Raw genomic sequence first — 72,089 nt, forward strand, 5'->3', positions numbered from 1 at the left:
GGTGGGAGCGCCAGGCCCAATGGGGACTGGGCTGAACTGCTGTGCTGGACAAAGTCTGCTGTGCCCAGGCCCCAGGCTGCTGCTCTCCTAACACCATCAGGGATGCTCAGGCCTTCGGAAGCCTGAGCTGCTACCAGCAGAATCAGTCTTTGGTGCAGGTTGAAGCCTGGCCTGCGTACACTGGCTGAGCTCACCCTTTCCTTCCCACTGGACACTCACATTTTGGCTGTAGGGTTGATCCCCAGATGCTGTTGCCACGTTTCTTTTCTTTTCACCCTCCGCCATGACTTACATGTGCTGAGCCTGCACATTTTACAACAATGCCTTTATTTTCCATTTTTCTGTGGCACTTCCTTCCCCACCTTTTATGGCTCTTCAGTATTCACAGGTCAAGTGAATAACTGAAATTATGAAAGTGTAAGATGGTCTCAGCACATAAACCATGGTATTGACTTTAGTCAAAGTTAAACTTTCATTTTGATTTGCATTAATGTTATTTATTTTTATTTGGTTGTCCCACTAGGCTGAGGCCATTTATCATTCTTCTTCTTTTTTAAATTTTTATTGAAATATAGTTGATTTACAATGTGGTGTTAGTTTCAGGTGTACAGTAAAGTGATTCAGTTATACGTGTCTATATCTGTATCTATTCTTTTTTAAAATTCTTTTCCATTATAGTTTATTACAAGATATGGAGTGTAGTTCCCAGTGCTATAGAGTAGGTCCTTGTTGGTTATCTGTTTTATATATAGTAGTGTATATATTTTAATCCCAAATTCCTAATTTATCCCTCCACCTCACCTTTCCCCTTTGGTAACCGTAAGTTTGTTTTCTATGTCTGTGAGTCTATTTGTGTTTTGTACATAAGTTCTTTTGTATCATTTTTTTTAGATTCCACATGTAAGAGATATCATATGCTATTTGTCTTTGTCTGACTTACTTCACTTAGTATGAGGATCTCTAGACCATCCATGCCGATGCAAATGCCATTATTTCATTCTTTTTTATGGTTGAGTAATATTCCATTGTGTATATACACCGCATCTTCTTTATCTGTTCATCTGTCAGTGGACACTTAGGTTGTTTCCATGTCTTGGCTACTGTAAATGGTGCTGCTATGAACATTGGGGTGCATCTATCTTTTCGAATTTTCGTTTTCTTTGGATATATGCCCAGGAGTGGGATCGTTGGATCATATGGGAACTCTATTTTCAGTTTTTTAAGGAACGTCCATATTGTTCTCCATAGTATCATTCTTCTTTGTATCTTGAGCTCCTATGGGCTAAATCACCAGCTGTAGGTACTATGCCTGGTACAGAGTAGACACTAAATAAATGACTGAAGAAATGAAGGAAGGCTAAAGTAGCTAGTGATTTATTTCAGAGTCTCCCTTTTGGCTTTTCCTTTAATTTCGAAACCAGTGACTCTCAACTTTGGCTTATACGTCGGAATCATCTGTAAGCTTTAAAAGAAACCCCATGTTACATTCCTCCTCATGACCCTTTTCACGGCTTCTTAGTGCATGTAAACTCCAAATTCCATATGTTGTTTTACAATCCCCTGAAAAGCCTTACGGCTCTACCCTCAGCTTTTGTTCTTCTCTTCCCTCTCCATCCTCATCCCCATCCCCACCTTCATGTCATTCAAAACCTCGGCTCTTTTCACCCTTCAGATCTCAGCTTAAACATCACCTCTTCAGTGGCTCTCTATTTAAATAGCTCCCCCCCCAGAATTTTGTGATTCTGTTTGATGTTGGCTTCTATATCAATAGGCTTATGCTGCAAAACAAACAGCCTCAGGGTCAGCAGCTGAAAATAATCAACTGTTTTTCCTCTCTCTGTGTTTTGACTGGATGGTTCTCTGGTTTAGACCACCTTGGCTAATCTTTATGGGGCTCCTGGATCAGCTGGTGTCTGGAGGGTCCAACATGGCTTCACTAGGGCATCTGACCACTGGCAGGCTGACGGCTGCGGCATCCTGGTTCTTCCCACGTAGTCTTTCAGCCTCCAGCAGGTTAGCTCAGGCTCATTTACATGGTGGTCACAACACTTCAACTGCAGCAAGAGAGCAAGCCTCAGTGCACAAGTGCTTTTCAAGCCTCAGCTGGTGTCACATTTGCAAAATTGCATTGTCTGAAACAAACCACATAGTAAGTGAAATAACTGAATGATGAATAAATAAAATTGATAATTATTTTTAAAGAAAAATACAACTTACCAAAATTGATTTCAGCGAAGACAGAGAGCCTAAACAGACTAATTACAACAGAACAAAGAAATCAGTTAGAATGCCTCCAACCAGACTGGCCCATATGGCTTCATAGGTTCTATCTATCCAATTATTAAGGATAAGGTAATCTCAGTTCTACTCAAATCAGAGTATATACAAAATGGGGAATTTCCACTTTGTATACAGTGGGTGTAACATTGATCCTTACACTTGACAAAGATTGTGACAGAAAGGAAATTACAGGCCCGTTTCACATATTAGTATTGATGTAAAAATCTTAAATAAATTATCAGCAAACACAATCTAAAAGTACATTAAAATTAAGAAACTATGACCAAATATGTTTTATTTCAGAAATACAAGGATAGATCAATATTAGGCAATGCATTTGTATAATCCATCATATTAATAGAGTTTGGGAGAAAAATAATATGATCGTCTCTATAGACACAGAAAATACATTTGACAAAATTCAACAACCATTCATGTGAAAAAGACAAAATGAAGTAGGAATCAATGAATACTTCCTTAAAACTTACAATATCTATACTGTGTGTGTGTGTGTGTGTGCGTGCATATGTGTGTGTGTGTGTGTGTGTGCACTATCTCCAAAGCCTTCATCTTACTTAATGGAGAAACACTAGAGGCTTTCTTGTTAAATTCAGGGGGAAAAAGCCTTCTTATGTTAAACATTGTGTTGGAAGAATTACTCAGTGCAATTAGATAAAAATAGAACAATTAGAGGCATAAGGATTGGAAAGGAAAAGGTAAAACTGTCTGTACTTGTAGATGATGTGATTATATATTTAGAAAACCTCAAAAAGTGAAAGGAAAGTTACTTTAAATAATAATTTAGTAAAAAATTTTGTAACGTAGTAGGTTACCAAAAGCTTCTTACATTCCTATACTCAAACACTAACCTGTTATAAAATGTAATGGAATAAAAGACTGTGTTTATGACAGCAAACCAGAAAAAAATATTGTAATATTAACTTAAAAAGTAATTTCAGAATTGTCTATGAGGAAAACTGTATGACATCCTGAGAGACACAATTCAGATTGAATAAACAGCAGGACATACCATGTTTATGAATAGAAAGATTCAACATCATGAAGATATCAGCTATTCTTAAAAATGATTTATATATTTAATATACTCTGTATCAAAATGCCATCAGATTTGAGGGGTAGGGTTTATTTGTGAGAAAATAAGCAAGAATAGCTAGAAAACCCTATAGAAAAAGAAGAGCAATGAATTGGACTACTCCCTACAAAATATTGAAAGATAATATAAAGCCTCTGTAATTAAAATTTGGTTTTGGTTTATATAGACCGAGCAATGGAACAATGGAAAATTAGATTCACATGCATAGTGACATTTAGCAATACAACAAAAGCAGCAACTCAAATACATGGGTAATAGATGGACTTTTAATAAACCGCACTGGGATTACTGAAAAAGTACACTATAAAAAGACAACTATTCCTCACATTGAACTTCAGATAAATTGCAAATATATCAGAGATTTACATGTAAAATATGACATCAAGCAAAGACTTTAGACAAAAATGTAGGTGACTTTCTCTGTAACTTGGTAGTAAGGAAAACTTTCTTAAGTATGACTCAAAACTCAGAAGCAATAAGAAAAAGGCTGGGGCTTCCCTGGTGGCGCAGTGGTTGAGAATCTGCCTGCCAGTGCAGGGGACATGGGTTCGAGCCCTAGTCTGGGAAGATCCCACATGCCGTGGAGCACCTAGGCCCGTGAGCCACAACTACTGAGCCTGCGCGTCTGGAGCCTGTGCTCTGCAACAAGAGAGGCCGTGACAGTGAGAGGCCCGTGCACCGCGATGAGGAGTGGCCCCCGCTTGCCACAACTAGAAAAAGCCCTCGCACAGAAACGTAGACCCAACACAGCAAAAATAAATAAATAAATTAAAAAAAAAAGAAAAAGTCTGATAAATTTGTATGTTAAATAATCCCTATTATGTGGCAGTTCCCCCATTGCCAAGACAAAAAGAAAACAAAAAACATAAGCAAAAAAAAAAGAGAGAGGGAGGAAAAGAACACACTTGGAAAAATATTTGTACCATATTCACAAAACATGAGTATTCCTTATATATAAAAACTTCTAAAAATAGAGAGAAAAAGGCCAACGGTTCCCTCCCTAAATCTTGGATTTTCGGTGATTGTGTTGGTTTGTTATTCTGAGGCTGTGTATGTAGTATGTGCTGGGGCAAATGAGCTAATTAGCTTTTTGACCTTAAAAACTGGTTTTTCATACTGTTTGAGATGTAAAATGAATGAGATTATGTAAAAATCTTGTAGAGCTAATTTTGAATATAAAATTGGAAATTCATGATGTATTCTATCTTAAAACATACATTTCCTAGCTTTTTTTAATCAAAAAAATTTAGAAAAAAATGACTAACTCTGCTGCAGTGAGTACCTGAGGGTGCAGATTTGTGCTAAAGAAACTGATGCTTCTTGGAGAATGGCAGGGCCCAGGTCTGGGGCAGGAGATGAGCAACAACCCTTGAACATCTTATACCTAAACCAAGGAAGGCATCCAAGGTTACTAGGGTCATGGCACAAAGATTCAGGACCCATCTTGAAAACGTTGCCATGGACCAAAGATGGAACGATTTGAGAATCAATAAGCACAAGAGTATTATTATTATTATTTGGTTTTAGAAAGACTTTAATTAATGCAGTTTTAACAGGACTGTTCAAAAGCTGACTCCGAAGGTAAACATCTTGCTTTGATGTACGCTCTTCATGCCTTTTTTAAACCTCATCAATCCCATCACAATGATGTTTTTTAAAGGTAAGTTAACACCATCCGTTAGCACAAGAGTATTATTTTCTTTCAAATCTACTTTAGATTCACTTCCTTTAATTTGTGTAGTGCACTGAACGTCTTAACTCCTATGACAGCTTAGATCTGCAAAAAAAATGTAATTTATTTCATTTATAGTGATCTCGTTTCCTTTATGAATCTCCACTGATGGTCATTGGGCAAACATAACTAACATTTCAGTCCATAAAGATGAACAGTGAGATGCCAATCTGAACAGTGGTCCATCTCTCTCCTGGCTCCCTCTTTTCAAGATGGCGTCTAAGGCTTGGTTGACCATAAAGCACAGAGGAGACATTGGGAGCCCCTGGGCCCAGGGTCCTCTGGCTTCTCCAGTGTGAGTCTGGGTGCTGGGTCCCCGCTGGCTGAGGTTGGGGAACACGTGGTTGTGTCTCAGCAGTGCTCCCAGCTTTCCTCGGCTCTACTCTCCCTGGCACCACAGATTCCTCTCTGGCCTGGTTGGGATTCCCACTTGGCTGTGGGTCAGGCACCTTTAACTGAATCCTTGCATTCCTCGCCACAGGACACTGTCTGTCCCACTCTGCCATGCCCTCTGGCAAGGTCTGCCGCCAGACCCTCAGTGGCCACAGTTTTCTTTCCATCCCGTGATAAAGCCAAGGACAGTTTGGAAGAGTAAGATCTCAAGTCCTGCCTCTGCCGGCTTAGCTACACATGGGCGGTAGGTGGTCATGAGGAAGGGGTTCTCCCAGAAACCCCAGGGAGAATGGAAGTCAGAGGGTTCAGCCATCGCTGGTGTTCTGTCCCTTGACTTCTACCTCACCCCCTTTCTGGGCCCCGGGCGAATGTGGGGCAGGCTTCTGTTTCTGCCTCTTTTTGTTCTTCTTACCGTCTCTGGAGACCAGAAGGAGAAAGCTTTTCTTTCATTTCCCTTAAATCTATCTTCTTTTTACCACAGAGCATCAAGTTAACAGCCTCTACCTCTTGGGCAGAAAGGCAATCTCTGAATTATAGGAGAACATACAGAGCTTGGGCCTCCAGTGTTGCGGTAGATAAGCCTAGGGAGGAGAGAAGGGGATGGGAAGGCCTTTCCCCGAACAACGCCTGGCCCTCAAGACCCTCGACCTGTTGTAAAATCTTATGAATGTCAGATGCTGAATGTTGCCTCCGTCTTTCTCCTCTACTCCTGTAATAGGTACAAATCTCCTCCCAGACACATATGCTTCGGGCTGGCCAAGGTACAAGGTCATGAAAGGCAAAAAGGAAAACTCATAAATGATTTTCAAAATATTATTCCATTTATATTTATTTTCCTTGTTTTACACATATTTTTATAAAATACAAAGTAGTGTTGGAAAGCAAAAAAATAGAATATAATTATATATATATATACCTTAGAATATAATATAATTGCATTTTTTTATCCACTCTATAAAAGTAAAAGAGAATACATGAACAAACATGACTTGATTATGTTGGGACCCGATCATGGGATGAGCACAGGTTTGTTCAGAAGGGGGAATCTGAACATGATTCAAGTAAAATGTTGTGCGACAAGCAGGAAATGGATGGGGCAAAGCGGGAGATGTTAACTGATGCCATTACAGCTTAGCTCTGCAGCCAAGGCAAACGTTACAGGGAAGACCTGAGCCGAAGCCAGAAGTTCAGCTCCAAACCAGAGATGAAAACTTAGTTCATATGAAAATAAAGAGGCTTGGCTTTCTCATACCCTTTCCAGAAATGTTTGTGCTCTTGCTGTAATCCAATTTTTCTAAAGTTCTGTGAAAGCTCCATGACATAAGAATCAAAAGGCAGAACTGGATCTTCTGGATTGAAGGCTTGCTTCCAGGTCGTATGGGAAGCTCCCTGACAGTCTCGGTTCCATTTGCTGTGACAATAGCTTAATTTCATTATTGTTCATTTATGCTTCTTTCTAGAGTATCTTCTCCTTTATTACTCTGAATATGAGTATTATTATTATCACTTTGTTAATTCACTCACTGATAATTTGGAACACACACTTCGTGTGTTCATATTGCATAAATTGTAGGCGTGTTCGTTGCATGGTTAAAAAACACACACACACACACACATACACACACACAAACAATACTTGCTTCATAAGGTAGAACTACTTCATACAAATACAGGATTTATAAGTAACCTGACAGTAAATGAGGTTTTGACTTTAATGTAATCCCATGCCCGTGAATATGCTGTGTTCCAAACAATTGTCAGTATTTTTTTTTTTTTTTTTTTACTTTTTAAATAAGCATATTGCCCCAATGGGTAGGTTCCTAAACAAGCAACCAGAAGTTGATTTATCAAATGCTGGACTTGAAAGCCGTTAAAGCCAACCTAGTCCTCTTTCCTCATTTATTAAAGAAAGAGAATGAGGCCTGTATCGTATAATGAGATGTTACAGCCACACAACAGTGTAGGGCTGGAGTCTGGGCTCCTGACCCCTAGCGTACAAGAATTTTTCTGTGATCACTGTTTTGCAGCATGTTCTCAACTCATGCAATAGTTACAAACTGTTATCAAATCCCAACAAAAGTGGGTTTTTATCACGAACCTGAATCTCTCCAGTAGCCTAGTTTACACTGAGATCACAGACTAGCCCTGAAATTCCCGTGGCTGAATGCAAGAGAAGTTGTCTCCTTGCTCTCGCTGTGTGGCCAGTGAGGGTCGGCAGGGGCTCTGCTCTCTGTAGTCATTGGAGAACCCATGTGAGCAGAGGGTCCATGGCCTTGTGGTTGTTTTATCAGCCACGTGTGGCCCTTTCAGTGGCTCTGGCATGAGCCATTTTATAGTGAAAAATAGTAGAAGATACTTGGGATAAAATGAATAATAAACACATTAAAGATTCTTTTTGAATGCTCATGCTTGAACAAAAGCGGATTCTTTAGAGGAGGAGGTGCTCATATATTGTGATGGTGCAGGAGCCTCTGGAGGAGACGTCTGAGTACTTTCCAGAAAGGATTTGAAAAGCTGGGTGCTGGTCCTTTTCCTGGGTGAGGAGGTCCAGTTGTGCAATCCTATGCCCATCAAACTTCACGGTGGTTGTGTTTCGACTCATAAGAAGGGAGCTAGTTGGTGGACATGTTCACGTATAATGTATCTAATCTTACAGCCCCATTTGGCAGATAAGATAGGTGTTATCATCTCAACTTTATGGATACGGATGCGGGGAGCTCAGAGGACGTTGGGCTACAAGTATTAATCAAGCAGTTGCCAGGCTGTGAAGACAGAGGTCCAGACGAGACAAAGTGCTTTCCCTCCTGTGTGTCCGCTTACACCAGGCAAGAAGGAGGCAGAACCAGAACTGGAATCAAAATTTCTTTACTTCTGGTCAACAGCTCTGAACTCTACAGTACATTATTTCAGCTGGAAGGCAAGTGCCATGTGTGATGAATGCTCCTGACGATGGAATCCTTCATCTTCGCGTGCAGGTAAAAACCAATATTCCTGAATCTGACGTCTGGGGCTTTTAGTCTGTATGAGCAGAGACAGGATGTTATCCCTAGAAACTTGTCCTCTTCCCCAACCCCCACTCCTGCTCCCCTAGCCCAGCATCTGCTGGAATCTACCGATGTCCACGTGGGAACCTGTGTAATTGGTGAGGATGAAGGGGCTTTTGGTTAAGCGGTAGAATGCGCAGGGAATGTTATGGCAACTCTTCCTCTTCAAATTCCACAGGTTTTGTTTGCGACACCAGGACTATGGATGTTTGAAACGAATTTTCCTGAGAAACATGGTATTTTTCTGTGCAAGAAGCAAAGGCCAGGAGTCAACAGAACTATCTGGGTGTCACTTTTTAAGACTCAAAAGGACTGTCATTGGATGGAAAGGAGAACTTCCCATACTTTTGCCCTGGACCCTGTGCTTGTGACATGTTGAGGCTTGTACATTTTAGAGACACTCAGAGATGCCTTTTGGGGATGGACAGTGGCATTTTCATCATGTGATGTGATGGTGACAAAGCTTTTCCAAGTGGCAAGTGTGGTCAGAAGGAAGAGAACAATAGGGGAGACAATGCTGTCTGGTTGGTTTGTGGCCCCGGCAGGAACCCGTCTGAGGTCTGCAAGAAATCAAGTGGAGACTATTTCAGGTGGGAGACGGTAGTGATGAGGTCTTGTTATTGTGAGTATCGGAGCCTTGGAGCCAGTAGGTATTAGGATTACCTGCTCTTAATAGCATGTAGACCCTCTTCTGAAAAAAAATCAACCAGACCAAGCCCACTTTAATCCTTAGATCACTTTCCACATAAGGAAGCAACGCTCTCTTTAAGATAAAAATATGTCCTGTGCCATAGAATAAAGTGCTCGGGATAGTTTTAGACAATGCTGCTGTTTCAAAACACAATATAGGAAATGATCTAAGAGCGTTTTCTGACATCATTCTTCAGGAGGCTGTGCTTGTAAAGTGGATAGGGCTCCCGGGGACCAACCCTCGCTTGTTTTGAGAGCTCAGAAGTGTATTAGAGGCACACTTCCAACACTCTGGTCCCAGCTTCATTCTCCAGTGCTTCATAGCTTTAAGAGGATGGCAGGTTTCCTCTTGTACTTTGTCTGGGCCATTCAACGTGACCGTGGCATTGCACAGCGTTTCAGAGCGTGGAAATGAGCCATGCGGGCAGACTGACATGTCCTCTTTTCCTCGGTATGGATGAGTGGCTGGCACATCCCCTCGCCACCACAGACATGCAGAGACGCTGCTGGAAAAACCAACTGTGAGGAGGCTGTGCTTTTCTTTGACACAAACTGTTTCTTCCTTAGCTTACATGTAGAGGTCAAATATTTTACAGTAAACACCTACAACGTAAGCCTCGTAAACTATTGCACAAGGCCATTATCGCATCACCCAATAAGAATCGTTTATTTTCTTGTTCAGGAAGTATGACTTAAAATGGTTTTGCCTCCAGAAATGAGAGAATTTTTCCAAATGGATCTGCCATTTTCCCCCCAAATAACTTCAAAATATTTTAGCCCCCTGCCTAGCTTTTCCCTGGCTCTCATGGGGACCATAATATCCTTAAAATAGCCCTCTGCTTTCTACTGATGGAGATCTTCAAACTTGCATACCCCCAGCCAAGAGATTGCAGAGTCAGGATTGCCAGATGATGAAACCAAGTGACATTGTGGAAAAAATGATGAGAAACTATATTATTTCATTCGTGCTATAGTATATCTTTTCAATTCAATTTTAGAAAATATCTGTATTTGCATATTTTTTTCAGATGATAAAAGAAATACATTAAGAAATACAAACTTTCAGTTACAAAATACATGAGTCCGAGGTACGAAATGGAGAGTGTGGGGAATAGAGTCAATAATTGTATAACAGCTTCGTATAGGGGCAGATGGTAACTAGACTTATCATGGGGATCATTTTGAAATGTACTGAAATATGGAATCACACGGTTGTGTACCAGGAAGTAACGTAGTGTTGTATGTAGGTCAATTATACTTCAGAAACGTTTGTTGTGCAGAGCAAGGATTCAAGCACGTGTCTGCAGGATCGCAGTCTTTTAACTTTTCACAAGGACACTCAGCTCTCTCCCTCACGGACTGCATACACGAGCCACGCCTGCATGAGGCACGTTGCACATGGTGTGTGCTTTCACCTTCAGAATACACTAGGAGGTAAACATCACTGTTTTCCAGTTCCAGACGAGAGCACTGAGACTTGAAGGGATTAAACCATGAACTCAGGATCCTTTGATTAGTAACAGGCCCCAGTGGGTTGGTGTCTTGTACCATACGCTTTCCGCATTAAACTCACCTCAGCCAGTCAGTGTTCCGGAGTGTAGTTTGCCTACAAAAGGAAGACAACCCTGCCCACTCCTTGTACCTAATATGATGGTTCTATCTTATTAATGCCGAGTTGAGTGCTTAGCATAATATGGGCCCAGTGAGAGTCTATTGAATGAATGAAGGGTAGTGTATGTGAATTTGCTTTGTGCACCACGAAGGAGGCTCATGTGTGCTGTCACTGTACAAGTGAAGACAAAAGGAAAAAGGAAACGAAGTTCAGGGCTGTATTGGCAGGATGGGGTAGGAGGTGGAGAGCAGAAAAAGGGTAAGTCATGCTTGCTGAGGGAGTTTTCTGGTATAATAGGAGTTAACATTGTTATTGAAGAGTTGTAAAAGGAAATTTTAAAAAGAGTGCAGTAAACATGATCACGTCAGCAGAAAAAAAAACCCAAATCCATTAAGGGGAAATGGTCTGATTTTGAAAATCAATAAAGAGAAAACGGACCAATCTTTTAACCATAGAGGCACATATTTATTTACTTTTAATTTACTCCCTTTAAAATTTTCCCATTACCTATTCTTTTTTTTTTTTTTTTTTTTGCGGTACGCAGGCCTCTCACTGTAGTGAGAGGCCTCTCCCATTGCAGAGCACAGGCTCCGGACGCACAGGCTCAGCGGCCATGGCTCACGGGCCCAGCTGCTCCGCGGCATGTGGGATCCTCCCAGACTGGGGCACAAACCCGTGTCCTCTGCATTGGCAGGCAGACTCTCAACCACTGCGCCACCAGGAAAGCCCCCATTACCTATTCCTGAATACTGAAACACTAGTCTAGATTTCGTAACTTGCTGCACATTGATCCCAACAAGACACTTCCCCAATCCTGTGCTTGCTTACCCTCAGCTCAGCTTGTGTTCCCACAGATGTCACTCAGTTATATTCAAGCCTTTGTACCTTTCTTTCCCAAATGCCTTCTTTCGCCATCTCCAAGGACTTCCAGAAAGTTCTCCTATTCAATCCAATCTTTCTTTTGCAAATTGAAAGATTTCAAGTTTGTTTGCAAATTGCATTCAAATACTAGGTAACTTCTAAAATGCAATTTCACTTAATTTAATTGTTACCTTGTTTCAAAAGTAGCTGTTTAAGTTTCTGTGACTGATCTCTGAGGCATACCGACTTCCATCAGCTCTCCTGTCCCTCTGGCAGTGTAGATGCTCAATCACAGCGTTGCATCCTGGCAGACTTGAGACAAGGACAAGAAAGTACGAGAACTGGCATATTGCAGGCTCCTTCTTCTGTGCTGTCCCTGAATTGAAGATGAGGGGAGATAGAGGAAGCTCCAGATGTGATGGTGGCTGCAGAGCAGAGAATGGCTGCAAAAAATCAAAGACTTGAGGCTATCATATCCTGATCCCTACGTCTAGAAGGCTCATGGAAGACTGATCAGGGTGAAGTCTAGCCACTCGTTTACTTTATTTCAAATCTGTGTATTTTAGGACTAGCCTTCTTCCCCATAAACTCTCTCCTTCCTTTTGCTGTAGGAAGAAAGAATATAATATCTAGATAAGCAAGGGCAGATTTCTTTTGCCATCCCCGTAGAATGAAGATATGAATTGTATTCTAACCCTGTAAAGTGACTGAGTTTTATTTTTAGCTCGACCTTTAACCTACAAGTGGCAAGATCAGGCTCATCATATATTGTAATAAAAAATCTTTTTTTGTTGATTAATAATATATGTTTTATTTTACAAGGTCATAAAATGACTGCTAGCTTAACATTATATAGTTCTGCATCCTAAATATATTAAATCTTTAATATAAATCATAAAAATTTTCACATGTAGCACTCTTTCCCTGCTAAAGGGGAGAAAATACCAGACCCATATTATCTGTAGACACACAAACATATTTTTGGCTCTTCTTAGACATACACTTCTGATTTCTCATATGTGTGGATGTACATACATCTAGAAAATGAATTTGCTTTCCCATTTTTTTAAATCCTATAAAATCAAAGGATAATTCATTGCCATTGTTGCTAATTTTCCTGGTAGGTTTAATAATCCTGGAAAAAAAATGTTTATATATTAGTGACTTCTCTTCAGTGTGTTTTTAATGCATTTGTCGACACATTGATTAAGTTTCCAGAATTTTCTCGTATTTTTAAATATCTGTTCAGATGGTCACTACTACAGAGAGACTGTTCATCTGGAATGTTAACTGGTCTGGTATCTGACTTAGGATCGCTCTGAGGCAGCCCAGACAGAAATGGGTTGAACAATCAGACGTAACTGCTGGTTTTCATTGATGTGGTTGAAATCATGAACGAACGGTCATTCCTAGTACGGAAAATACTGTCACAGTTCAATAATTTTTATTGTTTCAAGAGAGTGATCCCATGCATTTTCTTGTCCTTTACAACCATTTTCAATTCTATATTTAAGAAAAAAAATGTCTAACTGTTAGAGATATAAGAACTACTAGTGTTGCAATGTATTTGATGGCAGTGGTAGTAGCAGCTTGTTAATTTCTCTTTTTTCTGAATCTTCAGGTACAAACAAGTCTGACGACGCCCCTTCCTGAGAGTTCTTAAATGTCCTGAGAAATGTGGCTTCGGGAAAGGGCCGCTTATGTATGAGTTTGAATTTTGATGCTACCCCTAAATCTATGAATCTGACCAAATCATTTAATCTCTATAAGTCTTTGTTTTATATCTGTGAAATGTGGATAAAAATATGTTTCATGTGGTTGTAAAATACCTAACAGTACCTTCATGTAACTATTCAACCTATATTCATTCCCCTTTATCTTCTAAAACATGCCCCTGTGAATTGTGAGAGATGCTGCACCCCTCACTCAAGTGGTCTAACATTCCTTCTGTATATTTATCATAGGTTGGGAGGCTTCTCTATGAGTCAAGCCCAAGGCCATGAAAATCACATAATTCCTTAAGCATGTAAACTCTGCAGCCAGCTGCTTGGGTTCCCATTCTGTTGCCCTCACTAGCTGTGTGACCTCCGAAGATGCTGAACCTTTTTGTGCCTCTGTTGCCTTATCCAGGAATGAGTTTATTAACAGAACCTACCTTATGGGTTGTTAGGGAATTAAAGAGTTAAGACATGTAAAATATTTAAATCAGTGCCTCACACATTTTTAATTCAAGAAATAGTTAGTTGCTATTATCAATCTAATTCATTTAAGTGTTTAAAATTCCTAATCATTGCAGTAATTACATGGACAGTTTTTATGGTGTATGTGTGTTTTAGATGATACAAATATTTTCAGACAGGTCATCTCATGTAAACCTCCCCGAGACTGTGTGAAATAGTCATTACCACCCCCCTCTTACAGGGGATGGAAACTGGAGTTCAGGTGGAGAAAGTTTAAGTAGGTTCAGAAAGTTGAAGTACTGTAGTCCCCCCACGGGCCAGTAAAAAGCCAGTGATGGAATTGTAGCTTAGTAGAAATTTTTTTGATTTCAGATCCCACGTACCCTACTCTGTGAAAAAAATGCAGCAAAAATTGACTTCTAGTATGACAGGTTGTGTATAAAAATCTCAGAACACATTACTGGACAAGAACATTTAAAAAAAAGCAGATTAAGGACTTTGCTGTTGGCAGGTTTCTGTCAGTGTAGGGACAACTGCTTCTTTCCCAGAAAAGAGCAGCCACAGGCGGCTACACCAGACCAGTGGGTACAGGAGTTCTCTTTGTCTAGTGGCAATAAGACACTTATTGTCTTATTGTCTAGTGGCTTGAGATGTCATTATGCGTAAAAGGCTCAAGAGAGAATTTTCTGAATTGTGCTGGGACAAAGCAAGGTAGTCAGACTCAAGGAATTGGATACCACTTTCACAGTGTTTATATATTTTGGGGGAGGGGAGAGAGGACAAATTGAGTTCAGAGGGCTCATCATAGGGAGAACAGCTTCCAAATGAGATACTGGGCCATCGTGCCTAAGTTCGGAGGGTTGAATTGTCAGAGAAGGCAAAGATTTAATACACAGGCTACAGAAAAGGCTAACTATAAAGAAAAAAGAGCCAAACTGGTTTACACTGAAATTAAAAACTTCAGTTTATTAAAACATGTAACTAAGAGTGTACAAAGACAAGCCACGGACTGTGAAAAGATATTTGCAATGTTATCTATCTGACCAAGGAGTCATTCATATCCTTGGTTTCTTACTATAAAAACAAATAAGAAAAAGGCAGAGAATCCAATGGAAAAATAGGCAAATGACTTGAACGGTATTTAACAAAAGAAGATTTCCAAAGTTCCAATATGCATATGAAAAGGCCATCATCTTTATTAGCCGTCAGGGAAATGCAAACTATAATTCAATGCCACTAGGCACCAACCACATGACTACACAACCGATGGGTGTGTAAATTGACATAACTACTCTGGAAAACTGTTTGGCAGTATTTTTAAAAGATGAACATGCCACATCTTATGATCTAGCAGTTTCACTCCTAGGTAGATGCCTACTGTTCAGGTATATATGTATATTTGTGAACCAAAGCACATGTATAAGAATTTCCATAGCAGCATTATTTGTAATAGTCCTAGACTGAAACATCACAAATGCCCATAACAGTGGAACGGATAAATTAATTGTGCTATATTCTTACAATGGAATAGAGCAAGGAGAATAAATGAGCAAATACAACAAAATGATTTTCACGTACATAGTGTTAGGTTTAAAGAACCAGACACATAGGAATATACACACCAAATACCATAAATTTTTCATTGCAGCGAAATTTACCTTTGATGATAGAAGTGAAGAAAGCAGTTACCCTTGCTGGGGAGCAGTGAGTAGAAGGGGACTTGGGGGATTTACTAGGACGCTAGTAATGTTTTCTTTCTTGATGTGGTGTTGGTTACAGGGTGGGTTCCCTTTGTGAAAATGTATCAGGCTCTTCATTTGGAATTTGTGCACTTTTCTGTTGCATGTTACACTTCAGTATAAAATTAAGAAATGGATCGGGTTCTGGAGAATCAGCAAGTTTCCAGTCTTTTCTGAAATACCGCATGGATTTTTATATACCCCACCTTAGAGGAGTTCTGCGAGACGTCAAATGCAGAAAACACATTTTATTTTGAAAGGAAAGGGAGACTGAGACCGTAGGCAGTAAGATTTCTGTGGAGCAGAAAGGTAGCAACCAGTTTGGACAGCGGTCTATGGCAGCTCTGGATTTAAGGAAACACTGATTTTTCACTCCCCAGAGCCAACTGGAAGGATGAGGAGAGTTGACTCTGGAAGCCTGAGCTCAACCTTGAACAACTGCCCAAAGGCCTCCACCAGGAGCTTTCTGACCTGATTCGTGCTGCTTCCCAAACTGTTGGGCGGCTCTCCTGGCATCACCCTCTTCCTATCTGGATGTTCTGAGACATACTGTTCATGCTCGTTTCTGCTGATCTTTCCAGACTAAGTATATCAGAACTGAACACACTTTGGGCCGCTTTCTCATGGTTCACGTGAGAAACCCTCGCTCATGGAGGAAATTCAACGGGAGCCTTTAGTGAAGCCGTTGTGATATAGATGACATTTATGGTTCAGTTCCTCCCTGATCCTCTTTCTTCTGCCTCGTCCTTTTGTTATATTTAAATTAACTTAAAACATTATTCTGCTAAAATAATTATTTTAATCGTGCCAAAGTTATTTAATGGATTACTTTCGAGCAATTGGGACCCCACTATACCCTTCTTTTCTGTGACAAGGACAGCTGTGCATGGGCCACATCACCATCGCCCACTGCCACTCTGATACAGTAAAGGACAAAGTGATGGAAGTGGAAGGTAGTGGCACACCTAGGGTGTGGACCCCTTTTAACACCTCTCCTCTCCATAGGGAAATTATTTTCAGTAATAATATTGAAGTGACACAAATAATAATAGTGGCCAAAAAGAAATGTAGACAATGAACATGTTATTTTGTTGACTCTCCTAATCATGCCAATAAAAACAACAGTATTAAGTAAAATATAGCAAAGCCAAAAAGTCTGTAAAAGGTCTAGTTTAGGTAACCATCAAAAAGATTCCACTTTATTTTCTTGATTCATTGTTTAATGACTAAAAACAAATTTCTAATTTAAAGATATTATTCAAATTCAGCAAAATTTTTCATGCATAAACTAAAATTTGCACTTACCAAGTAAAAACATGCCTTTCACTGTTTGAAATTTAGGTTTAAATAAAATCTACAACTGGCAGTTTTGATGGGATGGCAGGATTGAAGTAACTCAAGTTCTGTTTCTTTTTTTTTTCACAATCCCTGTGCTATCATTGTTTATTTAGAATACGTTTGATGCCATATGTTACATCTTCATGTTGGTCCCTCTGTCGATCATTGTAGTTACGCCCGACTTTACAATTCTTTACCTTTTTATCTTTCGAGCAGCATGCGCTACCCCAAACCCACGCCACTTTGACATAAGGATTATTTTGAGCTGAAAGCAATTGAGAAGCAGGTACGAGAAGTTTTCTGCCCTCACCGCCCCCCCCACCATATGCCTAAAAAGTAGGACATATATTTGAAAAAGTGTCCTCCTTTCTCTCTGTACCGTGAGGAATAGAAATTGATCACTGGAGAAAATTCTAGACCCTTATTAGCCCAGAGATGGCACCAGAGAAATCTGCATAACAATTTTTGCTTAAACCAGCCTTTATCCACAATTAATTCCCCCATATTTGCCTGCACAGTATTTGCCACCCCTAGAAGCTCAAAATCCTTTTCTTTTGTCTTGTCACTGCTCTGAAAATTTATCGTTCTTTTGTTGATGTGCTGTATAAGCTCAAGTTCTAACCGCCCCTTTGGATTACTCATGGCCGAGGGTTCCCTTGTGTGTGCACTAAGCGTGGAAACAAACTTCTGTCTCTGTTCTCTCATTAACCTGCCTTTTGTTAGTCTAACGCACAGGGTCCCAGATGGAGAGCCCAAGAGAGGCAGGGGAACAGGATTTTTCTCCTCTTCTATAGACAGGACCACAAGGAAGTAGAGCCAGTGGACGAATACAGTCTGGGCTTTTGCTGTGAAACTACAGATAAAGGAGGAAACTTCCCTCAAACTATGCTGTTCAAACATCGTAGCTCCACAAACTGCCCTGCCTGACCCCACAACCCGCTCCAAGTATCAGGAAACTGGGGGGCTCTGCATGCCCATCCCTTAGACCAGGGATCCCCAACCCCCGGGCCCAGGACCGGTACCAGATCCACGGCCTGTTAGGAACCTGGCCACACAGCAGGAGGTGAGTGGCCGGCGAGTGAGTGAAGCTTCATCTGCCGCTCCCCACTGCTCCCCACTGCTCCCCACTGCTCCCCACCGCTCCCCATCACTCCCCATCGCTCCCCACCGCTCCCCACCGCTCCCCACCACTCCCCATCACTCCCCACCGCTCCCCATCGCTCACTCGTGTTACCGCCTGAGCCATCCACCCACCCCACCCCCGTCCAAGGAAACATTGTCTTCCACGAAACCGGTCTCTGGTGCCAAAAATGTTGGGGACTGCTGCCTCAGACAGTCTCCGTACTGAGCTATTCCTGTGGGCCTCTTGGCAAACCTGATTTCATCCGGATTCCGCTGTGTCTTGCTAGTGACCTAAGGATATTCTCTCTCATGGTCATCCTTACCTTGGCCTTTGGGCCTGAAGTTCCACCACGATCTCGGCTTTCCGAGGCAATCATTCTAATGCCATCAGCACCTGGGTAGCACAAGGTAAACACTCCACCCACTTCGACCGAGATGGGATCTAATTACTCCCACTCTCTTGAGAGGCAAGAGTAGAAACCAGGCACTTTCCTCCTCCCCTCTCTCCAGGGTTAAATCCACATCATTGGAGAAGTCTACACACTCTCATGAAGAGTATTCAACGTGGCCTTCTCTGAATTGCTGGTTCTTCTTTCCTGAGGGTGTCTAGACCTTCTGAGCTGGTCTTACAGTGTGCTGTGGGTCACCTCCTCTTTCCTCTTCTGCTCACTTCATCTACACCCCTCCTCTTCCTTCATCTTCTCGTTTCTAGGTTCTATGTCTCATATTTTTTATCATATGTTTTATCTAGTGCAATGGCCTTTTCTGGCTTCAGAGTCCTAGTTGTTGTAGAGAACATGTGGTTTTTGATTATATATTTGATTGAATTACAATTTTTAAGTACTGAGGTTTTACAATTAAATTTCTATAGAAGGCGTGTTTCCCTCCAACAGACTCTGCAAAATGCTGGCTGTCCTACTAGTTTATGAACATGTCTTCAAAGTTCTTGAACTTTCTGTCTCCTGCTTCACTCTGAATTCCCTGTTATTTGACACACTGAATTCTCTTTGCATAACCAGCTTTCTTGGTGAGCTATAGGGACTTTTTAAAGCAGTTTTGGTGGGAAGAACCACTTACTACTTGGAGTGTGAGCTAAAATTCAGTGCTCTCAGGGGCAGGTTCACGGCTCCTTCTGTATAAGGGTGTTGGTCTCCTCCTGAGAGCAGCAGCTCAGGAGCACAGATGCATCATTACTTCAAGGTCAGTGTCGTACAAACTGTTCTTTCATATCCGTTATCTCATTGTGGCCCAAATTATCTTATCTCCTAAGAGATGCTCTGAAAGTAAAAATGGTACTAAGACAAAAGAAAAATCTAGGAGACCCACAGACTAAATTCTGGTCTTCAAGATTTGCAGTAACACTAAATGCTCTGAGAAACCTTAAGGTAACACATTTTCTGATTTTATTCAGTTCAATGTCTTCCAAACTTAGCTGATCACGGATCATCTTCTCTCTATGTAACACTTACTAGGTCAGCAGTAATTAGGTTACACAGAACACCCTTTGAGAAATGTTATGCTATCTTATTATTATATTCATTTTACAGGCAAATCGACACATAGCTGCTAAGTGGTGTGTAAGAGGTCAGCCCAGGGCTATGTGACCCTGTGACCCCTGCTCACTCCTCTGGGACTAGGACACAAGGGTTGGGGTTTTTAAAAAGGCCAATGAGAAAGAGAAAAAAAATTAAGGAGCATATATATCATTTAGCTTTGCTCTGATAACCTAAGCCAAAATAATCCCGTGATTGCAATAATATTTATCTCTCATTCACACGACCTGTCTGCAGATGCAGGTTGGCTGTCAGGGTTTTGTCCTAATTTCTTCTCATTCTGGGATCTAGACAAGCTGTTCTTATGGCAAAGGGAAAATAGCAGGTGGAAATCCTCTAAAGATTTGCCTTCTTACTTATATTACTATAGGTCATATTTCCTTGGCCAAAGCATGTCACATAACCACACACATTTCTGGTATTGGTTTTGTATTTGTCTGCTTTGCAACCAGCCGCAGTAACAAGTAACCTCCAAATCTCACGCATGTTGCACATGAGTTGTTATGAGTTGGGGCAGTGCCTCTTCTCCACATATCTCCTCATTTTGTGATACAAGCTGAGGGAAAGGTCATTCTCATGGCAGAGGGAAAAGAACAGGTAGCTGGGAGAAACTCCTGATGCCTCTTTACCAAAGTGTATATTACGGACAAGCCCAGCAGCAGTGGGAAAGGGTGTCTTTGCTTTCCACATGGAGCAGGTATTGCCAGCTACACGCGGACAGGTGGAGATATGCAATCCTCTTACAGGCAATAGAGAGACTGAGTGATTGGGACCAAAAATTAGTTGGGAATGATTTCAGTTGAAAATAGCAGAATATCCAACTAACAGCCCCTTATACTGATAAGGGGTTATTTTTCTCATATAAAAGGAAGTCTAGAGGCAAATGGTTGCTAGTGTTAGATTTTAGTGTTAGATTTCTCACCAATACCATAAAGACTCAAATTCTTTTTTTTCCTATCTTTCTGTTAGACTATCCTTAAATGTGTTAATCATTCATATATATGCACATTGTCTTTTAATCAGAAGAAGACTGCACAGTTCTAAGAATTACATGCATATTGAAGAGAGGAAGAAAGAAAAATGGATGGTATAATCCCATCAATTTCTTCTATCAAGAATCCAAACACTTTTCAAGAAGCCCCTCCATCCCTCACAGCAAAGACATGTGGTTTCATCTCATTGTGTAGCACTTGGCCGCCCTGAGTTGCAAGGGAGGCTAGAAAGTAAGTACGTAATTTCCACAGACTCTAATGAAGACAGACAAACGAGAGAGGGGCTTGAGTATCAATTGAGTTAGCTAATCAACATTGCCTCTCTTGGAAAATTATTGGAAAGGATGGATATTTGAATCTGAACTTTTGTCCTTGTTCACAACTGGGAAGAAAAGGAAAATTTACATACTTTGTTGGTCTAGTTGATTAGGTTTTCATTTGTTATGCGTGTAATTTCATCAATAATAGTATTAAATCTCTCAAACAATCTAGTCTCAGAATTTAACTATATATATATAGTTTAACTAAATATATTTAACTTATATATTTAACTAAAATATATATATATATTTTAACTAGATATATTTTGTTATTAAGGATATTGTTGTTTACCTAGTATACTACGTATGTAACTCACATCTTCCCTAAGAGAGAAAAATGAAGCACAGTGATGAAATCACATAAAAGGATAGACTTTAGGAGGGAACAAACCTTTACTTTTCATTTGACTTGCTTATATTTGTAAATGCTTCATAATTCTTTCAAGAGGGCTCTTTTATGTTACTAAAACAGAAAATAATTGTGTGGCCTAATGTGTTACATAGAAGTTGGGACTCACTTCCAAGGGTAGAAACACATTCTTGTTTCCTGAGAGGGATGTGTTATTAATGTCTCTCTCCTGTTAAAATTGTGAGCTGCGAAAAGGAGTGTGACTGACTTGTGATAGTGGACTCTTTTAGAAAAGCCTCATGAAAAAAAGATATTTCTATAGCAAAAACTTAGTGTCTGTTTCCCATGGATTCAGAATAACTATGGGTTCTGGAAGACATAGAAAGAAGGGACATTTCCTCTACCTGCTCCTGGTACAGCCTCCTGCTTGAGAAGTCACCCAGGCCTGTGACTGGTCGTTAAGACTGGAAGGTCCTTTACTGTGATCAGAGGCAGAAGCTACTGTCATCTGGAAGGAAGTCAGTCAAGAAGAGAGTATTAGTTTGCCAGGTTGCTTTAACAATGTGCCACAGCCTGGGTGCCTTAAATAACAAGACTTTATTTTCTCAGAGTTCTGAAGACTGAAATTCTGAGCTATAAGTGGTTGGTTTCTCCCAAGGCCTCAGCCCGTGGCTTTTAGATGTCCACCTTTTTTTTTTTTTTTTTTTCAGTACGCGGGCCTCTCACTGCTGTGGTCTCTCCCGTTGCGGAGCACAGGCTCCAGATGCGCAGGCTCCGCGGCCATGGCTCACAGGCCCAGCCGCTCCACGGCATGTGGGATCTTCCCGGACCGGGGCACGAACCCGTGTCCCCTGCATCGGCAGGCGGACCCCCAACCACTGCGCCACCAGGGAAGTCCAGATGTCCACCTTCTTGCTGTGTCCACACGTGGTCTTCCCTTTGTGCACGTCTGTGTCTTAATCTCTTCTTATGAGGACACCAGTCATATTTGATTAGGACCCACCCTAATGATCTCATTTTACCTTAATTACCTTCTTAAAGGTTCAGTCTCCAAATGAGGTACTGGGGGTTAGGGCTTCAGCATATGGCACCATTCACCCCATAGCAGGGAGGCACACATGAGCTTATTTTCAGGAGGTGTTCATTTCTCTATAGAACAATATCCTATATTCAAAATCAGTTACTTCTTCTATTGCTTTTCCTTTCTCTTCTACTGCCTTTGTGCCTCTCCTTTGATGGCAGACACACATCACAGAAAGCAGCAGTAGTGCCTGCTAGACCACCATGTTACACACACATACACACACGCACACACACCATACACACACACACACACACACACACACACACACACACAGTTTGTCCACCTGTCCAGCTCTGTTCTGAGTGTTGGCATCAGATACCCAAGGATCCAGGCCAGAAACACCTCCTGTTACCATGGCTGTCGACTCAATTTAATGGACGATAAGCTCTCATTCCTCAGTCAGGCCAAAGCTGGTTATCTGACTACAGAGAAAAAGACCCATATGATTTCACAAGAAACTTGTTATTCATGGTTTTGTTTATTTATTGACTTTCCTGATTGAGGACTTAAGAGTAGCCAAATCACATCAAATTTAATTTTCTCAGCATCATCACATTTTTGGAACTTGGATAGAAAATTCCTACTTTACTTCATCAACAAAGAAGGTGAGGATGAAACCAAACACATGGAACTTTGTGAATTTTCAATGTGACAATATTCATATCTATTTTACTAAGAAACAGGAAATCCATGTGAGTGATGTAACCACTGGACCACGTGTCCACAGACAGCTTCTCATATTCTCTTTCTGCTTTGTCACCACAACACTGGTACCTTTACTTCTTCACTGGGTTGGAAATCAGGTTACCAGAAAGCTCTCAGGAGGAGCTTAAATTCTGTCTTGTTTAACAAAGGTGGCTTGGAGACTCTCCAGGCTTGGTTTATTTATATGGAGAGATGAAAGGGTCTAGAAAGTAGCAGTCTCCACTTTGAAGGGACAAGGAGTCTGTTCCACTCCGCTGACATGAACCCCTGCCTCCCCTGAGTGGTGGGATCACCCAGAGAGCTGGGAGAATCAGCGTCAGGCAGAAAACCTGCTGAGCACCAGAAGAGCCGACCTCCCCATTCCAGCTCCAAGCCGGACATCTCCTCTGTTTATTTTTGTGCTGCAGTGGCTGGTGGCTGTGGCCTGGAACTGACACAGCATCATGGCTGCCCCCTGCGCATGGACTTTCGGAGACATGCAGACATGAAGGCAGTCAGCACAGAGCTAGGTGTTTCAGCTCTTTCTGGTACTTGTCTTTTGTTTGTCTCCTTTTGGTAATCACTGCTGCTGTGACCTGAATATGTCCTCATGCCAAGTGAGAACTCAACCAGTGGCTGAAAAAGTTGACAGATTTATGTGAACTTGAAATGCTTCTTTTACAGTCAAATATACAGGACTCTGGAGTACAGACAGGCCAAGCTGTGCAGAGCTTAACAACCCAGGGGTCTTACTAACCATGGAAGCAAAATCATCAGAGAGGCCCTTTGTTTCAGCTATTTCTGGCTTACTTCCAATGTTTTGAGAGACAGGCAAGGGTTGCCCATGATTTCATGCCCAGGCCTGACTTATTTAGAGGAATGGGCTCTGGGGCTGAGGAGAGAAGATCCAGGACGGGTGGGTGCGGAGGTCTATGCCACTGGGGTCTGGGGTACTTGTCGTGGGTGAGAAGGAGTGGGGAATTGACCCTGCAAATAATGGGACAAAACTGTACCCTTACCTGAAGGGGCTGCTCACCTATTTTTTAAAAAAGCAAAAACATATTTAAGTATTTTAAGATTTGAAACACAGCTTTCTAAAAGTTTTATATAATAAAGTACAAGTTTATACTTGGACACTAAAATTAGTTCTATGATTTTAGGCAAGTAAGGCAAAACAAAACAAAAAAACACAAAAAACCGAGAACGAAACAAAACAAAACAAAAAAACAAAACTCAAAACCAACCAAACAAAAACAACACACCAAACACATCAAGTAAAATGGTTTTAATTTTTGATTTTAAAAAGCATACATGTCTGCGTGCGGACTATTCTCCTGGAGCAAAGTATTTCAAAAATTTTGACTAGGTCTATTTTAAAGGATCCTTAAACCAATTTTAACAAGAAAAATACAGAAATGTTTGGTTGGACATTAGCACCTACTCTTTGTATAGGACAAAAACACAATATTGAATTAAGCGATAATAAAGGAAACCCTGGAGGAGCGTGTTAGTAGAGAATAAATAGCTTGTTTTCTCATAATTTAGTTTAAAGGTAGGGCAAGCATCTAGAAAGTTCTAATAATAACGTGACTTCTGAATCTTTGAATGGATTCTGAATTTTAGTCATTTCACAATTCAGTCTTCTAATACCAGTGAAAAACGTTTAGAGACCACAGTGAGGGAACAGTTTGGCCACTAGTCATAAAAGAAGAAGAGCTTCATTTGGCCCTGGACCTTTGAGGGTGGACTTGGAACTTGTTCAGATGGCAGCTAGCCCTCAGCAGGGCAGGGGCAGTGGGGAACCTGAAGATAGAGCAAATGTGATTTTTTTTTCCCCAAAAAGGGTTTTGGAATGTCAAGCTGTCATTCTGGTGATTGGCTTACCCACCAAAGTGTAGTCTATATCCTATAACATGAGAACATGAGATTAATCTAAACATTTAAAAAATAAGTTAAATAGCTTCCTGTCCCTTCCTTAAAATACATCAATAAGACTCTTGTCTTTTAGATTTTAAAAATGTACCACCAGGATTAGCTAGCTGCCAATTTTGAGTACACCTATTGAAAGCCAAATTTGTCTGACTAAATGTTTGTAAACGACGCCAAATAAAATGGCTTTCATTTCAGTGTAATCTACGTCTTTCAAAAAAAGCTTTAAAAAAAAATTCAACTAATTCTTACTATCACTAACAGATTAAATAAATAAATAAAGCAAATAAATAAATAAAAGTTGTCACCACCAAGTCAGCTAATAATATTAGCTACTTGCTAAGGCAAGAAACTATTAATTTCATTATTTTCATCATTATAACTTTCATTTTTTAAGCTTAAACAGAAATACCACTTTAGATCCTGTTTAAAAAACTGGGTTTGTATAACTCACTGAAGGTGGGGAGTAAAAAAAAAAAAGGGAAACTGATTTCTTCTCTGAAGAAGGGTGGCAGACGGCTTGACACATGGTTTTTCTGCAGGAGTTGGGTGTCACTTGAATGAAATGAGTCATCCAGAGAATAGAGAGATGGATTAGAAATGCTCTCAATTTCTGCCCACATCCCAGGTTCTGCTCAATTTCGGGTCCAGGTGAGTCAAATGCCCACACTTTGACTTACCTGGGTCTGCAGCTCTTTCACCCTTCTCTCGTTTTCAAGGACAGTTTCCCTCTGGTGCTCTAATCCCACCCTTTCCACTCCCTGTGTGTTCTTTCCCCTTCAATCATTACTGCTCTTCTTTATTTATAGCACCTCCTCCCTCCTGGATCTTCCTTCATGGTCTAAACATGATAGGTTTCTCCTACCACGAAAAATCCCTTCCTCCATTCTGTGTCTGCCTATTTCTCCCCTTCTTTTCACAGCTGAGCTCCAAGGAAGCATCATCTAATCATTAGCTTTTCCTTCCCCACCTCACCTCCTGCCCCTAAGCATTCCTCCCCTTGTCCACTGAGCCTGTCTGGAAAACATTACCGGGGATCTCGACAGCAAACCCAAACATCTTACCCCTCGTTGCAGCATGTTATAGACAACTTGCTTCTCCTTGAAACTTTTTTTTTTACCCTCAGTGTGTTTTTTTTTTTTTTGGTCCCGTGGTATGCAGGATCTTATTTCCCACCCAGGGATTGAACCCATACCCCCTGCAGTGGAAGCGTGGACTCTTAACCACTGGACCACCGGGGAAGTCCCTACCCTCGGTTTCTAAGGACCCAATCGTTCCTTCCTCCTTGTTCTCTGATCCTTCCTTCCGCCTTCCCCAGTGGCTGCTTTTCCTTAAGGAATGATCCATGTCCCCCATGGTTCTCTCTTTACAGATAAAGAGCAAAGACTTATAGAGATTAAATGATTGGGTCAGGTTCACAGGTTTAGGGGTAACATCAAAATTCAAACTGATACATAAGCAACCCTTTCCATATGCCACGTTTCTCAGGACATGTAAGAACTCTCAGGAAGGAGTGTTGTCAGACTTGTTTGTACCTGAAGAGTCAGAAAAAAGAGAAATTAACAAGCTGCTACTACCACCGCCATCAAATATTATGCTGCACTAGTACTTAATATATTTCTAACAATTAGAACATATTTTTGGCTTCTCGCCTGCAATCTCTCCCTGGCAGACTTCGCTGTGGCCTTTAGCTGGCAACATTATAACCTACGGAGCTCTTGCAAAGCATCCCCATCTGCTAGCGGATGCGTCCCAGATCCAGCCAGCTTCACACTTCCCGGCTGAACTCTGCCCCTCAAGCTGCAGCTTTGCCTGCACTTCCTGCTTTGCTTTGGGGTCTCCCTGTCCAGTCACCTCCTTAATGAGAAACCCCTCGAAATCCATCACCTTAAGAGCGAGTGATGGGAGTAACACAGGTGAGAGGGGTGGAGAGCTCTGAAGTGGAACTTTGGCAGTCAGAGTGCGAGTGGGAGAGACAAATGAGTGAGATGTTGAGAAACTATGCTATCGGCCAGCTTCACAGAGGAGACAGTGGTCAGCGAGCCATACTGAACATGCCTTTACGCCATCACAACTGATCTCTTAGCCAGAGGCTTGCTTGGCCCACATAAGAATTAAGGATGCAGGATTTGGAAGCAGGACCATTTCTCCGTGCTCTCTGCTTCATAAGCATGCCCAGGTTAGGTGTACCTGGCCTAATGGAGATGGGAGACTTGGTATGTGGACCAAACTCTTTTTTGCACAGTCTAAATTACCTGATGTTTGCCAAGACTCTGGATTGTGTTGAATCAAAAATTAAGAGTTTGTAAAACTATAGCCGTGATAAAAAGAACTGTCTCTTGGTTATGCATCGCCCTTAGGAACTACCAAATTTTTCAGTCCAGGACAGAGGCAATGAGAAAAAGGAATGTGACGTTAAAAGTGTAAAAAAAAATTGCCTTGAAATACTCTGTTTTCCAAAGCACAGTTTTCTGATTGAATTTGCCTTGCTAAGAGAGTTAATAACATGCCAATATTTTTAAAAATGTATAATTGAGAACAAATAGCCTTTATAAAACACAGCATTTTAGCCACTAGAATCAAACTTCATGAGAACTTGGACTCTGTTCATTTTGTCGTGGCTGAATCTCCATGCCTGGAGGAACAGCTCCTGGTACATCACGGGTACTGCATAAAAAGTTAGTTGTGGAGGGAAGTCTCCAATTATGTGTTCATATTCATATGAGTTGATGTTTAAATGTTTGTCGGCATGTTTGATATATTTATTGCCTATGACATCACTTATGGGCAACAGTGAAGAATCTCAAGGAAAAGAAACCATAAAGTTATTTCTACAGTTCAGTTATTTCCATGCCCTGATTTTATTGTGGTTATTCAAACAATGTATAAATAAGGTCTTCAAATACTATATAAATTTAATAGTTTAAATTTCCATAAACATAATAAGTCTTCATTCCAATTAATCAAATGTAAACCATTTGGCATGTAATATAATTTACGATATTGAAACCACCTTTGTTGCTTCCAACCTTGCTGGTGATTCTTCAAATTCAGGAATATAGGATTGATAAATACCAAATCGCTCTTTTCCATAACTGCATGGTTATCACTATGATTGTTCATTAAGATTCAAAAGAAGATAGATAACAAAATGAATAGCTATTCATTTAAAACTGTCTGGAATAATTTTAAGGGCACTAAAAATGATACCAACCGCCAATAGTAATTATATGGATAACTATCAAGAACTATTCACATCCACCATATTTGGCTATGGTAGGAGGTGGTCAGATTAACTTGATTTACATTTGTCTTTGGAAGACAGTGTTTGGAGTGGCCAGCTTTGAACTTGCTTCTACCAACATTTATAACTGCTGTCACTATTCCTAATAACTCTTTTATTGATAGCTTGCAACCTCTGCACTAGGGGCTAATTAGAGGATCGCCGGGTTCCTGATGGGAACAGACATCTGATTTCACTTTCAACATCGTTGCCTGGTTACAAGGCCAAGTTTTGGGTCCACTGCAGTCTTTGGAAACAGCAGTTTCATCTTTGCACAAGAAAGGAAGAAGGCACTCTAAATCAAAGTCTTCTAGAGATTATATGTCCCTTAAAAGTTTTTGGCTTTTACTTTCATTTTGAAACATGATGCCATATATATGGATATTCTTTCCATTCTAAACTCTCAGTGGGAAGAAACTTTCTATTTATAAAGTGTTTCAGTGTGGTAAGGAAGAAACGAGGAAGCCAAATGATTGACTTCGTAAAATAGATTAACTTATTTTTTCGAGTTTATATCCAACTAGAATCAGGCCACACAGGTAACCAACATTCATTAGAATCCCACTTAAGTAATAAACACTGGGCTAGATGCTGGTGTTACAGGGATTAATTAGACGTGGTCTCCATCCTGAAGAGGCTTACAGTGTAGAGGGGCAGATAGACAACTATATGCTAGACGAAGCAGACTCAGCTGGTGTGATATTTTCCAGAAAGTCTCCCCTGACTCAGTTCTGCCCAGACCCCCTCCCACCACGTGTGCCCAGAGCACGCTGTTGTCTTTCTGTCATGTCATTGATCAAATCCACTCATTTCACTCAACGTATATTCCTTAAATGCCTCCTACACGTCAGGCTCTATTCCACGTGCATAAAATAAACATATGCATTTGATATATATATACATTTATATATTATATGTGAGATATATAGTGGCACGTAAATAAGAATGTATGTTAAATAAATCTTTGCAAAATCAAGGGCAGATTATATGTGCTGTTTTTGAGCTTTGAACATGGCTCAGTATTTCTCTTACCTTAAATATTCATTGACAACGCGCTTTTAATATAGATGCACCAGATTCCATCGTTTGGAGAACAAACCTCAGTCTGTTTAGCCAATTCCTAATTATTGGTCATTTGGGTTTTAATTTTTTCCTGTTACAAATAATACGAAGGCTATTACCTCTCTATGCAAACCTTTGATTGCATTTCTATCACAAGATGATAATTAGTAATCAACCTTCAACGTAATCAGCCTTTGGAAGCAGGTACGTTCTCTTTGGCCTTTCAGCCAGAAGTTTTAACTGTGTTGTGTGATTTAATTTCACTTTTGTGTTTGACTAAGTTTAGATTTCTAGTTCTACACTTTATCAGTGTAGAGGAATAATTCAGTCAAAAAGAACAAAGACTGTGCATTAGCTCCTCTTACAAATTTATACCATCTGAACATACATATAAAAAACCTCCATCAAGGACTGGCTCGGAAAGTGAGGAGGGTACTCAGAGGGCATGGGGCTGGGGGAAGTCTGAGGTGGACACAGTGATGCCAGTGATGGTGTGACTTGTAACCCTAGTCTGCCTCCCAAGAACTAGTGTCATTAGTATTTCCAGTTTTCAAGGCTAAAGTCTGAATGGTCTTCCCCCCCATCAGCTGTCTTCACTGAGTCCTGCTAGAATGTCAGGAGAATGAGAGGTGCTAATTAGGGGTGGAACTGTGTGCTCCCCAAAAAGATATGTTGAAATCATACCCCCAGGAACTCTGGATGGGACTTCATGTGGAAATGGAGTCTTTACAGAGGTAATCAAGTTCAAATGAGGTCATTAGGGAGGGTCCTCATCCAATGCATCTGGTGTCCTTATAAAAAGAAGACATTTGGATGCAGAGACATGTACAGAAGAAGACAACCACGCTGTGTGAACAGACCCAGGCAGGAGACAGCCAAGTGAAGACTGGAGTTATGCTGCCCAAGCAAAGGAGCGTCTGGGCCAGCAGAAGCTGGAGGAAGCTAGAAAGTGTCCTTCCTTGTAGGTTTCAGAATGAGCACCGCTCCGCCAACGCCCTGATTTCAGACATCTAGCCTCCAGAGCTGTGAGACAATCTATTTCTGGTTTTTATAAGCCACCTGTCTGTGGCATTTGTTATGGGAACCCTACGACACTAATACCACACTTATATCCTGTGACTATGGACCCCAGCTGATGTTTGACATGGGGGGTTAGACTGTAGCATTTGTTAGAGTTCAGCTCTAATCAGATTAATCAGATGAATTCATTCATCCTTCCATTTCTTATTTGACAAATGCTTATTTAGTATCAAACACCTCCCTCAGATCTTAATTTCTAATGCATCAATGCCACAGATACCTTTTGAATATTTTTTTCAGTAGTAGTTGTACCATATTTCAGGGACAATTCTTTTTGTCCCCCTTTGCCTACAACTCAATGGCCAAATAAAATGTTCCTCCAGGGAAACTGTAGCCGACTGTGCTGGTCCTCTTTCTTTCACTCCCTGGTTCCTCCAAGTGTCACGTGATGGTGTGTGGTTGTTGTATCACTTGGTGGTTATGTTTATCTTGTCTCCTTAACTCAGTGATGCTCTGTTTGAGCCAACTGAGGTCAAACCGTTAAATATACAACCCCCCACCCCGCCCAGTAGATAATCCTCTACTTCCTTTTTCACATCTTTTATTTGACAGGAAGGAGAAAGAGTCCACGAATTCAACCTAGAGTCCAGCATTTAAGCAAAGACGTCACTCTTCAATTTATGCACGAAGGGCTTACTCCTTGACAATTATAACCAGAATCTCTCCTGTATTCCCACAAAGTCTAGAGTGGAGGTGAGCACACTATATTGCACATACCTGTGTTCTCTGTGTTCCTGTCTGTTTCAGACAGAATGGGGCTGGGCTCCTTGCCTAAGAGGATGTTTATCCAGCACTTTGTTTTGCCCCTAAGATTTATTGTTGTATTTGGGGGATTTTGGTTACCATTGTGATGATCATCAGGGATCATGGCAGCAGTGGAGAGAAGCAGACAAACTCTAAGACGTGGTATTATAGGCTAGCTGCTTAAGAGAAGGCCTTGAGATCACTTCCCAGCTCTCACACCTAGGGGCAGTGTGACTTGGGAAAAGTCAATTTGCCAAACCCAGATGTGTTCACTGCAAAATAAGCGTAAAATTATCTGCCTCAGTTGACAAGTTATGAATATTCACTGAGAGGTAACGTGTATATAAAGCTTAAGTAGACAGTAGCTGGAACATAGTTAGGGCTCATAACACCATTAATACTAAGTAGGACCCAGCATTAGACTTCCAGGTGGTACTGAAAGACTGGGAGAAGCCAAGGCTTCGGATATGGTCAAGTGCCGGGAACATGCTCTGGTCACCAGTTGGCTGGAGTCATATGCAGGTCTGGACTGTAGTCTCACCTCACCTACTTTGAAAAATACAAAATCTCAGGGCTTTTTCCATTTTTAACCTTTTATTTTCTTATTCAGTTTAACATGTGTCTTTGATCCCTCGCCCCTCCTCGAACTCAGCTTCTGGGCAGTTGACAAAAGGTCTTGAGACAAAATCTGATGCCATGGGTGCCTTGTTTCAGCACCTCTTTCTTTTGCTTCACTACCATCTAAGTTTTTACATTAATTTTTAATGCATTAAAATTTTCATCGCGTTCTTCTGCCAGTGATATTAGTAGTTCTGTGTATAGACATCACCTTCAATGGAACAAAGCCTTTTCAATAACTACCCTAAGAGAAGTACTTGCATTTCTTTAACCCTTCCCAGAGGGCTAGCTGGAGACTCCCGGAGGCAAACTTTATGGAATATAAGAAAAACAGTCCTAAGGCAGAAAAGTCTTATGTAACCTCAGTAAACACCAAAACACATAAGTTACTGCACAGAAAGGCGCTGTAATGTGGAGTTGTTTATTATGTCAGACAGCATCAAATTTCCATGGCTTTATAGGGAAGGAAATTAAAGCAATGAGTTTCAATTAAATTATGAACATGAAATCTCCCTCAGTTGTGCTAATAGAAAACCCTAATGTTGATCCTGGCATAACTTCTAAATTTTAAACATGAATGCTTTTCGTTACTCATAAACACCATTAAAACTTGAGCACCATGCATAAAAGTAGTCTTTATTTTCAGATGCCAAAAGGTAAGGCAAGAGAAGCTGAAGTTTCTACATGTAATAAAATGCCAGGCAGAAATATGAGGCTATAGAACTATTCATTTTCAGAGACCCTCAGCTCTCTAGAGGCCACTGGGAGTTTATCCTATCTATTCATATAGCTTCATTTATTAGTATAATCTTATCATATGAATTAGGGCATTTCAGTAAATAGTTTCATTAATTACTAGGCCTTGTAATGTTAGAGCAGTTCTGTTGATACTCCCTGATCCTGCCAAAGGCTTTAAACCTGCAATTAGGCTTTGAAGACTTCTGACATTCTTTTTTCCTCAAAAATCTTTAAAAACTCTCAGTATAAGTGGCTGTGGAGCTTGGGAGGTGGGAAATATCATAGTGTCTCATAAGGTGAGCAGTGGGAATTTTCTCTAACATAACCCGGGCCGACTGGCATGAAAGAGTTTGGTGCTTCTAACTGCAGACTTGTCTTCAGCTCAACTGCAAGTGGGTGAGGCTTTCAGGACACCAGTAACCCAGCCCTCAAAGGGTGGAAGAAGCTAAGACGCAGTTTCTTGAGCACACAGAGGTTCCCCTAAAAATTAAAAATAGATCTACCATATGCGCCTGCAATCCTACTTCTGAGTATACATCTAAGGGAAATAAAATCAGTATCTAAGAGATAACTGAAGTTATCATTCTATCATTCTATTATTATATTCATTGCAGTATTATTCACAGTAGCAAAAATATGATAACAACCTACACATCTCTCAACGGATGAATGGATAAAGAAAATGTGATCTATCTATCTATCGTCTATAATGGAATGCTATTTAGCTCTGAAAAGAAGGAAATCCTGTCATTTGACAGCGTGAATGAGCCTGGAAGACATCATGCTTAAGTGAAATAAGCCAGACATAGAAAGACAAATATTGTATGATCTCACTTATATGTGGAATCTGAAAAATTAGCACTCAGAAACCTGAGCAGAGAATGCAAGTTTCCAGGAGCTGGGGGGCTGTGTGAAATGGGGAGTTGGTCGCGGGGTATAAACTTTCACTTATAAGATGCATAAGTTCTGGGGAATCTAATGTACGACATGGTGGTTATAGTTAATACTATATTGTATACTTTAGACTTGTGAAGAGAGTAGATTTTAAGTGCTCTCAATACAAAGAAAATGGTAACTATGTGAGGTAATGTTAGTTAGCTTGATTTTGGTAATCATCTCACAATGATTTAAATCATTATATTGCACACCTTAAATATATACATTTTTAAAATCAATTATACCTCAATAAAGCTAAAAAAAGGACACACATACATGAAATAGAAAACCTTGAAAACATCACATGTGCTTGGAACATTGTGACACAACAACTAAATTACACGGAAACTACCTCTCCTATTGTCCTCCCAGTTCTGAGGTATTGGGTCGGGGGTCGTGTTTGGGCCCCTCTCCATCCACACTATTCTAATCAGAAGGTACAGAGTTTAATAAAAGTTCCAGCTAGAAAGCCGCAGCTACTCTAAGACTGTGCAAAGCCAATGGTCCACGTGGAAAGAGTCGAGATCCTTTTCCACAACAGCGCTGGATAAATGTTACTGGGCACTGGGAATTCAACTGAAAATTATCCTGATTAACTTCTGCAGTGAGGCCAAGGGAAATCCATACACTGGCCAAATCTCTCCAGAAGGAAAAAAAAAAATCCTTCACCATTTCTGGAACCTAAGAACACAAAACATTATCCTGAAGGCTCAGCGAAACCACAAACCTCTTAAAATGCCTTATTGTAGGAACGATAAGACTATTTAGAATAACTCCTAAATGAATATCCATCAGTAGGATGAAAGAAAAAATGACCTCTGTGAAGCAGGTCCAAAAGGCAATAAGAGAATGTGTTGCATTAATTATGATTCTGTTGAAATAGACAGACAGCCCAGGACAAACTGGCACCAGCAAAAAAGGAATTAACTAACTCCCTTATGTGAAGTGTCCAGGAATATACTAGCTTTAGATGCTGCCGCACAGATGAGTCCAAATTGTGTTCTCACAGAACGATCTCTTGCTGTCCATATCTTTGAGAGAACCACCGTCCTCTCTGTGGGTTCTATCAGAAAATCTCTTTCTTTGGGGTAGATGATGGCTGCAAGAGCTCCAGTCACACCTTTCAGGCTCGGTATCCATGGAAACAGAGCAGCACCTCTTACTCAGCACATTGCTCTTGTAGCTTCATTGGCTTGTCAGGTCAGGTGCTCTTTCTGGAATCAATTGCTAGGACGGATTTCACTGAGGGGTTTCGGTACAAGACTCCTGCCTTTCCCTGAGACTTGTTAGGTCACAAAGACTTGAATAAATCTCCAAGGTAAACCGGGAGCTTTGGCTTGGAACAGCGGAAATGAAAACTGCAAACAGCAAAGACCCACTACTTAGCATAAGATTAAAATGAAGCAGAGCATGAAAAGATTCATAATAAAATTAAAATAACAGAATTGAGTGCAATACACAAGGACTGCAAAAAAAATGAATAGAAGGACAGAATCAAAATTTGCATTGGGAGTAGTAATTTGCAATGGTATGAATATTAAGTTGTGATATGAAGGAAAAATGAAGAAAATCTTCCAGAGGACAGAGGAAAAAGAAAAGAGGAAACTAAAAATCATGAAAGGCTCAGAAAAGAAATCCAACTTAAAAATTATATTTTAGAATACAGAGTCCATAAATAGACCCACATAAATATAGTCAACTGATCTTTAATGAAGGAGCAAAGGAAATACAATGGAATAAAGATAGTCTTTCAACAAATGGTTGAACAACTAGGCAGCCACGAGCAAAATCATGAATCTAGACACAGTCCTTACACTCTTCACAAAAATTATCTTGTTTTTGTTTTTGTTTGCGGTACACGGGCCTCTCACTGCTGTGGCCTCTCCCATTGCGGAGCACAGGCTCCGGACGCACAGACTCAGTGGCCATGGCTCACGGGCCCAGCTGCTCCGCGGCATGTGAGATCTTCCCGGACAGGGACACGAACCCGTGTCCCCTGCATCGGCAGGCGGACTCTCAACCACTGCGCCAGCAGGGAAGCCCCACAAAAATTATCTTGAACTGGATCATAAACCTAAATCTAAAGCACAAAGCTATAAAATTCCTTGATAATAACATAGATGAAAATATAAATAACCTTGGGTATTGTGATGACTTTATTTTATTTATTTATTTATTTATTTTAACATCTTTATTGGAGTATAATTGCTTTACAATGGTGTGTTAGTTTCTGCTTTATAACAAAGTGAATCAGCTATACATATACACATATCCCCGTATCTCCTCCTTCTTGTGATGACTTTTTAGATACAACACCAAAGGAACCATCCATGAAAGAAATAATTAATAAGCTGCACTTCATTAAAATTAAAAACTTCTGCTTTGTTAAAGACAGTGCCAAGAGAATGAGAATACAAGTCTCAGACTGGGAGAAAATATTTGCAAAAGAAATATCTGATAAAGGACTGTTATCTAAAATATACAGAGGACCCTTAAAACTCAACAACAAGAAAACAGACAACTCAACTAATATATAGACCAAAGACCTTAACAGACATCTAACCAAAGAAGATACACAGATAGAAAATAAACATATGAAAAGAGGCCCCCATGTTATATGTCATCAGGGAAATGCAAATGAAAACAACAATGAGATAATACAATGCACCTGTTAGAATGGCCAAAAGCTGGAACACAAATAACAGCAAATGCTGGTGAAGATGTGGAGCAACAGGAACTCATTCATTGCTGGTGAGAATCCAAAATGGTACCACAGATTTGGGAGAGTCTGGGTTTCCTACAAAACTAATCATACTCTTACCACATGATCCAGCAGTTGTGCTCCTTGATGTTTACCCAAGGAGTTGGAAACTATGTCTACAAAAAAACCTGCACAGAGGTGTTTATGGCAGCTTTGTTCCTAACTTTCAAAACCTGGAAGGAACCAAGATGTTTTTCAATAGGTGAATGGATAAATACACTGTGATATGTCCAGACAATGGAATATTATTAAGCACTAAAAAGAAATGAGCTATTGAGGTATGAAAAGACATACAGGACACTTAAATGCATATTATTAAGTGAAAGAAGTCAACCTGAAAAGGCTACATACTGTGTGATTCCAATTATATGACATTTTGGAAAAGGCAAAATTATGGAGACAGTAAAATGATCAATGATTTTAGGCATTGTGGTTGGGGGCAAGGATGCATAGACAGAGCACAGAGGATTTGTAGGCTGTGAAAATACTCTACATGACACTATAATGACTGATAGATGTCAGTATACATGTGTCCAAACCTGTAGAGTGTACAATACCAAGAGTAAACCCTAAGGCAAACTATGGACTATGGGTAATTATGATATCTTAATATAGGTACATCAACTGTAACAAATATATCACTTTGGTGGGAGAAGTTGATAATGGAGAAGTCTATACATGTATGGGGGCAGGAATATATGAGAAATCTCTGTACCTTCCTCTCAATTTTGCTGTGAACCTGAAGATCCTCTAAAAAATAACATCTTTAAAAAAATTATAGGTATTCCTAAAGAAGAATTCAGAACAATGAGAATAGAAGCTATAATTGTACATAATTGAAAAAGACCTTCCAAGACTTCCCTGGTGGCCCAGTGGCTAAGAATCTGCCTGCCAATGCAGGGGACACAGGTTTGAGCCCTGGTCCAGGAAGATCCCACATGCTGTGGAGCAACTAAGCCCGTGTGCCACAACTACTGAGCCTGTGCTTTAGAGCCTGCAAGCCACAACTACTGAGCCTGCATGCCACAACTATTGAAACCCATGCACCTAGAGCCCATGCTCTGCAACAAGAGAAGCCACTGCAATGAGAAACCCGCGCACCGCAATGAAGAGTAGCCCCTGCTCGCCACAGCTAGAGAAAGCCCGCATGCAGCAAGTAAGACCCAATGTGCCAAAAGTAAGTAAGTAAGTAAGTAAGTAAATAAATAAATAAATAAAAAGAAAGAAAAAACCTCCCAGACATTAAGAAAAAAATGTGTATTTATGTCAAAGTGACTTTTTTGGTCCAAGAACTATTAACGAAAACTGACCTATATCTACATATTATCCAGCTAAAATTATCTATTAATATCATATAGAAAAATTCTGAAATTATTCACCAAGAAAAAATAGACTATATACAGAGAAATAAAAGTAATTCTGGCCAGATTTTAGTAAAATTTAGTATTTCCAGAAAATAATAGAGTCCTTATTCTCTCCAGAATTTTGAAGGAACAATATTGTGACCCAGAAATTTCATAATCAGCTCAATTATTATTTATGTATGGAAAGAACAGACATGACCATAGTAAGAAGTTATGATATTTACCTGAATATATTTTAAAAAATTACTTATAGGCATAATTCAGTCAACTGATAGCTGTATCAAAATAAAAATTAAAAAGTAGAGATGTCATGGTGTGTGCTATGGACTGAAAGTTTGTGTCCCCTCACAATCCATAGATTGCCTTAATCTCCAATGTGATGGTATTTGGAGGTAAGGCCTTTGAGAGGTAATTGAGTTTGGATGAGGTCATGCAGGTAGAGCCCTCTTGATGGGATTAGTGCCCTTATTAGGTAATGAAGAGATTAGAGCTCTCTCTCTCCGCCATGTGTAGATACAGCAAGAAGACAGCTGTCTGTAAGCCAGGAAGAAAGATAACTCTCATCAAGAATCTGACCATGTTAGCATCCTGATCTCACATTCCAGCCATCAGAACTATGAGAAAGAAATGTTTGTTGTTTAAGACACAGTTTATGGTATTCTGTTATAGCAGCCCAAAATGATTAAGACACTATGTAAAGAATGATGGAACTTTGTTGTCTAGAGTCAAATCTAAATGACTGTAAATATGATTACAAATATTAATGTAACTGTAAAAGTTATTACTGAAAAATAATATGTATATACTTTAAAACAATAACTTAATAACATTGACCTGGGTTTTGTACTTCATGTTACACTAACAAAAACTAGGTTTGGGGGAAACGGAGAAACAGTAAAACTATACTTGCTTATATCAGGGAAGTCCAAAAGATATCATTCCATTTCTGCCTTCATAAGCAGAGAAAAAGAAATTCAGAATATTTTTGAAAATTCAAAAGTAATAGATGATAGTATTAAAATAGAATATATAATTTTTTAAATGAAGGAAAGAAAGAACTAAGAAATGACAGCCTAAGCTCATACAGCAAAAGGCTAAAAACAAAAATGAAGCATTAAAATGTCAGAATTAAGAATATTTAAGACAGTATATTATTTCCATCAATATATCGAATGTGTTAATTTCTTCTAATAAAAGTAGAGACTCACATATTGTATTACAAGCAAAGCTGAAGTTAATGCTGGTTACAAAAACAAACAAGGGTGATGTCAAAAAGCTTGCCAAATGGGTAGTTCTAAGCTCTTCTGGCCCCATTGAAACATTGAGAAATAAGCGGAAACTGTCAGAACCAACATTGTCTGAACTCTGGAAAAAACTCAAAGGTTTACGGAGCCAAATAAACACTGAATAAAGGAAAAGGCAACTTCAAGATGTTAGAAAAGTTCTGTGGCATTGTTACTTGCCCTTATCCCAACCCCAGCCTGACACAGTGGTCGTCCTGAAGACAAAAACCGATGTTCCCAGAGTGGGATCTTGGTCTCTGGGTCTGGAGAGAGCAGAGCTGACTATACTTGCAAATTATTGAGCCTGTCTGTCCTAACCTGTCTGGGGACTACCTCTAGAAGTGGTGGACTCTGTTCCACCTAAGTAGAAATTCAGGTTGGAAAAGTGGCAAGCATTGGTCAAAACACTGCAAACCAAACTAAAAACAACTTCGAGGACAAAAGATTATAGTTGAAACATAAAGCAGACTTCTTAAGGACGCTTAAGGAGAAAACCTAGGAGAATTTCTTTGGAAAATTAGGACACACAAAAGCACCTACATGTATGGGGGAATGTAGAAGGCTGTATGCATGCATACTCAGGGCATGACACATGCTCAGAAAAGACCCAAGAAGATCCTTAGCTTTCACCTTAGGCTCAGTGAAATCCTGGCTAAGTGTTGAAGGAGTGTCCTGGTAAGACTGGGAGAGGTTTTCTTTTCATTGGTTGTTTTATGCTTTAGCTTCTGGAGTTCAAAGAAATGTCTGTCAAAACACAGGTTTAACACCAACTAAAGAACTGCGACTTCAGTGAACACACACAATAAGAAATAGAGTCTTTGTAAGAATAATTTGGGAAAGTCACTAAATAAGTGGATGGTTACAGCTTATAATAATAATAATAATAATAAACCCCCCCGGAAACTCAGGAAGGGAGATAATGTGATATTCAAATACACAGTATTCAACAGAACAAAAAAATCACAAGTATACACAGAAATCGGACACTAAGGTCCACCTAAAGAAACAAAACAAATTGACAAAAACCATCCCTAAGGAAGTCCAGACATTAGACTTCCTAGTCAAAGACTTTAAAATATCTATCTTAAATATGCTCAAAGATTTAAAGAAAAACATGGAAAAAGAAGTAAAGGAAATTAGTATAACAATTTATGAACAAATATTAATAAGGAGATAGAAGTTATAAAAAGGAACCAAACAGAAATTCTGTAGCTGATTGAATCAACATCAAAATCCTCCTAACAAAGAGAGGTCTAGGACTATTGACACTAAGTATAAAATAGGTAACTAATGAGAACCTACTGTATAGCACAGGGAACTCTACTCAGTGCTCTGTGGTGACCTAAATGGGAAGGAAATCCAAAAAAGAGGGGATATATATATACGTATTGCTAATTCACTTTGCTGCACAGTAGAAACTAACACAATATTGTAATGCAACTATACTCCAATAAAAATTAAACAAACAAACAAAAACAAAGGGAGGTCTAGGACTAGATGGCTTCAATGACTAAAAATTAATGCATTAGGGCTTCCCTGGTGGTGCAGTCGTTGAGAGTCCGCCTGCCGATGCAGGGGACACGGGTTCGTGCCCCAGTCTGGGAGGATCCCACAAGCCGCGGAGCGGCTGGGCCCGTGAGCCATGGCCGCTGAGCCTGCGTGTCCGGAGCCTGTGCTCCACAGTGGGAGAGGCCACAGCGGTGAGAGGCCCGTGTACCGCCAAAAAAACATAAAATAAAATAAAAATTAATGCATTAGATAGGATGAAGAAAATAGGGAATATCTAAATAAATACTTGATATTCAAAACGAATTGTGGTGTGATTTGTTAGGAAGTGATGTGTTTCTTCCTTTCTATTTTAAAGAAAAAAAATGGTTGGACCATCTTCCTGGAAACAGAGCAGCAAACAAGGCAGTACTTTTTTCTCCCGAAGGATTTCCCTACCCTGTGGTTTCATGATACTATTACGAAAATTGTGCATAATTTTTCCTTTGACCATGTATACACTTTAAGTAAAATGCAATCCTCCTTTTAGACTATCGCCCATTTAAATGTGATGGTTTAATTTTAAGAAACTTGATTTTGTCCTTCAGAGACTTGGTCACGAATTTATAAAAAAATTATATTCTTTGTTGTTTTTCCAAAGCTAAATGAATTAAAATCCTTCACATTTGGAGGATTACAATTTCGTATTTTAAATTGTGGATGGGCTGCAGACATAGCCAAAGCCTCTCTCCTGCTAACCACTAAAGCCAGCAGTTACCAGGAAAAAGATATTCAAGGTACACTGTATTTGTCAACAAACTTATTCTGGAGAAATTAGTCCAGAATCTTCAAGAGAACTTAGAAGATGCCTCTGATCCATGAGGACATCAAGGATCTCTAGTTATCCAAATTTTTTTTTGGAGGGGTGGACCATAGGGAGGCCAAAATCATTTCATGGTCCCAGACTCAGGACTCCTGGGATATGAAATGTGAAATGTGTTATTCACTTAAAAAAATTGAAAAGAACATCAGACTTGTTCATTTCATTTCCTTAAAATCAAAGAATAATGAAGTCAGATAGAAAAATGTAGGTAAATGTCAAGCTTATTATTATGTAAATAATTCAGTACCAGATTTAAAGAAAAAAAAATCCTCAAATGGGTATGCAAAGATTCTTAAGTTTGTCTTACTTTGGTGTTAACAGACAGATGAACTCATAGGGTCTTTCTTCTCAGCCCACATTAAAAATTAGGTAATTAAATAGCTTTTGCTGTACTCAGACACTGCCAATAATAAGCCATCGAAAGACATGAGGATATAAAAATGAAATTTCTCACATCACCAAGAACAAATGCAGGGAGAATCTGAGCCTGTGCACACCACAGGCTTTGCTCCCAGGTGGGCTTGGGAGGTACATTTCACCGGCGATGTCAATTTACGCAGAATGGTGTTCTGTAGAGAAACTAATTGAATGAGACCCTCCGGAGTTTGCCTCACTCTTTCATAACCCATATAATTTTTATTGCATTGTGCACTGGCTGACATAGGCAGAACACAAGTGAGCCTGGTGAGGGAGGATTGTGCACCTGTCAACAAGCTGTTCATCTGTATGCGAGTCGTATTACCATCTTGTCTTTTAGTGCAAAGACAGGAGGGGGAAATGCAAGGGTGAAGAGACGCCTTCTCAATACACCTACTCATCTCAGCCCCTTTTGTTTCTACCTCACTTTTCCTCCCCTCCTTGACTGTGTGAAGCCCTTGAAAGGACTGTTATCAGCTATCATTAAACCAGCCACCTGTCTCCTTGGCTACTCTTATCAAACTGTACCAGGCTGCTGGGTACCTTCAACCCTGCACTGAATAAAGAGTTTCAAACTGTTACCATCTGGTATACTGAGCTCTTATAAAACATCAGGAGAAAAACTGTATCTGACACTGCCTACAATCTTTGTGGTACAAGAAGATGTATTGGAATTCACAAAAAAGGTGGGAGGAAGAGAGAAAATTCATTCTACAGGTGCAGGAGAAAAAATTCTTCTGATCCCCTTTTCAAACTGGTGAATAATTTTAGGAAGAATGTCTGTCTCTGACTCTGATCAATAGTACGTTAACATTCTTATTTTCTTCTCCATACCCACATCTTAGCACCATGTCCAGCCACTGAAAGAAGAAAGGAAGCCGCCTTCTTCAAGTTCTTTGACAGATCAATATCTTGGGCATGTATCTGGACAAAACTCTAATTCAAAAAGTTACATGCACACTTTTGTTCACAGCAGCACTATTTACAATAGCCAAGACATGGAAACAACCTAAATGTCCATCACCAGATGAATGGATAAAGAAGATGTGGAACATATATACAATGGAATATTACTCAGCCATAAAAAAGTGAAATCATGCCATTTGCAGCTACACGAATGGACCTAGAGATTATCATACTAGGCAAAGTAAGTCAGACAGAGAAAGACAAATACCATATGATATCACTTACATGTAGAATATAAAATATGACACAAATGAACTTACCTACGAAACAGAAACAGACTCACAGACATAGAGAACAGACTAGTGGTTGCCTGGGGGCGTGGGGTGGGGGAAGGATGGACTGGGAGTTTGGGATTAGCAGATAAAAACTATTACATATAGAATGGACAAACAACAAGGTCCTATTGTAGAGCACAGGGGACTGTATTCAGTATCCTGTGTTGAACCACAATGGAGAAGAATATGAAAAGGATGTACATATGCATAACTGAATCACTTTGCTGTACAGCAGAAATTAACACAACATTGTACATCAACTATACTTCAGTTAAAAAGACTAAAGGAGACACCATTGGCTGCCTGCTGTCCCTAGACATTTCTCCCTTCTTCCCTGTGCAGAGTTCCATATTTGTCAGTATTTTCAGCCCCCGACCCAATACACACAAGGCTCAGGAGTAAACTCTTACTAATTTAAGCCAATCACAGTGACTTTATTCCCTTTGCCAGTGATGGCTTAGAAGAGGATCTGTGACTCAATGCCGGTTAATGAGAAAAGAGGGGAAGCCAACTGGGAGGCTTCAGAGGGTTTCTATTTTTTTGTTTGTTTGTTTGTTTTTTTGGACGCGCAGGCTCAGCGGCCATGGCTCACCGGCCCAGCCGCTCCGCGGCATGTGGGATCCTCCAGGACCGGGGCACGAACCTGTGTCCCCTGCATCGGCAGGCGGACTCTCAACCACTGCACCACCAGGGAAGCCCCAGAGGGTTTCTTAATCAAAAGGAGACTTGGAGAAAGAAAGCGCATGATGCTTTTGTCACTGGAATTGGGGAAGCCACCTTGGGACCATGGCAGTGCTGGCCTGAGGCTGTCAGCGGAAAGAAGTGTAAGGAACCTGCCCCTTGATGACGTCACTGAGCTGTCGAATTAACTAACTTTGAAGGAGCCCAGCATTGGGACCTTCCTTAAAGAAAGTAGAATTTCCTTGTTGCTCATGTCACTTAGTTTATGTATTTTTACTTTCAACATCCTAAATATAATTTTAGCCCCTGATTTTTCAGAGTGCTTCTCTTAGAAACCTTGCTTCGAATCTGAAATCACCAAATCCATCTTCACCTGTATAGGTGCACCTTGGATTGAACCATTGATCTGAGTTAGTTAAAATGCAAATATTTCCTAGGGAAGCTGACTCAAGCATCTTTTAGTATCAAGTGCTTGTCACCTTAACTTAAATACGACTAGCTCCTTAAGACAAGTTTATCTAGGAGAGGGAAGATTTTATATAAGGGAAGGGATAGTAAACAGTAAGGAAATGAACTCCATCAGGGGTTCTGAGTGATGACAGAACAGCAGGAGGGTTATTGCAATACCAGAAATCAGCAAAACAAGGGCAGCTGGTTTGGAAATAGGAATAGAGAGAGAACTAAGCCATTTAGTACAAAGAAAGATGAAGAGTGAAAGAGGACCAAATTCTCATCTTTCTTTCTGGGAAGGTGAAGAAGTATTATCTAAAGCTGATAAGTCAGGAAATAAATGTATAAGCTTATTATTTCCAGAGTAAAACTTTTTGTTCTGACATTTGAGGGACTACAGGCTTAATCACAGGTCACTTCCACCCGCAACACATATGCCCAGGAGGTGATACCCAGTAATACCCAGGACTTTAGAAACACTTCACGTTAAAGAGACGGATCTAATGAGGACATGGACCTTCCTAGAACAAAGCAAGGAAAACCTGCACCAGCCAGCCTGTTTTTTATTCTTAAGTGTGAACGTACTCCCAGGACCACCACATAATGAGGAAATAGAGAATCATGGATGTTGATTGTGGAAGATTATAAAAAATTAATTAAACAAAAAAGCTAATTGGGAAGATGTAGATAGTAGATAAATAAGTTCTGGAGATTAATGCATAGCCTAGTAATTATAGTCAATAATTCTGCATTACAAACTTCAAAGTTGCTAAGAGACTAGATCTTAACTGTTCTCACCACAAAAAAGACACAATAATTATGTAACATAATAGAAGTGATAGCTAGCGCTACAGTGGTAATCATATCTCAATATATAAATGCGTAAAACCAACATGCCACATGCCTTAATCCTATGCAATGTTATATGTCAATTATATCTCATTTTTAAAAGAAAACTAATAGTGGAGGAAACAGATGTTTTGAAAAGAAAAGAGAACTTGGAAAAATCTCAAATTAGAATACTAAGAAAAACTTAAAAAGATGTTATTTCTTACAAAATGAGAATAAGATGAAAAGAATACTCAAATAATTTGACATTTTAAAGATTAAAAACAGTATTGTAAAAAGAAAACAATATTCAATTAGAAGACATGAAAAACCAAGTGATGAAATTTCTCAGGATGTAAGGAAAAAATTTAAAAAGACAAGGAAGATAATTAGAGGGGAGGAAAAAATCTACAAGGTCGAACCAGGATATGTAATATCAGACTGTTGACAGTTTTAGAACAAGAGAACATAAAAATGAGGAGAGGGAATTATCAAGAAAATGATAGAAAATAATTTCATAGAACTTAAAAAGGACAATAAGTTTCAGATTCAAAGGAACAAATAATTTACAAAAACCCAATGCCTAGAAAACAGCTGCTAGAGATTGGATTTGGAAGATGTAGGACTCTGCAAGACAGGTATCCAAGGAAACAGAAGATTCCAAGCAACAATTAGGGTAACTGCTGTGATGGAAAATCTTGAGGATATGATAATGGACATTATTCTTTTGTCAATAAGGAAAATAAAGTTAACAAGAAACGAACAAAAACTATATAAGGACATCATAGAGAAGGTAAATGGAATTAATATCTCCTACATAGTGATTATCAAGATGATAATGGAAAAAGGAAGATACGACCTACTGTTTAAATTTAGAAAAGTAACAAACAGTGTAACTGAAAACAACATCATCATCAAACATTCTTCAGAAGAAAACAAAGCCGAGCAAATCCTCATCTTTCATTGCGGAAAGGTATGAAGTTATCACGTAAAGTTGAGAAATTGGTCTGTAATATATTTCCAGGTAAACATGGTGGATTAACGACATGTAATTATTTCCTTTCTCCCAGAGATGCCATTAAAATGATAACAAAAGAATTAAAAAATCTAAGATGATAGAGAGTATGGGAGAGTAGTTTCTTCAGGCAGCGAACAAACCAGCAAACAAGATTAACTGGATTCTACATTTGGACACTAAATCCACCACCCCAGTTTCCTCTAACAGAACATGAGTAGGTAAGGGTCTACCTGCCAGCCTCTGGCAGGAATTCAGAGGAATTCTTCTCTAAAAAATTCTAATGGCATCAAAGTAATGATCTCCAAATTCTGGCATTTCTGGGTCACGCAGCATCATGGGCTGGGTCACTCCCAGTCGCCTGCAAATGGAGCCGTCCTGTCCACATATAGACTCCCTCATCAGCTTTTTAGTGCCAGACTCATTTTCATTTGTTTATTTCTTTCTTATGTAATATTTGACACAAAAGAATATGTGATGTCTATGTAAATTATGAAGCCTAATAATAAAACAAACACTACTGAAACCCCAAGCCCATGTAAAAGCTAAAATCAGAGCTGCTGATAAAATGTAAACACTGTGAGTTTCTTTTTGTATCCCATTTACTCTTTTTATCCGGAGTTTATCACAATCCTGAATTTTATATTCATCATCCTTATACTTTTTTAAAAATATAGATTTACCACACGCTTATTTTTTGCTGGATAATGTGTTATTTAGTTTCACTTGGTTTTGGGCTTTATAAAAATGATATTCTAAATTCTTAACTCAGTTTTTAATCATTCAACCTTATATTGATAAGATTTTCTGGAAGAGACCAGATAGTAAATATTTTAGCCTTTGTGAGGCATTTGATATGATCTCTATAGCTCTGTTCAACTTTGCTGTTTTAGTAGGAGAACAGCCAGAGACGATATGTAAATACATGGTCGTGGCTAGGATTGTTACAAAAACTGGCAGCAGGCAGGATTTGGCCCCTGAGGGTAAGACACTGTTGGGGGCAGGATTTGTCTTGTTGAGTATAGTGCTACCAGCTACAGTGTAGTAGGAGCTCAAGAAACATTTTTTTTTCCTTTAAGAGGGGAATCAGTTTTAATTTAGTAAGACCAAGGAATTACATAAACTCTATATTACCCAAGAGCAGTGAAGTATCTGGATTTGGAACGAGACATAGAATGTCATTGGCTGTATCATAGCAAGTTAGGTCATAATCAAAAGTCTCAGTTCAAATTGCACCAGGCCGTACTCTGAACTGTGTCATAGGTTGTCCATCCCAAAGATCCAGGGGGATATGACCACGGTCTATACGACAGTTATTTATCTCTTTCAACATAGAAATTCTAACCCCGTATTTGTGTGGTTGTTAAGATTTGTTAAAACGTGACTTTGGTTGCATCAGGTCACAAAACATGGCTGCTACAGAACTGAGTGGCCGGTAGAGGTTCATTGATTGATTGTACTTATTGTTAACTGTTGAAGATGGAACAAAATCACAGTGAATCTCCAGGTTTTTCTTCCATACGTAAAGGAAAGTTCCCTGTTTTCACATTAAAATCTCAGAATAGTTTCTGGCAATAAAAACAGCAGCTTGTTTGTCTTTCATCTGTAACTGCTTAGTATAGATGCTAACAGTTTCTGAACCTAAGCTGGTGAACAACTTGGCTTTGACAGTTGGGCAATAACAAAGCAAATTCAGTAACTGTTACTTTTAGTTGAGCCTCTGGGCTATGGGCAAATCAGCTCAAATTGAATTCAAATTTTAGTGTGCACTGTCCTCAGATTCTGATTTAACCAATTTGGTGTTCAGAAGTCATCGTTTTTGGTTTTTTTTCTTAAATTGCGTTAGAGTTGATTTACAATATTGTACTGGTTTCACGTGTACAACATAGGGATTTAAAAGTTTTAAAGGTTATACTCTATTTACAGTTATAAAATATTAGCTATGTTCCCTGTGCTGTACAGTATATCCTTGTAGCTTGTTTATTTTATACATAGTAGTTTGTACCTCTTAATCCCCTACCTCTGTTTTGCCCCTCCCCTGTTCTGTCTCCCCACTGGTAACCACAAGTTTGTTCTCTGTATCTGTGAGTCTGTTTCTGTTTTGTTTTATTCATTTGTTTGTTCCACTCCTGAATATATATCCAAAGAAAATGAAAACATTAATCTAAAAAGATAGATGCACTCCAGTGTTGCACTATTTACAACAGCCAAGACATGGAAGCAACTTAAGTGTCCATCAACAGATGAATGGCTAAAGGAAATGTGGTATATATATATATATACATATACATATATATACATACACACACACACACACACACACACACACACACACACACACACACAATGGAATATTACTCAGCCATAAAAAAGAATGAAACCTCCATTTGCATCAACATGGGTGGACCTGGAGGGTGTTATGCTTAGTGAAATAAGTCAGACAGAAAGAGACAAATTATGTATGTTATTAAGAAATATTTTTGAATAAATGAATACTTATATGTATACATTCATACATCTCAGTGGTATACTTCTCTGAAAATTTCCTTGGGATAAATTATTAGAAGTGGAACTGTAGGAACAAAAAGTATGCAGTTATGTAAATTTCCAAGGTTTTACCTACCTCTTGAAAGTGTACTTTGTTTACAGCAGCAATATAGAATAGGGCCCATTTTCTCATGCTATTTTCAAAACTAGTTATCAATTCCTGCTACTTCTGCCTCCCTAAGTGAAAAATAATTGGACCCTTGTTATTTTAATTTAAATATTTTATCACCAATAAGGTTGCTATGCTCTCAAATATTTTTCTGGCTTTTTATTTTCTTCTTTTGTGAAATATATCTTTATATTTTTTTTCTCTATTTCCCTACGTAATCTGTTTTCTAATGCTTTGTAGGAACCTTTAGTATGCAATAGAAATTAACACCATGCGTTTGTCAAATGATGACATATGATTCAATATCTGAAATAAAATCTGAATTTATTTCTTAGTATAGTAGAGCACTGCCATGCTGGTGGAGGTGGGGCAGTCTCTCTGCAGAGCAGAGGACAGATTTCATAGAGGATTTTTGGAAAGTGTTAAGGTCAGGGATTAACAGACTTCCAGAGGTGAAAGTAAGTTGATCTTCCCTAGCAGAAGTGTGAGTCCTTGTGGGAGGCTGTGTTGATTGGTTGGCACTTAGTAGTGTGTTACTGGAAAGTCATCCCTGATTGGCTGACTATTGCCAGCACTGTGACTCACTGATTGCTTGGCTTACAAAAGCCTATTATTCACTGAGGTAACTTGTCTTTGATGTGCTGAACACACATAAAAGGGTTCTTCTGGCTATTGGAGACTGTGGGGAGGGAACAGTCAGGTTTTTTTCCCTAAGTATGTGGGACCTTTGTTATTTTCACATGTTGTATAAATATTGAAATATTTTTCCCATTTTACTGTATGTTTTAACTTTAATCACGGTTCTGCATTTAAAAAGTTTTAAGTTTTATGTAAGCAAATTTAGTAGTTTTCTTTTAATTGTTGACTTTGCTGTCATGTGAACTTCCTCTACCTTCACCGTTATTGAAAATATCCATTTTCTTCTGAGTGTTTACAGTGTTTTAAAATTTAATTCATTAAAAAATTTAAAAAATTAATCTGGAATTAAATTTTAGTATAGGTATTAAGTAGAGGTTTAACTTCTCCTTTCAAAGTGAGTTGTCAATTTTCCAGTCGCTTTTTAGTGAATAACTTATAATGTCTCCATTTATTTGAAGGACACAGTTATTAGATTATAAAATATATGCATATATATGTGTGCATGTGTGTTTATGTGTGTATCTTGTGCGTGCATGTGTGTAGTTGATTTCATTTTTAGAATCTATTTTACTATTAAAGTGCCACAGATTTTCAGTTAGATACCTTTATAATAAGTTTGAATAACTGAAAGAACAGCCTCCAATCTTATTTTTCAAGACAGTCTAGCCTACTACCGCCCATTTATTCCTCTATGTGAAATTCTAAGTCTTCTTGACAACTCTCTCCATCTCTCCTCAAAAAAAAATATGAGCTGTGTTTTTATTGTAAATGCATTGCATTAATGTTTCTTTGGGGATGGGGGGCACTGCCATCCTTAGCATATTGTCTTCCCACCTGGAAAGATAGAAATTTCTTGAATTACTCAAATCTTTTAGTTTTATAACCAAAGTTAAGCTCTGGGAGCTATAAACTTTCCTGATAATTTTTTTTTTTTTTTTAAAGAAGATGTTGGGGGTAGGAGTTTAGTAATTTATTTATTTACTTTTGCTGTGTTGGGTCTTTGTTTCTGTGCGAGGGCTTTCTCTAGTTGTGGCAAGCGGGGGCCCCTCTTCATCGCGGTGCGCAGGCCTCTCACTATCGCGGCCTCTCTTGTTGCGGAGCACAGGCTCCAGACGCGCAGGCTCAGTAGTTGTGGCTCACGGGGCCAGTTGCTCCGCGGCATGTGGGATCCTCCCAGACCAGGGCTCGAACCCGTGCCCCCTGCATTAGCAGGCAGACTCTCAACCACTGCGCCACCAGGGAAGCCCTCCTGATAATTTTTTTGAAGCCTAAAATCCTGACTTCTCAGAAAAAAATTTCATATGCACAAACATCATATTTTTCATAATATTTCTGGAAAATACATTTTTGAAAGTCCATCCATTAAAAATTCTACCTACAGATAGCTAAACTGTGTTATGATTTCCGTACATTCAGCCAAACTTGCCTTATTGTTTCCTTTAACTATCCCTACCACCACTTGAAATTCAACTTGCTGAATATTTTTTCTTAAAAGAGACGGTGGTAGGGTGTATTTAGAGCTGAAGAACTGTACTCACAGCCCACATCAAAGAGCTGGAATCGGCAGTCCTACAGGGATTTCCTCTAAAAAAAATGCCATGACTTAAATGAAAGTAGTGACATCAGACAGCTATAGATGGCTGCTAGACTTTTAAATAATGAAATATAGAATAATAAAAAACACTGAAAAAAAGAAACTGGGTATCAAGCCCAGAAATTGGTTTCATGACTCTGAGTTGTAAAAATCCTATGAACTGTTCCACTCTCTCACTTTATGAAATACTTATACAATAGGATTGAAGCCTGGGGAAGAGCTCAAACAACCAAAAATGAAGTGGAATTTTGCCTTTACCCCGGAAACAAATTGTAAAAACTAAGTGATCTCTGCGTTCTGGGTATTGTTTATTTTCATCAGGTGCCAAATTTCTCCTTATTTCAAGTTGAGAGATATGGGCCTATGTTGCTCAAACTCCTCGAGTAGAATGCAGTTACATTTGTTTGTGGGAGAATTATTAGTTAAATGTAAGAAAATTACCGAAAATGTAGTTGTGGTATACATTACATATATACATATATAGCTTCAAATTGGACCATCTATGTACCGCACAAAATAATTGATGAAAATTTCCTTAAGATTTCTCTCCATATAAGATGATCAACATGTGCTTTGGGGAACGTGATTAAGATAAAAGAGAATTTGTCCAGAAAACCGTGACTCTATTTCATTCAACCAGTTGGGACTATGTATGCTTTATTCCAAAGGTTAACAATGCATACTGTTGCAGAGAGGATCAGATTGGATTAAAACAAATCTAGACTCCACTATTCTGAGTTCCCAGCTAACGTAGACAGAACATTCACATTCATTAATCTTTGAACCAAATTCTGGAAGATTCACTACATCTAGGAATGAAGATGGAGACAATTATGTCTGTATTGATACAGGTTCATAGTGACAAATATTTCTATTGCAGCATTTCCCCTAATTTCAAAAGCAGTACATGCTCAAGGCGTGGATTTTAGTAAACATAGACAATACAGCAAAAATAAAACTAAAAATCAATCAAACTTACCTGGCTTCTTTTTCTGTTGGACAACACACCATGGAACAAATTTCTCCAAGTGTGGCTCATGGGCCGCTGGTACAGAAATTACTTGGAGCTTTTTTTTTTTTTTTTTTTTGCGGTACGCGGGCCTCTCACTGCTGTGGCCTCTCCCGTTGCGGAGCACAGGCTCCGGACGCGCAGGCTCAGCGGCCATGGCTCACGGGCCCAGCCGCTCCGCGGCATGCGGGATCCTCCCGGACTGGGGCACGAACCCGTGTCCCCTGCATCGGCAGGCGGACTCTCAACCACTGCACCACCAGGGAAGCCCCTGGAGCTGTTTCTTGATGCTGCTGCCCTGCAGGAGTATCTGAAGGATGAGAAGCCTCCCAGGAGTAATTCATTCTTCAGATTGGCTAATAAAGGCAGCTCTACTGTTACTCTAATTTTTCCTTCCATAAATAATACAATGAACATCTTTTATATGAATTTTTATCAGAATATTTGATTTGTTTTTCCTTAAATAAAAGCTCTGAAGCTAGAATCATTGAAGCAAAGTGTGTAAACTATTTTCTGCGTTTAGGTTGATAGGGTTATTTTTATCATCTGTATTCTTACCTACTGGTCTTATTTTTTTTTTCTTTCATTTCTGAGATAAAAGTATTGAAATCTACCCCTATGTTAGTGACTTTACCAAGTTCTCCTGACATCTCTGTTTTTACATATATTTCACTACTCTGTCATTTGATGCATAAGGGTTCATGAATTTAATTCCTTGGTAATTTGAATCTTTTCTCATTAAAAAAACCCTCTTTGTTTTAGTGACCTTTGAGTTTCTACTTTTTGTGGGTTGCAATGGTCAAACATATTTACTTTTTTATTTTCTTTAAAGTGTGCTTTTCTATAATAATAAAAAGCATGTCAATAAGATTTTGTTTTTAAACCAAGTCATCTTTAAACATGACTGCTTATTTCCATCAACTGTAATTAACATTATGTTTAGTTTTATTCCTTCCATCTTCGTTTATGTTTATTATGAATAATTTCTTACTCATTCCTCTTTTTTTCTTTTTCTTTCTTTGCTGGATTGTTAAGTGTTTATTTGTTTTCTTCAACTCTAATTTGGAATTTTCATTATGTAGGTGTTTTTGCCAATGGTTGCCCTTATATTAATAGTCATATTTAAACCTACATTTCTTTATTAATAGACCAACATTGAATAATGATTTGCCTCCTTTTTTCCCAACCAAAAAGAAAGGCCACTTTTTCCCCCATACCTATATGTACTAAATGTGTGTGTCCATCCCCCCAAATTCATATGTTGAAACCCCCAATGTGATGGTTTTAGAAGGTGGGGTCACACCTCTGGCTCCTGGTATGAGGCCACAGTTTTGGCAAATATTTCCTTATAGATACCTAGAAATAAAGATTAGCAAAGACAGTTTGCATTTGCGTGGGAAGGACAACAGCACACGTTCACTCTTATTCTAGCGCTAAGTTAGTTGTCCTGCTTTCTGTCACAGTATTGATTGTACCGGTCTTGCAGGGACATTTAAAACGCTTCCTGGATGCGCTGTAGAATAGCACTATTATCTAAGCACTAAGAGAATGCCTGATGCACTGACATGGGACCCCGGTGTTACATCACCTTAGACCAAGAGACCCATTTTACAGCAGTGAAAGTGTGAAAGAGGGTATGTGACCATAAGACCCACTCTTCCTACAATATACTATATGGAGTGACTTATTGAAAGCTCAGCTAAAATCCCAGCTCAGGAAGACACACTTATAGAGCTGGCTTTGTCCTCCAGAATGGTGTATGTACTCTAAATATTCAATAGCATGAAGTGGTCCCCTATAGCTCAGTCCCCAATAGCTAAAAATGTGTGGGTCCAGGAGCAAAAAGTGGAAATACAATTGGCCTCCTTTACCATCACTCTTAGTAACCTGTTGGCAGGTTTAAGATTTTCTGGGTTAGAAATCTAAGATTCCAGGGAGTAGGGTAAGGGATCTATTAAGTGGAGGCTACAATTGCACGTTGGGTCTCTTTGGAATACTCATGCTGGTCGATCAACAAAGAAGGGAGTCACTGGCCAGGGTAGTTAATCTGATTAGCTGGTGTTCCTGTTACACAGCAGGCAAGGGGGCATATATCTGGAGCTCAGTGGTCAGTGGGATCCCTTCTTGGTGCTCCCATATGCTCACTGACAATAGTCACCAGCAACCAAGCCAAGCAACCAAGTGTGCTCAGACCCTCAGAGGTAGATTTCAGGGTCTTCTAATCAGCCGAGCCATCTAGAGCAGCTGAAGGCTGGCTGGGGATGAGAGAAATCTAGAAGGGGCTTGGAATGCAGAAGGGGGATGATGCATCTTTGGTATGAGCTGCATCAGTGGGGGCTGTAGCTTGTCCTACTGCTTTGTGTGTATTTGTTAGAGACAGTGCTGGCTGCCACCTTGAAGAGTCAGTGGCAAGGGGATGGGAGCTTGAGCAGATCTGAGCCATGTGAGGGTGAACCATAAGGCGTTGAACTAAGGATTTTATCTGCCGCTCTGGAAAACAGTCTGCATGCCTACGGACTGCATCCACTTGAATCACCCCCTGCCCATCTCTGCTTTTCTGCCTCAGGCCTTTTTGTTTGTTTGTTTAAGGAACAGAAACCTTTTCAGCCCAGATGCAACACAGCTGAGAAATGCAGGGGAGTTAATACTCCTGAGGGCTGGCCCTGTCCTTCCAGCCCAGCTGGAAAATTCTGGGAGGCATCTCACAGCTGCACCCTCACCGGAACACACTCTCCTTGCTTCTCCTCCCTTACTGGGCTTCTCCTGTCCCTCACTTCTCTTTCTTATCAACCTCCTGCATCCGAGCTCTTTGTTTTAGGAACCCAAAGTAAGAGATTGGATTTAAACTTTTCTCTCCTATCAGTATGAGACTTGTAAACTGTGATTCTAAGTAAATCAGTAGAAGCTAAGTATTTATTCAATGAGATCTTATTTTTTACTTGGCAAACCTATAAGAAAAAGAGATTCTGTAGGATGAAGAAACCCAGAACCTCTGAATGGCACACCAAAACCAGGTTGCACTTGTGAAATGAGGTATGTGTCCCCGAATCCCTCTCCTTTGCTTGAAACCACTGTGATGTAACAACTACAAACCACTAAGCGGTGCTAATCCGTCCCTTTCTCAAGGCTGCTCTGCTCTGTTTGGGCTCCTCCGCCAGGTTCTATCTGTATTTTCACTTTGCCCCTCCCTCTCTTTTTCCCAATCCAGCCTCTGTGTATTTCCATACATTCTCTTTTTTCTCTCTCTCTTTTCTCTCTTATTTTTCTTTTTAAAACATTTCTCTTGACATCTGCCCCTTCTCATTCAGTCTATAAATAATAGTGTCATTGAGGCTTTGTAATTCAGATTCCCTCTCTTTTGTAGTTTCCTGGAAGTATTGATGCTTTTTTTGTGTGCTAGTACAATGATTTTCGATATTCGATTTTCGAGGACTTCTCTCAAATCTCAGATTTCAGAGTCTCCCTGGATTCCCCAAACCCATTCTCAGTTTCACAATGTCTTGCTAGTGGGGACAGCCTAGATAATTTCTGACAAATAGGAATGTCAAAAAATATAATGAAAGCCTTTTAGAACCCTATTAACCCAAGGTATTGAAAGCCAATTTCAGATACAGAACTCTGTACCACAGGAATTGAAATCTTTTATGTCAATTATATCTCAGTAAAGCTGTGGGGTTTTGTGGCAAAAGAAGGATTTCAAAGGCGGATGTGGAAGAGTAGAAGGTGCTAAATATGTGTCAGAAACTAAATGTTCTTTCTAGAAAGAAAACAAGAAAAAAGTATCTAGAAATGGAAATGTGCTAAGAAAGCAAACACCATTGGAACTTATCTTCACTTTTCACATTCCTCTTTTCTCCTTTTTCCTTTAATTCTCCAAGTTTCCACAGGATCTTTCATTTTGAAAGAATAAGATTTAAAATTAATTGAATTTATTTTATCTGTGCTAAACATTTACATGAAGCAGGGCAGCATGAAAAATAAAATGGTTAACTTAAAAACCACACAATTGGGGCTTCCCTGGTGGCGCAGTGGTTGAGAGTCCGCCTGCCGGTGCAGGGGACACGGGTTCGTGCCCTCGTCCGGGAGGATCCCACATGCCGCGGAGCGGCTGGGCCCGTGAGCCATGGCCGCTGAGCCTGCGCGTCCGGAGCCTGTGCTCCGCAGCGGGAGAGGCCGCAGCAGTGAGAGGCCCGCGTACCGCAAAAAAAAAAAAGACCAAAAAAAAAAAAACCCACACAATTCATACCCTCATTTTCCACCATGCACTAGGTTTTTGCTTTTAAAAAATCAGCTCAGAGCTTGCCACCTCCGTGCCATTTTCCCGGTTGAATAGCCAATGTAGCCCATGATCCAGTCTTGCACTCCCCTAAGACATGACTGTTTGTTGGTTTCCTAAAAACTTATCTCCTTCCCTTGAATCTATTTTTCCACCCACCCTACTTTTTTTTTTTCACGCATTATACCACCTGAGATATGGCACCCTCCGATCAGGAAAAGTGGTTCAATGTGGCACTTATGGGGGTGAGTGTGCAAAATGGAATTTCCAGAAAACAAAGTTTTTCGGACTCGTGGTTCCCCTCCCCCAGCCGGTGATGGGGATTTGTCACCAGAGCAGCCAATGTCCACCATTTTCCAGCTGAAGACCACTGCCCTCAGGGCTGGGGCCAGTGGTGAGAAGAAGTTTGAATTAAAAGACAAGGTGTGGGAAGGGTGGAAACTGACATCTCTTTTTAGATGTCCTCTCAATTCTTAAATGCTTTATAGAGTGTGCCCTATATGCTGAGTCTCTTTCTAAAGGTTTTGCCTCAGCAAACACTGATGCATCTCCCAAACACAGCGAACCATGGAACAAACCTTGATGTGAATGTAACAGGGTTGAGTGTATCAGTATAGAAGCAAAACTGATTTGCTGAGTGGGTTGCAGTATCCCAGAAAAGAAATTGGAGCTGATGTGGTAGGATATGTCTCATTTCCAAAACTTGCTACACTTAATGAGGGTGCCGGAGTTCCTTAGCCTCTGCAGTGTGACTATTTCCTCCTAATCATGAAATGTTGGCATTATAAGACTCAGGAGTTTGGAAATGGAGGGACATTTGTGGAATAGGTGGCCATGCTCTGGACGTTTCCGAGTTCACAGCTGAATGGTAAAATAGGATTTTTCCAATTTCCAGATTTATTTAATATCTTTTACATCAAGGGAGGAAAAATGTATAAGGAAAACGTAAGCTTTAAAGAGCCCAATATGTAAAATGCCACACATTTGTTCCCAATTAGTTATTACCTAATCTATGTTTAACGCTAAGCCAAGTCTGTATTTTGCAGTATTTACAATTTAATTAAATGCTCCCTTCTGTTAACTGCAGAACTACTAAGCCATTATTTATTACCAGTCTTTTCTTTCGCCAAGCCGGCTGTATTCTGGACTATGAAACAGGGCTGAGGGGCCGTCAGGGCTTTGTGTGCACAAGCATCCCTCTATCTCAGCGAGCTGGGGGCTGTCTCACCCCCATGTGCTGCTCTGTACCCTCTGTGGTGCCATGTAAGCCGTCTGTTAACTTAGGTCAGATCATTTTGTTTAACCATATGCATTTATTTAAAATGACCTTGGGACCCAAATCTTGTCCCCGTTGTCAATATGAGCGCTAGTGCCTTCCAAACTGGAAAGAAAGTTGGTTTCTCTGATTGTGTAGTTTGAAAGAATCCAGACCACCCATCCCCTCCGGCCCCCGTGACAGAAAGGCACAGGCTCTGGCATTTTCTAGAGACTACTGCCAACCCTGAAGTAAGATTTCTTTGCGTACATCTTTGGCTAAACTTTTTTGACCTGATCTACTGCTATGGTCTCATCCCCTCTCTCTCAGGGGTACTTTTCCTCAGACCACAGAGCTCTCGTTAATATCGGGGGGGTCCATGCCTATTCCTGGGCTTTTTTTCCTAAAAGAATTCCACGTTCAGTGCAAGCTTGTACTAAGATATGAACAAAGCTGAAAACTAACGAAATGAATCTGATTGATGTTAACCCAAAACACTCATTTTTTAATACATTTTTTGAATGTTCTCTTTATATCTATGATACTAATTATTTTTTTTACTGATCTATATCAGGACTTCTACTTTTATGTTAGAAGGACGAAAATGTTTAAAAAGGTGCTAAGAAATCCTGTCAATTTTCCAGTGCCTTAGATGGACGTAAAGGCAGATCCAGGAGGCTGTTGCCTAGTATCATTTTCTCCCAAGAAATTTAATGTAGTTCTAAAATGTTTTGGCTAGAAAGTGATACTATAGAATAATGTATTGTTTCCTTTGTGTTGATTTTAGTAGCGATGAAAAATTATAGCATGCTCTCTGCTTTTGTTTATTTAATTATTTAATGGTAGATGGGATTTTGCTTTTTGGCAAGAGATTTATTGAAGTTTAAATAGCTATATTGAAAATTTAGTAGTGGTTTGAAAATAAATAAATGATTTGTTCCGATTTTTTAAAGGAGAAAATGCATAAGAAGGGAAAAATCTCTTATGCAGCCACAGACTTTGGTGTTTATGAATCCTAACATGTATTTAGGTCAGGTTAACTCCTAACATGTCAACAAATATGAAAAATTACAAATAAAGAAGCAATTTTGCTTGAAAATATGTCCTATTTATTTAATCTTAGTGCTCTGTTATAAAATTCTGCAAAACGTATCCTCTCGGCCAGCGTAAATGCTTCACATTTGTGGCTGGACTTTGACTAGTGACCGTGGATTAAATGATATTACCAAGATGTTCGTGAAATGGTACTTTTAGAGAAGAGGAACCGTGTCTTGCTAATGAGAGGGCTGTGCTTTAGGAATCTGCCAATTTATGGCAAATATTCTTCCAAGGAAACTTTTGAGGGAAATAACACCTGATGTGGGAGGTGCTGATTTTGTTTTCTCCCTCAGCGAGTGATTTTATTGCTGCTACATAAACATATAAGAATATATCATAGTCCTATGAAAAATAACGAAAAACTTGACAGTTCATCTGTCTGTTTTAACCAACACGTATTAAGCTTATAGGAACACATCTACAGTATATACTGTTCATTACGTCTCTGAATTTGCTGACATCATGCACTTCATGTTTTATGGGATGGAATGAAAAGAACCCCGTTTTCTTCTCATGATACAGCCTTGTGCGGAAGATTCTTATTTTTCTCGTGTGACTATGACTTGCCTCCCGACGCCCCTCACTTTCTGGAAGGTATGATCCTTTTTTCTTTTTAAGATTTTTTTTTTGATGTGGACCCTTTTTAAAGTCTTTATGGAATTTGTTACAATATTGCTTCTGTTTTATGTTTGGTTTTTGGACCGTAAGGCATGTGGGATCTTAGCTCCCCGACCAGGAATCGAATCTGCACCCCTGCGTTGGAAGGCGAAGTCTTAATCACTGGATCGCCAGGGAAGTCCCTGGAAGGTATGATTCTGGCGAGGGTTATTGAAAATATTGGTCCAGTATTTGGCAGACGCAGCCTGGGTTTTCTTTTGATTATTGTGAGGAAGTTGCCGAAAGCCAGACTTGTCTCAGGGACATAATCATAAATATAGATTGCAAAGTACAGAGCACCAAGGGCTAGCAAGTTCTGCTTCACATCTTGTGCATAAGGAGAAGAATCAACTTTAAGCACAAATGGATCAGTTTAATGAAGGCCTGGGCCGATTCAGGCAGAAACACCATCCGTAGACTCTTTGTAACAGAGCTCATTCTTTCTAAGGGCCTTATGAATTAGTGGTCAAAGGCATTGCTCATGACCATTGAATAGCCAGACACATTTAAAGACCAGCTGACATCATTAGTAAATGAAAAAGATTGCTTTAGGGTCGAATTCAATTTTGATTGTAAATTGACACTGAACCTCCAGGGCAATGATGCATGACATTTCTTAAATCCTTGAGCATATTTATATGGAGAAAATTATCTTGTCTCAGTACGCATCCCTGGTAGGCCAGGCAGATCCGAGATCAAGGTGGATTTGACTGTATCTCTTACAGAGGATGTGGTGTGGTAGCATCACCACACTTCGGAAAGCTACTCTGTGCAAATTAGCCTCTCAGTTTCATTCCATCACACTTTTCACACATTTATTGTCGGTGGCCACACTGGAGTAGACTAGAGGACACACTAAATATCTTAATGCACAAAGGATGCTGTGACTCATTTGTTACTTTGCTGGGACTTCCTGTGGTGTCTACCAGCCTTTTAGCCAAAGGATTCTTTCATAAGACCCTTGTCAGCTTACGCCGTCTGATAGATCTTTGATATTGGGCTACTTTCTCATTGAAATGTCTGAGGAAATCTTTGTTAGAATCTCCTATTAATATATAGTGCATCCAAATTGATTTTCAGATCGTGTTTCTTACATCAAGAAACCATCTTGGCCAACATTTTCGTGGGACTGAACAAACTTTAGGAGTATTTTTGCTTTATTTAGTGCAGTTTGTCAACATACTTAGAGCCAGTTGGAGAGTTCTCTGATCTTTGGCAGTTGTAAGTGGAATTGTTTCAATTAGAGTCTAATTTGCACAGTGTATCATTTTTCATCATGCAATTGAAAGACTAACTTGGGAGATGTGAGACTTCAAGGGCTGAACACAGCAGTGGAAGTGATTTTGTGATCCGATCCAATCAATTTTAATGGATGAAAATACCATTAGAATAAATGCATAGGAGCCATAAAATACAGTAGCAATGAAATCATTGTTTGGCTTAAGATTATCAAATAGTAAAAATTAAAAAATGAAAACTTTCTGAAAACTTCCTAAAGTAGTCATTACACGCGATAGCGTACATGCAATTATTTTCTGGAAATATTTTTTATTAATTTTTTTCCACAATTTCTACCTCTTTATCTATAATAGAAAGCTATTCTTCTGAATTTAAATGTAATTTAAAGCATTTAAGGGTTACCGTAGATAATATTAAACAGTGTTAGCACGATGCCGATTAGGCATTAAAGTAGATGGAAAAGTGCTATTGGTAAAAATTTATTGATGTTTTTTCTAATGTCAGATCATGACAAAAATATTTGCTCAAATTGACAAAATTTCTTTTTATTAGAAGGATACTGTCTTTGTTGATTATAGTTGTTGCTCTCTATATAAGCTTCAAAAATGTAGCTATATAGTACTGTTGTTTACATTATAAAAAAGTGATTTACTTTTTAATGACCTGCCTGTGTTTAAGGACAGGTTCTAGTGTTGGCTAGCTTATGACCTTGGACAAGGTACTCAGACTCATTCTCTATGTGCCTCGGTTTGCTCATCTACAAAATGAGGATAATAGTTTCTACCTGCTACAGTTCTTAGGAGGATTCTATGGGTTAATATTTTTAAGTACACAGAGTAAGCCTCTTTGTGTTTGTTACATAAATAACATACAATAGTATACGTGCTTGTCTGACAGAATCACCTTTTTTTCCTTTGTCGTTCTTTTCTTCCTGCCTGTCCTTCCCTCTCTCCCAAGGTATGTTTCCTAGTGAAATTGTCCTTGCGCAGGTAAGATTAGGAGAAAAGGAAGAATTTGATATTTACCAACATGAGGAGTCAGAGCCTGTTTCTCAGAGCTTCTTTGAAGGTAATGGTGCCCAGAACTTCTTAATAAAGATAATGTCTGGCACGATTAAAGAGCTTTCCTTTAGGGACTGGATAATCACGCTGAAAGGTCTGATGCCTCACTGAAAGCACTTCGGGTATCATCTCATTTTAATGCTGACTGTGTGCAGCTTGGGGTCACATTGACATCGGTGTGAATTAGATATCCAGGCTCAAATATGAAGGGGAAGGAGGAGAAAAATGAAAAAAAGGAAAATGTATTTGTCTAAAACTCAGCACTCTGTACAAAATGTGCTTTTTAGAGACCGTTATAAAAGATATGCATCAGGTACTGTTCCTTCCAATATAAATCACTAAAGGAAACCCTCGGGAGGAGGGCAAGTGAGTTTCCAAAGAATCAAAAGATCATGAAAATCACACCATCGTTTCCACGAAACGTTCCAGGATGGATGCCAAATAGTATGGCTTTGGAAACACCGAATATTAATGAGTTAGTTTGTCTCAGTTTAGTATCCTTCTTTCCCATGAAGAGGATGTTTACAGGAAAAATACAGAATAGCCTACCTATTGGAAGGAAGCAAAACTTAGATATACTTGCGAAGAATGATTTATTAAATATTGTCCCTGACATGAAAGGCCTGAGAGAAATGCTTACTTTTTTATTTTTAATGAAACATTCTTGGCCGAATAATCTTCAATGAGAAGACAGATCTCAGTGTGGGGTGAGTGATGTTGAACACCTCCTCTGGACATGCAGTGAATAGGCACGGCAAGCACGGGGCACAGACGCCCCATGATTGGGGCGGGGCGCCTGTCTTTCTGCTGAGCCCACGCCAGCCTGGGATGCTCGCACAGAGCGCTGCAGCCAGTGATCAGAGACGACACATTCAAGGAACCCTAGTTTCCATCCCACTGCAATCTGCCTTTCGCTAAGGCATTAAGCCCAAGCCCAACCTTGAATTTTCAGTTGGTTGGATACTGAGTATGCTCAAAGAGTAAGGAGCAGAGGATGGGGCATGCCAGAGGCTGCCAGACCCATCATTCCTTTTCTATCCTGTTGTGAGCCCTCTGTCTCTGCTCACTGTATTTCCTAAGTAGATGAGTGGAAGAGGTTTCTCCACCTCATGGCACACAAGGTAATTATGGTCACTAGCCCCAACGAGTTGGTCTAAAGATAAATGACTTAATTAACATAGCCAGGCAAGTGTTATGATGAAGACCCGGCTGCTTCTGTTGTGTCTGCCATATTCTATCTTGAGATTGGGGTTCTCTGGAAGCTTCCTTTGGGCTCTTGGGATAGAGGGCACAGGAGAGGTGCTCACCATACCCCTAAAAGAACACGCTGCAGGTAGCTGTTCCCGTGCCCAGCACCTGCTTGCTGTGCAGCCTGGTCCAGCCCTGGGGGAACGTATCAGCACGCAGGTACCGGCGCCTGTGAAGGGAGCCACGTGCTTACCTGTCCCCATCAGTCCCTCACCCTCTATTCTATCATCCTTGACTTGTTTGAAAACCGGTCTCTTTTCTCATTCCCCAATTCTTTGACATTTTATCCTTCAATTTTGAATCGTTCTGTTATCATCTCTGCTTATGACATTCACTCTACTTCTCCATTACAGCAATGTGGCCAAGACACATGCAGGCCTGCCCATGGCGCTTTTCATTAAAAAAAAAAACTTTTTTTTTTTTAGTTCTTCAATATTCTCACTTAATAGTACTTCTCACTTCTCTATTAGTTCTATATGAAATCAAAGAAGAATTAAGAAAATAAGAAATATCTGTCTATTTTAAAGGAGAAACAAATAAAACAAGATTTTTTTTGGTTAACAGAAAGGAAGTGCTTTCCTATGGAAAGCATGTCAAAAATAATACTCAGCAAATGAGAAATGATGCATCTGAAGAAATCTTTTTTGCATAGAGTAGATGAGCCACACAAAAAGTTATCTTCGGCTCACGGCCAGCCCCCTTCGAGAAGGAAACATAAGATGTCCATGTGGTCTAGTTGAAAGGATACTGAACGCTTTCCTGCGCTGAAACGCTGCTACTGTGATTAAGGGAACACGTTTCAATTGCGTGTCTCAGAGCTTCGGGGTACGCGGCGGTCTCTCAGGTGCTCCCCAGAGAAGGTAAGAGGAGGTTAAGTAGTGCGATCTGAACACCTCATTCCTCTTTAGCCACAGATGTTCTGCTTCCCTCATTTTATATATTGCAAGTTCCTGGGGGTTTCTGTTTGGAAAAGTGTCCTGCTGTACAAAAGTTACAGTTTCATGCGTTACTTATGGAGATCTTGCTAAAATGCTATTCTGTTTCCATCTAAGTAATATTTTGCTTCCTTCTGAAATGGAGCGGGACCCTGTGGGCCTTGCCCCCCATGTCCTCTGCCTGTCTTTTGTCTGTGGAAAAACTTTAGCCAAAGGATCAGTTTAATCAGAGAAGTGAGAAAATACAGAAGCAAAGGAAAACAATCAAACAGGACAAAACAATGATAGTTTAGTCACTGAGCAAAGTCAAGGACCTTTAGTTCCTCCTCAAGGGCTATAGATAATATTCTGAGCCATATCCTGTGAGCTGTCTTGTAGATACTGAAACCCCCACCAGGTGGAAGAAATTAACTATATGATGAGCAGACTGTAGCCATGACATAAGCTGTCACAATTCCGAGAATTGGCCTCAAAGAAATGGGAACAAACCGACCCTGGAACTGAAGACTAATTGTATTTAAAACAATTAAGATGACGCCGATCAGACTGCATGACTAATTTCAAGATGACTGCCAGGGCTGACTATGCTGTTTCTGCATGGAGCCCCGCTCTGTCTGTCTGTAAAAGCTCTTGCCCACTGATTGAGGGGAGGGGGTTGGCCTTTGGATGGGAGTCCAACATCCGCCCCCCCCCCCGCTCCATTGCTGACATCCAAACTAAGAAATAAAGCAAACTTTCCTTTCCACCAACCTGGCCTCTTTATTGGCTTTTGAGCAGCGAGCACCCGGACCCCACTTTGGGTTACACTTCCCACCTCCCTCCCTCCCTCCCTCCCTCTCCCTCTTCCTTCCTTCCTTCCTTCTTTCCTTGCCCCCTCTCTCTCTTTCTCTCTTTCTTCCCTCCCCCTCCCTCCCTCCTTCCCTCCCTTCTTCCTTCCTTCCTCCTTTCTTTCTTTCTTTCTTTCTTCTCCATTTTCTCCATCCAAGCAGAGTATAAACCCTTAGGGACTGGACGTTAACTTGGGATGGAGCCAGCGATGGAGGGTATGTAGTCTGAAAGGTTGGGGTCCAAGAGAGGCAAAGCGAGTCGGGGTGGGGATGACAGAGGGGTACTTACGGGGTTGGAAGTGGAGGCGTCAAAGGCAGATGACTATTTCCTGAGGCTGCTCGGGCTCTGAGACTACTTTCTGGGCAACTCACATTTTGAGACGTGCTTGACCAGTAGCTTTACAAATGAAGATGTATGCTACGGTATTCTAAACCTGCTTCAGGGTCTGGGCTAACTAGTGCTCAAATTGAAGAGAGAACAGGCTGAAGAACTAAAATGCTGCAGGGACTGGGCAGACCTGAACCACCCCTGACAGAAGCTCAGCTTTAATCTCTCGTTCAACTAAAGAGCAATTTTACTTTGCCTTGAGAATTCATTAGTACTACAAAATTGGAATTTCAGAAAGACTTTAAGTCATCCTCAATATTACCTTATTTGCCCTCTTTATGTTATCATTTAGAAAGGGAGGCATTTCCAATTACTATTATGCAGGATGATAAAGTAAATATCTTTCATTAATAGCTTATCTGGCTTTTATTCCTATTACTAAATGTTCTTCTGTCATTTTATATAAATAATATATATTTATTTATTTATGGAAAAAATATATATGAATGACACTGGATTCAAAGGATAAAAATATATTTAGTATCTTAAAAGAGGAGGAATATAAATTTAGGACAGGTTCTAGATTTCAACTTTTTTTAATTTAAAGAATGATTTTAGTTAATTTGCATTCTTAAAAGAAAGTTGAATACTTTTTAGAGAACTTTATCTTCATTCTGTTTTATGCCATTTAGTATTTCTGCATTCTTTTTATTATAAAAGATTTGTATCTACACAAAAATAGAGTGAATAATATAATCAATTTAATACCCAGATTCAACAATGATCAACATTTGCTAACTTTTCTTTCATCCATATTTCTTCTTCCAACACTTTTTCCTACATTCTTTTTTTTTTTTTTTTAATTAATTTATTTATTTTATTTGCTGTACGTGGGCCTCTCACTGTTGTGGCCTCTCCCTTTGTGGAGCACAGGCTTGGGACGTGCAGGCTCAGCGGCCACGGCTCAAGGGCCCAGCCGCTCCGCGGCATGTGGGATCTTCCCGGACCGGGGCACAAACCCGTGTCCCCTGCATTGGCAGGTGGACTCTCAACCACTGCGCCACCGGGGAAGCCCCCTACACTCCTATTATTTTAGAGCAAATTCTAGAATCATCCTCTTCTCTGTAACTACTTAAGCATGTATCTTTAAGAGAAAATGATTTTTTAACATTACCACAATACTTTTATGATATCTAAAAGATTTAATAATTTAAAACAAATTGAAGAAATTTGTAAACGCTTCTATGTATATTGCTAAAAGATAGGATTGTAAAAAACATAACAATACCATTATCACATCTAAAAAATAACAGTAATTTAAAAAGTAACTTTTCACGTCAGTTCAGTGTGAAAAATTTTTTTAAATTGTCTCCTAAAAGCCTCTTAACAGTTACTTTGTTCAAATCAGTTCCAGAGATGCACAGGCATTTGGCTGATAGGTTTTGTAGGTCTATCCCTGTTCTTGAACCCCACACCCAATTTCTTTGTCCAAGAATAGAGGTCATTTTCCTGGTAAAATTTCTCACTCTCTGTCTTTGGTAGACTGCAGACTTCTGCTGTCTTTAAACGAGTCCCTTTTCCTCTGTATTTCGCATATCATTGGATTCAGAGGCTTGATCAGGTTTAGTTTTTTGGGGAGGCACACTTCTTAGGTGATGCTATGTCCTTAAATACATTACATCAGGAGGCCCATAGTGTTGAGTTATTCTTATTTTTGCCATAGAAGATTGATGGGCAAGTTTAGGTACTGTTGGCTTCACACATCCATTTATAAAGTCTCCCATTATCCTTTCACCCAGTGGTATTAGTAGCCATTGATAGTAATGTCTAGGTCCATTACTTCATTATATTTGTAGAATGGTGGTACTCAAGAGTCTATCCCTCCAACTGCTTTTTTTTTTTTTTTTTTTTTCGGTACGCGGGCCTCTCACTGTTGTGGCCTCTCCCGTTGCGGAGCATGGGCTCCGGACGTGCAGGCTCAGCGGCCACGGCTCAAGGGCCCAGCCGCTCCGCGGCACGTGGGATCTTCCCGGACCGGGGCACGAACCCGCGTTCCCTGCATCGGCAGGCGGACTCTCAACCACTGCGCCACCAGGGAAGCCCTCCAACTGCTTTTATCAGCAGTAATTCTTCAGCAAAGAAGAAAATTTTCCTCATCAACTGTTTGGTTATCCTGAAATATAGTTTGTACAAGAAAGATAGGTAGGTTGTATTACTGATTGTTTTCCTTTATTATCAGTTTCAGAAAAAGACTTGCTCTAGCAGCCCCAAAAGCTAAAAAGTAATTTTTCCCCATCATAACAAATTTATTTTTTTAAAAACACATCTGATGTTTCAATCAATTCATTATTTTTGAAGTTTCTATTGTTCATCCTTGGCCAGTAAGAGTCTTTTCAAGTTTACTTCCATTGTTATTTGGACCTGAATCCAGTAACCGTTGAAAGCTTCCTGGTACCCTGATATTATAAGATATTCCAACTGCCTTCAATATACTTCTTCCTCTATATATGGAATCAACCATTTCTCCAATTAGAACTGGCTTCTTTTCATGGGAAATGGTTTTTAGAGACCAAAATTTGGGCTATAGTTGTTGTCATTGTTAGTAGGTTCATTACTACTTCTGGAGTATTGAGTATGTGAAGCAAAGAAAAGTTTTTTTTTTTAAATAAAAACACTTCACATACTCATAATGATATTTTAATTTCAAATGTAAGGTGATAGATTTCGTATTTAGCATCTTTGATTATTTATCTCTCTCGGGATGAAAATTTCATTTCCAAATGGCATCAATACAATTACTTGTTTGCTTCATATTATAAATTATATTATGTAACTTCTAGAAAAGAAGTTACAGTGCAGGACGTCTAACATCCATCGGTGACCTTCCCTATCCTTCATTCCCCTATCGGAAGCTATTTTCTTTTGGTTTATTCATCATTTGTCAAAACATAAATGAATACACGCACAATTATTTATATTTTCCTCTTTCTTTAATAAAAGGCAGCATATCATATACATAGTTGTGCGCTCACATCACTTTTTCTAAGATTTTCTAGGATTGCCATCAGTTTCAGTTTGAAATGTACAGCAGACCCCCATTATCCCTGGCTTTGCTTTCTGAGGTTTCAGTAACCCAAGGTCCAACAATGTTAAGTGGAAAATTCCAGAAATAAACAATTCGAAAGTTTTATATTGCATGTCGTTTTGGGTAGTGTGATGAAATGTTTTTGCGCTGTCCTGCTCTGTCCTTCCTGGGACATGAATCATCCTTTTGTCTGTGCTTCCTATTTTTACCAGAGGAGAAAACATGGTATATACAGGGTTTGGTACTATCCACGGTTTCAAGCATTCACTGAGGGTCTTGGATGGGGGGACTATTGTAATGATATTTTATACTTTTTAATATATGCTTATGTGCTTTAAATGCCGTTATTATTTACACTTGATGTTAATAAATCATGTTTTCCCAGTGACTTAAGTTTCTTAATCTTCTAGTCTAAGAGTCAAATCATCTAATATAATAACAATTCACATGTTATCAAAGCACACTTTGTTTTTAACAAAAGATATTCACAGAGGGCAAATGTAAAGAGGAGATCTATGATATTAACCCTTTTATTGAGATTTTAAAACTCAAGAAAAACCGTGCATTTGTATAAATTGCAGAATAATGCATCCTAAGAAATGGTTTATTTCATGGATCGAAATATTTCTATGCCTTAAAACAAAAGACATAGGAAGTGATATTTGATTATAGCCCAAACGTTTTGTAAAATGCTAAAAATAAAATTCTGTGACTAATGAGGTGGTAAATTATTTCTATCTGGGATTGCAATTCTTATAATTGGTCAGGAGCTGGAAACTGGAATTTCTTCAACAATTTATGAAAATCTTTCTAACGTATTCCCTTGAAATTTGATAAAAGTGGATGTGCAATTCTTAACGATTACCTGAAGTTGCACAGAAATCACACTTCTCATGTATAGGTTGCTTTGCCTTGAACTGAGTAGGTGCTAAGCTGATTGACCAAGTTTACTCTTTCCCTCAATGTAACACAGACATCATGGAACATATAACAAAATAAAGTGACCTTGATCCATGGGGTGCACTGCATATCTTCCTTCCTTATGGCTATTCAGGGAGCATACAAAATAAGATTAGATTCCTGAGAAATATGATACTCGTCGCATTTTGAGCCATGAACAGTGGTCATATTTGTAAAATGACAGCAGGATCTTTGTTTATGAGACATTTACTAGAAGTGGAATCAAGAAATGAGTCGCAGAAAAACCAAAAGGTGAGTGAGATGAGCATATAAAAAGGTGAACTTTTAGACCTAACCACTATGGCTTGAAACTGCACTAGAACCACATCTTCAAGTGATGTATGCTATGTTTTTATAATTTTATAATAACATAATTAATTTTTATTTAGTTGATGCAGATTGGAGATGGCCCAAATGAATGGAAGAAAGAAAGAGGAAAAGAAGAAACTAGCACGAGAACTAAAAAAGGAGAAAACGTTTTTTAGACATTTTGAAGACAGATAATTGAATATAGGTCATGCTTTTGTGGAGCTTATACTATCAAAGAACATAAATGGGGTAAAACTGGCTTAATACAGGGAAAGAAATATTTCCTTTTTTTGTGATTGTTTTTTCTCATACATACTTGGAGGAACTGACAGCTTTATAACAAAATACACAAACTTGAAGTTTGATGTAGTGATTCTTGATAGGAAATCTTCAGTTCGAAGCTCACTGGGCTTAACATAGCCCAGGTCACGCAGGCTTCTGTTAGAATGCTGAGGTTTTTATTTCCTTGCAGAAGAGAACGTGCGCGCGCGGAAGCTCTTGGTCCCCTGTCCTACCCCCGTGTCCCCTATCATTGCCTGGCATAAGATTGCTTAAAGCTGGGTTGGGTGGGATTCAGTTAGGAAGAAGGAGGTGGGCATGACAACCAACAGCGCCCACGACAAACGTATTACTCTTCCCAATGACTTGATAAATTTAGCAAGAATGAATCATTTCTGGTCCACATTTTCTACTCTTACCAACTGTTTATTCCAAAGTCATAAATGTAGGTCCTTTTAAATTTGGTTGAGAACACAAATCAGTATTTCAGAAGGAGGCAGCTAATATGAATGTGCAAAGTCAATTCCTTTCTTTCTTTTTTTTTCTTTTTTTTGCCGTACGCGGGCCTCTCACTGTCGCATCCTCTCCTGTCGCGGAGCACAGGCTCCAGACGCACAGGCTCAACAGCCACGGCTCACGGGCCCAGCCGCTCCGCGGCATGTGGGATCTTCCCGGACCGGGGCACGAACCTGCGTCCCCTGCATCGGCAGGCGGACTCTCAACCACTGCACCACCAGGGAAGCTGTAATTCCTTTCTTTGAAGTAAGGAATCTTTACTTGGACCTTGTGATTTTTTTTTTTAACCTGTATTTACAATGAAAAATTTGTAGTGGCTCCATAGTAACCCTCAGCCTAGTTTCTGAACTTGTTCTGACAGATACCAGGTGTTTTATAAATTCAAAGAAGCTAGAGTGTTAGGTAGATATAATTTGGGGATTGTGGTTAGAGAAGACCTTCTTTCCACCCCCCTAAACAGTTGGTATGATTATTCATACCAGAAATAACTCTCTGTCTCTTCCCATATACAACTAGGTGATCATCTAATTGCTGTGATCGCTATACTAGGAAAGCCCATGGGCGTTTTGAATACACTGGTAGGACTTTCATGCTACCGGTTCTCAGAGGCAGAGAGGTCACCTTGTGTCTTTCCTACAGTCCTTGGATCATCTTCACCTTAGCCCTTGTAGATCATATTGGTAAGTGACAATGTCTGCTTCTGTTGACTTCTGAGATAGATTGCACTCTCCCAAGTAGGGCTTTTGTCATCCCTCTATTGCTTTTAAAGTCTGGTCCCTTAAGCATTATATTTAACTGAAATCCTTAAAGCTTTTGTCACATGGATAGTGGTCATTCCTGCTTTTTTTGAGTTGATGCATGCTTTCCTATCACTAGGTGTGATCGTTTATTAGTTATGGACATTTGGGAAGAGAAGGGAGAAGAACTAACTCTTCCCAAATGTCCATAACTACTGCCTAACTCTTACAACTGTCTTGAAAAGAGAATTGAAAGGGTGGAGGATAGAGTTTAGTGAAGAGAAGAGTGTATTACATTCCATGTATGAAGGATAACTTAGAGAGAAGATTTGCAAAAACAGGCTTGGAAAGTTGGCTTTGCTTAGGTTGGAAGATGCCTAGATTAAGGGTGATTTCATTATTAGCATCAATTACTATCCCCGTCATTGTTCTCGTCCTGAACAAAAATCAATAATTGGACTCCTATTGTTTAGAGTTCTGTGCTATTTGCTGGAGACTTATGCCACCATGAGTCATCGTTGAAAAGGTCAATTTCAGTAGCTGTTATTGCAAGTGTAATGATAATCTTCATAATGGTTAGGGTTACACTAGTCTAACTATTGAGTTTATGGAAATAGGTTCATCCATGAAGAAAAATGATAGAATGCAGGCTGCTAAAGAAAGTGAGTTTGAAAAAGTGACTAAGAGAAAAGGTTTGTATTTCCATGAACATTTAAAAAAATATCTAGCAGAAACACTATTCTCCAGTGTAATTAGAAGTAGCTATTTGTTAATTATTCTTAAAGAGATGGTTAAAAGCAGGGAATCATTACAAAACCAATCATGCTTTAACAAGAGATACTCAAATCACTATAGATAAGAGAGTGATTCACTCTTGTTTATCTTATATAAATCACATTTGTAATGTGATGGATGGTACACAAGGAATTGTACAGAATGCACTGAGCAAGAAACTGGGGACATGGTAAAGAGCTACGTGATACGATCCTCCACCATTTAGACCTTTTATCTAGTGTATGTCAAGTGAGACTTTTTCTCTACAGGAAAATCGAGATCAAAGGATATTAAATGACCTCACATTACAAAAAGAAGGACCAGGCCCCCTGTGCAGAACATGCTAAGGGCGACCACCACCCTCCACCACATGCACACCCCCTCATCTGGGTCCCTTAGCCGTGATCCATCTTGAGTTTAGAAGAGGAGTCAAGGAGATTACCTGGAAGATGATGCAGAGAGAAGATTTCCTTGGGAAGCATTGCTGAATGCTCTTTGCCCTGGATCCCGGTCCGACGGCAGAAGAAACCACTCTCACACAGTGAGGGTGCTCCAGAGGACAAGTGTGGACTTTTGATTTCCAAAAAAGTGTTCTGAGCTGCCACAATTAGCTGAGCTGTTGCCAAGGGCCAGGGAGAGGAGTGGAAAAGCAGCCATGAGTCCCGAGTTTGAGAGAAACAGGAAGAGGGGCACACCCCTTTCCTAGAGAAGCTTGTGGCTGA

Source organism: Monodon monoceros, unplaced genomic scaffold (genome assembly GCF_005190385.1).
Source record: "Monodon monoceros isolate NGI ecotype Baffin Bay Population unplaced genomic scaffold, NGI_Narwhal_1 Super_Scaffold_14, whole genome shotgun sequence".
Lineage (NCBI taxonomy): Eukaryota > Metazoa > Chordata > Mammalia > Artiodactyla > Monodontidae > Monodon > Monodon monoceros.